We start from the raw sequence: 72,089 nt of genomic DNA on the forward strand, positions 1-72,089 counted from the left end.
AAGTCGGCAGGACAGATTGAGAGAATAATTAGCAAAACATCTGGGATTTTGGGCTTCAGCAGAGAGAGAGGGAGATAGAGGGATGGAGAAACGAGCATGCAGAGGGAGAAGGAGACGGGGAGCAGGAGGGAGGCAGAGATGAACAGAAAGAGGGAGGGATAGACGGACAGAACGAGGGAGGGAGAGACAGTGAGAAAAACGGAGGGAGAGACGGGGAGAAAGAGGGAGGGAGAGACGGGGGAAAGAGGGAGGGATGGACGGGCAGAAAGATGGAGGGAGAGATGGGGAGAAAGAGGGAGGGAGAGACGGGGGAAAGAGGGAGGGAGAGACGGGGAGAGACAGGAATATTTTCGGAGAAATTTTGCATTGGAACACTTGAAAAGATCAGAATTGAAATTGTAACTGGACTGTGCATGGAAAAATCTGGCCGTGCGTCACTGCTCAAATCACACTCCATCCTGACTTGCAACTATATCGCCGTTCCTTCATTATCACTGGGTCAAGGTCCTGGAACTCGCTTTGGAGCAGCACTGTGGGCGTATCTACACCACATGGATTGCAGTGGTTCAAGAAATTCTCGTCTTGTCAATGACACACAGGTACATAAATGAATAAAAAGCAATAACAATTTGGCACCGAGTTACATAAGGAGATATTAAGACGATACGACCAAAAACTTGGTCAAAGAGTTTGGATTTAGGGACTGTCTTCAAAGAGGAAGGAGTGTTAATGAGAAGGAGAGGTTTAGGAAAGGAATTTGAGATTTAGCGCCATTCAGCTTGTTGGCACGGCAACCAATGATGGAATGATTCAAATTGAGGATACCCAAGAGGCCAGAATTAGAGAATTACAGATATTGTATGAATCTGGGGCTGCAGGAGATTGCAGAGATAGGGAGGGGTCATTTGTGGAAGACAATTCCAGAATTCAACCACTCTTTGTGTGCAGAAGTGTGAATACATTTCAACCTTGAAAGGGTTTTTGACTAAAATTCGATTTTTAGACTGCACCCCTCTTTCGAGATTCCCCCAACCAGCGAGAAGTGTTTTTCTCTACCTACCCCATCAGATTCCACGATTATTTTATAATCTTTGATCAAATCACCCATTTCCCTTCGAAATTCCAGGGAAACAGCATAAAGCTCCGGCTAAACTTTCCCATAAAATGCTGACAAGCAGAGTTAGCTACAGAGCAGGTCGATCAAAGACTCCCAGGGCAGGTACAGTTTGGGGTTGGATACAGAGTAAGAGGGTGGTGGTTGATGGCAAATGTTCATCCTGGAGTTTAGTTACTAGTGGTGTACCGCAAGGATCTGTTTTGGGGCCACTGCTGTTTGTCATTTTTATGAATGACCTGGAAGATGGTGTAGAAGGGTGGGTTAGTAAATTTGCAGATGACACTATGGTCGGTGGAGTTGTGGATAGTGTCGAAGGATGTTGTAGGGTACAGAGAGACATAGATAGGCTGCAGAGCTGGGCTGAGAGATGGCAAATGGAGTTTAATGCGGAAAAGTGTGAGGTGATTCACTTTGGAAGGAGTAACAGGAATGCAGAGTACTGGGCTAATGGGAAGATTCTTGGTAGTGTAGATGAGCAGAGAGATCTTGGTGTCCAGGTGCATAATTCCCTGAAAGTTGCTACCCAGGTTAATAGGGCTGTTAAGAAGGCATATGGTGTGTTAACTTTTATTAGTAGGGGGGTCGAGTTTCGGAGCCACGAGGTCATGCTGCAGCTGTACAAAACTCTGGTGAGACCGCACCTGGAGTATTGCGTGCAGTTCTGGTCACCGCATTATAGGAAGGATGTGGAAGCTATGGAAAGGGTGCAGAGGAGATTTACTAGGATGTTGCCTGGTATGGAGGGAAGGTCTTACAAGGAAAGGCTGAGGGACTTGAGGTTGTTTTCGTTGGAGAGAAGGAGGAGGAGAGGTGACTTAATAGAGACATATAAGATAATCAGAGGGTTAGATAGGGTGGATAGTGAGCGTCTTTTTCCTCGGATGGTGATGGCAAACACGAGGGGACATAGGTTCAAGTTGAGGGGTGATAGATATAGGACAGATGTGAGAGGTAGTTTCTTTACTCAGAGAGTAGTGTGGGCGTGGAACGCCCTGCCTGCAGCAGTAGTAGACTCGCCAACTTTAAGGGCATTTAAGTGGACATTGGATAGACACATGGATGAAAATGGAATAGTGTAGGTCAGATGGTTTCACAGGTCGGCGCAACATCGAGGGCCGAAGGGCCTGTACTGCGCTGTAATGTTCTAATTCTAAAAAAAAAAACTACCTCTATATATGCCTCTATTTCTCCTTCTTTGAATGTTGGTACATCATACACAGAGAAGCGAATGCAATGTTTAGGATTAAAAATAATTTCCCATAAGAAAATAATAATGCTGCTGTTGTAAAATATATTTCATGTTGCATTATATTCCACGTGCCTGAAAGGAAACAATGAGAAAAACAACCAATGCTGTAACTCAGATTTATATGTCCTTAATACAAGAACAATGCATTGTGCTTATCGCTAAGCAACGCACTTTAGAAGGGCTACCAAAGCCTTCGAGAGGGTGCAAAGGCGATTTACTGGAATGGACTTGGAATGACGGAACGCAGTTGTGTCTAGAAAGCAGAATATTTGGGCTTGCTTTTCCTAAAGCTGGGAAGGTTTAGAAGAGAGTTAATCGAAGTTTCTAAAGTCATGAATTGTATTGGCAAGCTGGATTTTGTGGTCAGCGGCAAGGTGGTGGTGGTGGCTGCTAAAAAAGTGTAGTGCCATACCCGAAACGAGATATTTAACTTCTTCCTGCAGCATGGCCTCCTGATAGGAGGAGCAGTGAGGCACTTCTTTGAAGAAAAACATTCTGGGTCTGCCATGCCCTTCTGGAAACCTCCTGAGTTGAAAGCACACCCATTCAGATTAGTATTCAGCTCAGAGGCAGGTAGGTGTTTTATAATGATTTATAAACCTTTTAAATACGCTTCAACTATTGTGAAATGGTTTACAATTGTTTTCTGATCTTGGCATATTTTAATGTACTGAAAAGAAATTTAACACTTCTAGAAAACTTACAATAAATGATAAAGTGCACTGGACAATATGTATACAAGTTGAACTGAGTAACATGAACTATTATTTGAAAAGGCAGATAGAAAATAAAGGTGCCATAAGTTTAGTGATGAAGATTATGCGCAGACTCATCAATTAGGTTTATTGGCATCAGTAAGTGTATGGCACCCAACAATGTTCACAGAGCTTGTAGCTGCATTCAGAACAATTCCACAGACCACAGATCTTTGGGGGGGGGGTGGTGGTGGGGGGACGGGGTGGGGAAATGACTGATTTAATGCAATCTGCAAAGGTTTGTGGTGGTCTTGGACTTTTTTGATTTCAATTAAGATTTAAAATATAAAATGTTATGTAATGAAGGTCTTGTTTGTGGGTAGTGTTACGACCGAGGCAGGAGGAGTGCACTGCTCTCGTCCCCCTTCTTCACATTTCAGAACATATTATTTTACATTTTTCCTCATCATACAGCGGACTTCACAGAGTCTTTTTTGGAATTGCTGGAAAGCGAGCTGGGTTGTGTCTTTCGTCCTTACTTGACACCTCAGCAGCTGACATGACTATCCCATTCCACCACACTGACACACAGCCAGAAAGTGTGTGGGTTTTGTGCCCATTGCAGCTGCTGGACTTGTCCAATCACTCCGCCCCTGTACCCAGGGTTCCATTTCTGTCTTCAACTTGAGTCATGTGACAACCAGTAACATTGTTGCCAATCCGGTTCCCTCAATGCCTCAATGTCAATGTCCCTGATGACTCTCTTTAAAAAAAAGATCTGGCCTAATATTAATTCAGTTTAACTTTAAATTCACTTAAAATATTTTGACAAAAAAAGAGTCACTTTCATAAAAACAGGTTGATGCGAAGTCAAACGGTCGGAGCAGAAAGGGCTGTTTTATGTGGTTGTAATGATCTCTTACCTGCACGCCATAGAGTGGAGGTGTGAAATTGTTTTCAGTGAATGAAAACTGTCTCCAAATGTATCATGCAGGCTAATAAGGAATGACAAACTAATATTTATTTGACACGTATTTTTATAGTAATTTGGCTCATAATGCCTTGGAACATTTATTGACCAGCGGTGTTGCAGCCTTTCTGAAGGATATTAACGAGTATGAAGAGAGGGCCATGCAGCGGGTGGGAATCAGCAATATTGTCATTGGGTTGTCACCTGGTGGAGAGAGCGATGTTTTCCGAGTGGATAAATTGCATCAACATTGGAGCAAAATAATTCCACAGGGCTATGAGATTAGAGCAGGAAGATGTTACTGACTAGATTGTTCAATAGAGAGCCAGCATGGATTCGATGGGTTGAATGGTTTCCTTTTGTGCTCTGATGACACAAAAGGAGCACCTGTATTGCAGGGTACCCCGTTAATTCCAATGGATGTGAAGGACTGATACCCGTAGAGAGAGTAACATTGATATTTTCCGGGTAGCAGTAGGTAGCGGGAGAAGGCGCTGGTACCTGGCTGGAAGAGGGGCCAATTCTAGCGGATAGGGATTGGTGACTTCCTGTGCAGGAAGATGTTGATCATTCAGAGTAATGGATCAATTTCTAAGAGGGTGAAGTGCTGATAGCTTCCAGGCAAAGACAGACTTCCTGGGGAGAGAAAGGTGAATTTCCCCGAGGCGCTCGAGGGGTGGAACTAATACTTAAATGGGTTGCAGCACATATCCACGGTGAGTAAAGGACACGTTTTGGATGCGAGCAACACCCCACGGAAAAGGGCAGTGGCCAATTTCCATCTGGAAAGGGGCGAATTTATGCAGAGGGGAACAATTAATTGTGGCAGGGACCGTGGATTATTCCGTATGGGGAGGGGTGGTGGGCGTGCTCGTGGAAGCAGAAAGTCTGCTGTGAACCCAGGTTGGACGTTGTTGTCGGAGCTTGAAGGGTTCAAGGAATGATACCTTAGAGAGGGGGGACAGACATTCGCTACCCACGGGGCTGGGAGCTGTCAACCACATAGAAATGCTGTTAACCAAATAAGGATATGCTAACACCAGCAGGGTGGAGGTAAGATTCTGAGTCCCTAGGTTGGGACTGGAGTTAACATGTACTTTGTCGGAAGAGTTGCTACGCTAATGAGGGCCTGATACCCGCGGGAGCATAGGAGCTAATTCCCACAAGGGCCACAGCCTAATTGGCGTGGAGGAGGAGCTAATACATACGGGGAGAAGAGCTCACAAACGCAGTGATAAAGATGAGCAGATGCTCGTGGTTAATACAGACTAAATACACGTGCGAGCGGCGTTGATACAAGGGAGGGGTGGGGACGTGCTCAGGTGGGGGGAGGAACTGATAGGCAAGTGGTGCTGGGGGAGTGCTGTGTTGGGGTGATAAGTGATGATACCTCTGGATTGGGAGAGGAGTTGAAACAAGCGTGTGGAGCGTTGCAGACAGACAAGTCGATCTGATATCCTCGTTTGGTGTGTGCAACTCGAGGGTGTGGAGATTAGCTGATTGGGACCTGCAGATCTAAACATGTAGCCACAATCCACGCATGGGGAGTGGCACTGATACACGCGGTGCTGGGGGGAGAAAAATAAATCTGTGGGTTATGGAAGAGGATTTGATGCCCACGAGTGGGGAGAGGATTTTATGCCCAAGGTGGGAAGAAGAAGTGATGCCCTTGGGTGGGGCAAGGCGCTGACACATGAGAGGGGCTGATGCCCACGTGGAATGAAACGTGATGATATCGAGGTTTTGTTTCATTATCGGCGGGACAAGAGGTTATTTGGGAAAACCTGGTGGACATTACTAACACAAGGATATATTGGCCTTGGAAGAACAGCGACATCTTTCTATAGATCGATTCCTCAGATAAAAATGTTTTTTGTGATATAAAATTAAGTAGTATGGGCCTGTACTCTCTGGAGCAGGGTTGTCAAACCTTTTTTGTATAGGAAGCCACCTTACAATTATTGTCTTACATTGTGGGCAATAATACAATTTCGGAAAGGTAAAAGCATAAAAATGCACCTGACTGTTAATCAAAACAAAGGCAAATGTGCTTTTTTGCGAAGAAGATTTAAATCATAGATTAACTTATTCACTTACTTTTCCTTCATGCTGTTGGACACTGATTTAGTGCGATACCTGTTTTTTTTTTCTTTTCCTTGCACAACTAGCCAATGTCTGTATGCACATTTGTTGTAGCAGTTTGGACTATTCTGGAGAGATGCCCATCTGTTACGAGTGGTCTTGATCACTCTCTCTCCATCTCTTTCTCTCTCTCTCTCCGTGTCCCTGTGTCTCCACTTCCAGTGTCCCTCCTCTCCGTGCCCCCCCCTCTGTGTTCACCCCTCTCCGTGTTGTTGCCTGTCGTGTAGTCCTTGCTCTCTGTGACCCTCCTCTCTCTCTCTCATTCTCTTACTCTGCATCCCTTCTCTGTCTCTGTCTGTCGCCTCTCCATCCTTCTATGTCCACCTTTCTCTCCCTCTCTCATACCCCACTCTCTCTCTGTCCTTCTTTCTGTCCCTCCTTCCCTCTCTCTGCCCCCCGGTCTCTCTCTCTACCCTCTCTCTGCCCCTCTCTCCTTGCCTCCCTCTCTCCCATCCCCTTTCCCATCCCCTCTCTCTGCCCCCTCTCTCTCTCTCTCGCATTCCCCTCTCTCTCTGCCCCCAAGATCTGTGTCCTCCCCTATTCTCCTTCCCTCTCTCTCTGTCCCGCTGGTTCTCGCTCTGACAGATAGGGCGGCACAGTGGCGCAGTGGTTAGCACCGCAGCCTCACAGCTCCAGCGATCCGGGTTCAAATCTGGGTGCTGCCTGTGTGGAGTTTGCAAGTTCACCCTGTGTCTGCGTGGGTTTCCTCCGGGTGCTCCTGTTTCCTCCCACATGCCAAAGACTTGCAGGGTGATAGGTTAATTGGCCATTCTAAATTGCCCCTAGTATAGGTAGGTGGTAGGGAAATATAGGAACAGGTGGGGATGTGGTAGGAATATGGAATTAGGGTTGGATTAGTATAAGTGGGTGGTTGATGGTCGGCACAGTCTCGGTGGGCCGAAGGGCCTGTTTCAGTGCTGTATCTCTAAAAAAATAAATAAAACGCTCAGCAGATGGTTGGTCAGTTTTTAAATTAACTCGCGCTGCCAGTTTTCACGGCTGCCAGGTTTGAGAGCGGGAAAAGCCGTTTCTGAAGTTTGGACAATTTCGTGTATTCTAGCGGGCTTTTAAAAAATACCAACCCCGCCGGAATACCCCGAATCTGAAAAATGTTAGGGAAGTGTTGTTCCTGATCGAAACATCTGTCATCTATGAAAATGACTTGCAACCTTTTTATTAAAGCCAGTTTTCAAGAAGAAGCCATTGGGAATTGTTTTTATCCGTGAACTTACCAGTCACGGCGCCCTGGCGAGGATGAGGATTGGCCTTGTGCATTCTACATCTGCGGGCTTCATTCTGGATCACAAGCCTGCGCTAGAGTTTGGAAGAATGAGGGGTGATCACATTGAAAGGTGCAATATTGTTCAATGGCTTGACTCTTTAGATGCTGCAAGTGTGTTTCCACTGGCGAGAGATTCTAAGGCTAGGTGTCATTGTCTCACAATAAAGGATTTAAGCCAAAGGTGAGCAGAACGCTTTTCAGTGAGAGAATTGTGCATCTTTCGAATTTTCTGCCCCAGAAGTTTATGCATGTTCAATTGCTGTGTAAATTTAATACTGAGATTTTCATTATGAAGACTATCAAGAGACATGGCAGTGAAGCGGGAAAGTGTTTTTGACGTTGAAGCTCAGCCATGATCTTATTAAATGGTGGAGAAAGTTGGAGGGTCTGTATGCCCTGCTGTTATTTCTTGCTGTTTTATAAGAAGAGACAGCAAACACTCAACAATATGAATGGTGTGCTGGAACAGTGAGACGTGGCAAACCAGGACAAGTAGAGGACGCTGTTAAAGCACATAGGCTATTGTTCTTTGTGCTTTTTGTTTAAGAGAGGCATGGAACACAAAAGTAAGGACATTATGAAAGCCTTTAGAATGCATTGCATAGGTCTCAGCTGGAGTACTGGGACCAATATTGGACAGAATAATTTACACACAGTGAAGGGAAAACACATCGTCCAAACAATCAACAGAGCTGAGATCAATATCCTTCTGGAATGACTGTTAGTGCTGTTAGGGAGGTTTTAATCCAATTTGGAAAGTGGTGGGCCAATTGAATGCAATAGAAAGAAGAAACAAAAGCAAAGTTCACCAAAGGATTATGAGAGACAGGTACCTTTGGAATAAGAAATAGTAATGTATCAGATTGGTTCAGAATAAGGTCTGAAATCAATTTACTGTGCATGCATGTTAACACACAGAAGGTGCTGAATAATGCTGGTGAACCTCAGGCGCAGGTAACGAAATGGAAGTGTGATGTCATGAAAATGGAAACCTAACTCACAAATGGACAAGACTAGTTAGTAAATATTCTTGGATACAAGGTGTTCGTGAAAGATGGGAATGAACGAGATGAGGAGTGGTTGCAATATAGATTAAGGAGAATACTACAGAGCTGGAGAGAAAGGATGTTTCCGAGGGGCCAAGAACAAAATCCATTGGGTTAGAGTTTGGAAATAATAGAGGTACAGTATAGCCAGTATTCCATAGGCCATCAAGTTAAGGGAAAAATATCGAGCTCCACATTTTCAAGGCAGTTGCAGAGATGTGTAAAACAATGTGGTAGTGAAGTTTGATCATTTTAATATGGATGTGGAAATAAATACAGTAAATATGGACAGAGAGGGGAATGGTTTTTGATGTGTGTTCAGCAACATTTTATTGATCAGCACCTTCCTGGTCCAACAGGAAGAAGGCATTGCTGTCATTGCAATCTTTATTAACCTTACTCCCATCACTCCATATATGAGATATCCGGAGACAAGATTTGTGTGGACACATTATCCAGTCTCCCTCTCTCCTTTTTTGTCAAGCATTTGGAGCCCAGAGCTGTGCACACACTCATCGGGCCTGAATCTCTCCATCCCTCCCTCTACATATCTAGTCGATGGACACCCCCTGCTCTGTGCATGCCTTATCTAGCCTTCAACCCACTATATGTCTATTATATTCAGCTTAGCGTTTACACACTATACATCCAGCCTCCTTGCTTCTATATGGCCTGTACCTGAAGCTCAGAGCTGTACGCATTCCATATTTACCCTCCCTCCATCTCTATGTATATCTGGTATCCTGAGCCAGGAGCTTTCCCACTCCATTTCCAGCCTCCCTCCTCTAGTTATCTGGTGTCTGGAACATGGACCTGTGTGGACTCCTTACCCAGTTTCCATTCCTCTCTCCATCGAGATATCTATTATTTGGAGTCCTAAGCTGTACTGACTCCTTATCCAGCTTTCTTCCACCTGCAGAACTAGCATCTGGAGGCCAGTGCTCTGAACATTCCTTTTCCAGCCACCCTCACACTCTCCATATACCTGGTATATATGCAGACTCCTTATCTGGTCTTTTCCCCATCATCGAAATATCTACCATCTGGAGAACAGGTTATTGCACGCTGCAAATCCAGCCTAGCACACTCACCTATGTATATAGTATCTGGAGTCCAGAGCTGTGCACGTTCCTTATCCAGTCGCCCGCATTCTCTCCCTCTATATATCGAGTATCTGGAGCCCACAGCTGCGGACACACTTGTCAAGCCTCCCCGCTCACTCAGTCTATATAACTGGTCCCTGGAGCCGACAGCTGAGCACATTCCTAATCCAGACTCACTCTCTACCCGATGTATCTTGGAATTCAGCCCAGAGCTATACACACTTCTTATCCAGACTCTCTCACCCGCTCCATCCCTCAATCGCTTTATATATTTCGAATCTGGAGCCCAGAGCTGTGCACATTCTAATCAAGCCTCCAACCTCCCATAACTGTACAATATCCTTATCATGCCCCCCGCTCTCCCTCTATATATATAGTATCTGGAGCCTGGAGCGGAGCACACACCTTGTGCCGTTTCTCTCCACACATCCCTTTATCTATTGCCTGGAGTCCAGGGCTCTGTACGTTCGTTCCCAACCTGCCTCAATGCCTCACTCTATATATCGAGTAAGTGGAGTCCAAAGCCCGTCCCGCTCACTGCAAGCCTACCTCACACTTTATATTTAGTCTTGCCCACCCAAAGCTTTGCACACTGATTATTCAGTATTCCGCCCTCTCCATATAATTCACATCTGTAACGCAGAGATGTGCGCAGTCCATATCTAGCATCCCTCCTGTCTGTACTGTGTATATCGATTATTTGGATGCCAGTGCTATGCACATTCCTTGTTAAGCTTCACTCCCTCTGTCACTTCAGGTAGTTAGTGCCTGGATCCAAGAACTGTGCACAGTCCACAGCCTGCCTCCCTCCCCTAATTTATCTGTATAGCTAGTACGTGGAATCCAGGGCTGTGCACACATTTTGCCAGCCTCCCTACTTGTGTTCTTCTCTCTATCTAGCATCTGAAGCCGAAAACTGTATACACTCATCCAGTTCCCTCATTCCCTCTATAGTTCTAGCATCTGTAGATCAGAACTGTGAAAGGACCTTATACAGACTCCTTATGTCCATATATATAACAAATATCTGTGGACATCACTTGTCCAGCCTCCATTCCCTCCCTCATTTTCATTAACTGGTATATGCACACTCGTTATTCAGCCTACCTTTCTACCTCTCTCTATGTGTTCTAGGATCTGCAGCCCACACATTAACCAGCTTCCATCCCTTCCTCTATATATTTCGTATCTGGAGCCCAAAGCTGTGCACACACCATATTCAGCCACCCTCTCCGAATCCATCTATATATCTAGTACTTGCAATCCAGGGTTCTGCATTAAGTTGCCGGCCTGCTGACGTGTCACCCCTTCTATGTCTAGTGTCAGGAGGCCACAACAGTGCACAATCATTATCGTAAAAGCAAAATATCGCAGATGCTGAAAATCTGAAATAAAAACAGAAAGTGGATGGTCACAGACCTGACACTTTAACTCTGCTCCTGTCTCCACAGATGCTGCCTGACCTGCTGATTATTTCAAGTACTTTCTGTTTTTTTGTGCACACTCATTTTCCAGTCCATTCCATTCTCTGACTTTCTAGTGTCTCAGAGCTGTGCCCGGACCTTATGCAGCCTCCATCCCTACCTTTATACTTCTAATATATGGAATTTAGAGCTGTGGACATTACTTGCCCAGACTCCATTCCTTCTATCATTTTATTTTACTGATACGTGCGGCCCAGAGCTATGCACACTCCTTATTCCGTCTACCTCCCTCTATGTATCTGTCACCCCCACTTGTGAACCTTAACCATCCTCCCTCACCTCATCTATATATATATATTGTACCTGGAGCCGACAACTATGCACGCATATTATGCAGACTTCCTCCATCCCTCGTGATCTAGTGCTCGGAGCCCAGAGCTCTACACACGACTGATTCAACCTCCCTCGCTCCTTCCCTCTATCTGCATATCAAATCAAAACATTTACAGCACAGAAGGAGGGCAATCAGCCCATTGTGTTCATGCCACCAGAAAGGGAGCCATCCGGCCTTATATCACTTTCCACCTTTTGGTCCATAGCTTTGCAGGTTACTGCACCTCAAGTGCAAATCCGAGTAACTTTTAAATATTGTGAAAGTTTCTGCCTCTTTATGCCAGATCCCCACCACCATCCGTGTGAGAAAACTTCTCCTGCAATCCCCTATCAACCTCACACCACTTACCCTACATCAATAGACGTTCGTTATGGACCCCTCGGCAACGGGGAAGAAAGCTTTCCTATCCACTCTATCCAGACCCTTTATGATTTCATATGCTTCAATCTGGTCTCCTCTGTTCCAAGGGTAAGAACTCTATCTAGCCTCATCACTATAATTCTCCAGTCCAGGGAACATCCTCGTGAACTTCCTCTGTCCCCTCTCGAGTGAAATCACATCTTTTCCATAGTGTCGTGACTAGACCTGCATGGAAAATCCCAGCTATGGCCCAACTAGTGCTGTGAACGTCCCCCTTTTAAATCACTTTATATTTCAGCAGTCCTTGCCCAGTACGGGGTATATTTCGCTCTATAGATGAAATCAAATATAAATATTTTACTTAACAGCAAAAGTTCATAATGACAATTTAGTAAAGAGTATCTCTTTGACTTTAGACACACACTGACAGTGAAGCTTATTGATACGCAGGTCTGCGTTTGGAATGTATTCAGCCAAGGTCATATGTGTATTTCGAATCAAAAATATTAATCTCAAGACATGTTTCTTTCTATTGACATCAGTGGATAAACTATATTTTATAGAGATGTGAACCACGTGCTTTACAGATAACTGATCATCAGTTTGTTGCTTTCAGTGATAAATAGCTTTTGTCTCTGTAAATTCCTTGTTTGTCTTTTGTATAATGCAATCATCCATTGATATATTCAAAAAGAGCTGCCAAGCAAGACAAATAAAGAAGATATACTGAGATAGCGAGAGCCTTGGCACTCAATCTATTATAAAGCGGTTGAGTGTCATTATCTTGCCTATTTATTTTATGTTGGCTGAAGCACAGTTACAAATGTTACAATTCGTTTTCGTGCTACTGCACCGAGAAAACAAAACACCTCAGATTTAATATTTGCTCTGCTTGATTATACATTCACAAGCTGTTTAATCTCTTGAAGAAAAATATTGAGATGTAGAATTGGCTAGAAAAACGTGAGGTAATTTCAAAGCAGTAAAGACTTTTCAGAAAGTTTTGTTTTCTGAAGATCCGCTAAAGTGTTTGTCTTAAATTTGATCAGGGATATCTTCATTTTCTTGCCTTGAAGTCGGTTGCCACACGACCCAGATGTGGCTAGTGTCCTTTTGTTGGCCTGTGAAAATTCATGGTAGATGTAGTACAAGTGGTTGCCTATTTTTAGTTTCATTTCAGTGTGAAGACAGATTTTCATTTTATTTTCCTTTTCTACTTGCCAAAAGCATTTAAACCCCAGGCAACATGTTTTCACAATCGTCAAAATGGCTGGAGTGAGGAACATAGAAACATAGGAGCAGGACGAGTAGGAGGAGCAGGAGGGAAGCAGAATATCTGGAGTGAAGCGTTGTGTTCGATCCTTATCCAGCCTTTGTCCCTCCCACCCTCTGCGTATCTGGAGCCGTGACCAGTGCAATGCCTTGATTCAACCTCCCTACCTTCCTCTCTCAAAATATCTCGTATACCTGGTCTTTCAAGTCTCCCTCCTTCCCACTACATATCTAGTACCTGGAGTCCAGAGATGTGCTTATTCCATACACAGCCTCCCTATCTACCTCCCTCAAAATATCTTGCATCGGGAGCTCAGAACTGTACACTTTCCGTACAGGAACGTAGGAACAAAGAAGCAGGAGGAGGCAATTCAGCCCATCGAGCCAGCTCCTCCATTCAGTACGATCATGTATGATCATCGACTACAATGCCTTTTCCCCAGAATATCCTCAAATCCCCTAATGTCACCTGGATTTAGAAATCTGCCGATGTCTGCTTTTAACATATTCAATGACTGAGCTTCTACAGCCCTCTTGGGTAGAGACTTCCAAAAGTTCACAACCCTCTGATTGACGAACGTTCAACTCAACCCTCTCCTAAGTGGTTGCTTCCTTATTTTGAAATTGTGCCTCCTGGTTCTCGACTTCCCAAGCAGGAGAAGCATCTTACCTGTATCTACCCTGTCTACCTGTTCCTGTATTTTGTATGTATCTATGAGATCTTCGAAACTCCAGAGAATATGGACCCATTTCCCCCGTCCCTCTTCATAGGATAGTCCCGCCATCCCCGGAAGAAGTCTGGTGAACATTCGTTGCACTCCCTCTATGGCAATAAAATCCTTGCTAAAGTAAGGGGAACAAAACTATACACAGTATTCCAGGTGCGGTGTAACCAATGTTCTGCACAATTGAAGCAAGACTTCACGACTCCTGCACTCAATTCCTCTTGCAATAAAGGCTAACATTCCATAGCCTTCTTAATTGCTTGCTGCACCTGCATGTTCGCTTTCGGTGACTTGTTGACAAGGACACCCAGATCCCTTTGTACATCTACACTTTCTAATCTCTTATCATTTAAGGAATACTCTGCACATTCGATCCCCCTACCAAAGTGGGTAACCTCACATCTTTCCACATTATCTTCAATCGGCCATCTTCTTGCCCCCTCAATACGTCTTTCCACATCACCTTGAAACTACTTTGCATCTTCCTCACAACACATATTCCCACCGAGTTTTCTGTCATCCGCGAACTTGGAAATAATACATTTGGCCCGCACATCCAAATCATTGATATATATTGTGAAGAACTGGGACCCAAGCACTCTTCCCTGCGGTACCCCCTAGTCACAGCCTGACAATGCAAGAATGACCCGTTTGTTCCTACTATCCGTTTTCTGCCTGTTACCCAATCCTTAATCCATACCAGTATATTACCTCCTATCCTATATGCTTTAATTGTGGTAACCAACCTCCTATGGGCGACTTCACCAAAGGCCTTCTGAAAATCTAATTATACTACTTCCACCAACTCCCTTTTTTCAATTCTACAGTAACAACCTCAGAAAACTCCAACAGGGTCGTCCAACATGATTTACTGTTCATAAATCCATATTGACTATGCCTTATAAGATGGTTATTATCCAGCTGTCCATTTATAACATCCTTTAGAATAGATTCTAGCATTTTCCCAACGACTGATGTAAGGCTAACAGGTCCGTAATTCCCTGTATTCCCTCTCCCTTTCTTCGTAAACAGTAGGGTGATATTTGCGACCTTTAACTCTGCAGGAACCGCTCCAGAACGTATAGAATTTTAGAAGTTGATCAGCAATGCATCCGCTATCTCCATAGCTACCTCTTACATCGCTGTAGTATGTAGATGATCAGGCCCTGGGGACTTATTAACCTTCAGCCCTATTAATTTCTCCAATACAACCCTCATACTAATAGTAATTTCCTTCAATTTCTAATTCTGGGAGATTTCTTGTATCGTCCTCAGGGAAGACAAAGACAAACTAAGCATTTAGCTCTCTGCCATTTCTGTATTCCAAATTATAAATTCTCTCGACTCTGCCTGTAATGGACCAACATTTCTCTTAGCCAAACGTTTCCTTTTCCATACCTGAGGACAGTTTTAACGCCCGTTTTTATGTTTTTATTTTTGTTCGCTCACATACATATTCTATTCTCCTGTCTTTATCAGTTTCTTAGTCCTCCTTTTCTGGATTCTAAAATCCTCCCAATCCTCAGGTTTGTTGCCGTTTCTGGCAATTTTAAAGGCATTTTTAAAAATCCTATACAATTCTTAACCTCCTTTGTTATCCACGGTTCACTGCCTTTATTTTTGGGGTTCTTGTGCTTTGAAGGAATGTATAGTTGCTGTAAACTATGTAACATTGATTTCAAGACTTTCCATTGCATATGTACTGCCATACTTTTTAATACATTTTCCCAATCCAGTTCAGCCAATTCGCCCCTCATACCTTTATAATTTACTTTGTTTAAACTGAACACCTTGGCTTCAGATTGAACTATCCCACTTTGCAACATCATGTGAAATTCTATTGTATTATGGTCACTCATCCCTAAAACTTATTTTACAACATGATTATTAATTAGCCCATTCTCATTGCATAATATTAGATCTAAAATAGCATGTTCTCTCGTCAGCACCTCAACATAATGCTCTAGAAATCCATCCTGAACACACGCCAGAAACGCGTCCTCCAGCCTCTCTCCCTTCCTCTTTCTATATAGTTTAGATTGAGGCTGAAGCTTCTCACCATTTTCTTTCCTTCTATTATCTGCTGTTCTTGTTGTTTTCTTTTGTTTATCCTTGTTGTTGATGGGGCTGCCTGTGTTACTTTTCCCTCCTGCACTCTCTCAGCTCTCCGTGAGTTGAGAGTGGTGAGGAGCTTGCAGCCGATATGCCCCGCCTCCTGTCTATTGTGTCATCACCATGGCGTCCAGGCTGTGCCCTCATCAAATCATGGTGTCGTTAATGAGAGTAGGCCCCATCCAATTAATCTCTTCCTGCCATCACCATGGAGATCTGGAAGCGGCTCCAAAAATGTATCAAAATTGTGTGAAGCCCTGTTCCCTCAGCTCGCCCACAAACGTGCGTTGTTAGCTACTTGGCCGGGCTTGCATTCCACTTTGTCAACTACAAGACAGGCCCCAATATCACTGTGTTGCCATAGTGACAGACCCTACTGCTCTGCATGGCAGAGATCTAGATTACAGAAGCAAAATACTGGGATGCTGCAAATCTGAAATTACATCAGTGAATACTGGTTATATTACACAGGGACAGTTATTATGAAGTTTGACTCGACACCAGGAAGGATCTATATGATTGACACCTTCGGGGAGAGTTTGTTGAAATTAGGCTGGTTTCAGTTCTGATGCTGGTTAGTCTACAATTTTTCTGATCATTTAATTAATTTAACAATTCGAGTAAAGGGATATTTCACAACATTCTTGAACTGCTCTCGGAACTTCGCCTGTGTCACGGCATAAATACAAGTGTGTGTGCAACAACTCAGAAGCTGCAGCATGAAACCCATTTCTTCCACAAAATCAGGTAACCATACAGACTGATACCCCAAACCCCACATTCTGGCCCATATATAATAGAGCATTAACATTGCCCATAACAGTATGAAATTCCCCGAGATAACTACGAGCAGAATAATGGATTTCCTTCGGCTCTGCATCTCTGGGTCTCTGGGACTCTCCCCTCTGCTGTGACCTCGGAGTCTCCTGCGTACTTTGCTGCTCACTAAAATGTGGCTAACGGTGAATGCGTTGAACAGCAGAATCAGAAAAAATGGGACACAAGGGTTTAGAATGTGATGAAGGAACTCAATCGTTGTCCAGGCTGGAGAGAACCAAACATCAACTGTTACAAAACAAAACCAGGGCGTGTTCGCTAACCGATAGTGATCTGTTAACATGAAATACCAGAAAATGTTCTTTAAACAACTCAGCACAGTCACTGTTCCCAGGACCACAATCGCCGTTTTCTCGGTGCAATATTCAATTCTCAGATTCTGGCGACAAATGGCCACAAATCGATCAAAGGTGAAAGTGACGGTGAACCAGACAGAACAATCTGTGGTTGCAAAGAGCAGGACAGCATGGATATTACACCCACGGATGGACTCCAAGAAAATAAATTGTTTGTTATAGACAATTGGAATGTGCCTCAATATCAGGTCGAATATAATGACCAGTAGATCTGCCGCTGCCATGGCCATCAGGTAGTGAGTGACACATTTGGAGAGACCACACTTTCCTCGAGACAGGATCACAATCGTTACTAAGTTAACTGTAAGGAAGGGTAATACACAAGGAAAATACATATCAACCTGGGAAGACAGTTATCAGTTTCACTTATTACGTTTTGAAATTTAAAAACGTGCTACAGTCTCCAGTAATGTATTGAAATGATTGTACATGAAAGAAGAAACGGAAGTTCTCTGATATGGTAGAAGGCAGAAGAGATCAATTGATGAAAGAATGAAAGAGAAATTATTGAACTCAATTTTGATCATAATCCCATCCTCCCTTCTTTCCCTGACTGGCTTATAAAACTGTTTTATATTTAAATACTCCCAAATCTCATAAATATTACCATCTTGAAACATTAATTCTGTTTTTTCATCCACAGATGCTGCCAGAATCACAGAGTTTTTGCAGAGCTGAAGGAGGCCATTTGCCCCATCGTTTCTGTACTGGTTCTCTGAAAGAGAAATTCCCTCAGTCCCATTCCCCTGCCTTCTCCCCATAACCATGCACATTCTTATTTTTTTTAATTAACTGTCTTATTCCCTTTTGAATGCTTCAAGTGAACCTGCCTTCACCACGTTCTCAGACAGCACATTCCAGACCTTAACCACTCACTGCATGAAAAAGATTTTCCTCATGTCACTTTTGCTTCTCTTTCCAAATAATTTAAATCTGTGCCCTCGTTCTCGATCCTTTCATGAGTGGGAACAGTATCTCTCTATATACCTTGTCCAGAACCATCATGATTTTGAATACCTCCATCAAATCACCTCTCAGACTTCTCTTCTCCAAGGAGCATAGTACTAACTTCTCCAATCTATTTTCAGAACTGAAATTCCTCATTCCTGAAACCATTCTCATGAATCTTTCCAACGTCCTCACGCCTTTCCTCAAGTGTGCCGACCAATGTTTGACACAATACTCCAGCTGAGGCTGAACTAGTGCCTTATACAAGTTTCATATACTGTATGCTTTATTAACTGCTTTCTCAACCACTTCTGCCACCTTCAATGAATTATGGACATATACACCAAGGTCCTTCTGCCCCTGCACCCTCTCTAGAATTGTGCCCTTTATTGTATATTGTCTCTCCATGTTCTTCATGACCAAACAAATCACCTCAGATTTCTCTGCATTCAAGTCCATATGCCACCTAAGTGCCCATTCCACCAATTTGTCTTTGTCCTATTGAAGCTCTACAATATACTCCTCACAGTTCACAATGCTTCCATGTTTCGTATCATCAGCAATATTTGAAATTGTGCCCTGTTCACCAAGATCTACGTCATTAATAGATATCAAGAAAATCAAGCGTCCCAACACTGATCCCTGGGGTAATTGACTACAAACCTTCCTCCAGCCTGTAAAACATCCATTAACCACTATTCTTTGTTTCCTGTTACGAAGCCAATTTCGTATCCATGTTGATACCGTCCCTTTTATTCGACGAGCTACAACTTTGCTCACACGTTTGTTGTGTGGCACTGTATCAAACGCCTTTTGAAAGTCCATGTACACCACCTCAACAGCATTGCCCTCAACAACCCTCTCTGCTAAACCCTCAAAAACTCCAGCAAGTTAGCTAAGCATGATTTTCCCTTAGGAAATCCATGCAGGCTTCCTTAACTAAGTCGCATTTGTCCACGTGAGTATTGATTTTGTCCCGAATTATTTTTTCTATAAGTTTTCCCACCACCCAAGTTAAACTGTCTGACCTGTAATTGACATGCTTATCTTTACATCCTTCTTTGTACAAGGGTGCAACTTTTTCAATTTTTCAGTCCTTTGGCATAACCCCTGAGTCTAAGGAAGACTGAAACATTATGGCCTGTGCCTCTGCGATTTCTACCCTCACTTCCCTCAGTATCCTTGGATGCATCTCATCCGGCCCTGATTCTTTATCCACAATTAGTTCATGCAGCCTAACTAATAATTCCTCTAATCAAATTTAAATCCCTCTAGTGTCTGACTTACCTCCTCTTTCAACATTGCTGCATTTTCTTCCTTGGTAAAGACGGGTGCAAAGTATTAATTTAATATCTCAGCCCTCTTCATCCATGTGTAAATCCCCTTTCTGGTCTGTAATCGGCCCAGTCCTCTTTTTAGTACCCCTTTACTATTTGTATTCTGTAAAAAGGTATGGAATTTCTCTTTATGCTAGCTGCCAGTCTCTTTTCATGCTCTCTCTTTGCTTCTTTTATTTGCTTTTTGACTTCCCCTCTGGAACTTTTATATTCAGGCTGGTTTTCAATATTATTTTCTCCATGGCATCTGTCATAACACACTTTTTCTTCTTTATCTTAATCTCTACCTCTTTGGTCTTCCAGGGAGCTCTGGCTATACTTTTTCCCATTCAAGGGAATATACTTTGACCGTGCCCGAACTAAGTCTTCTTTGAAGGTAGCCCATTATACATCTACCAATTTTCCTGCCAGCTTTCGACTCCAATTTTTTCGCCCAGCTACATTCGTACCCCATTAGACTTGGCCTTCACCCAGTTAATTATTCCTACCCTGGATCGTTCTTTCTCCATTTCCATAGTTACCCGAAACCTTCTGATGCAATGATCACTATCCCCTACATGCTCCCCTACTGATCATTGATGCACTTGGCCCACATCATTCCCAAGAACCAGAACTAGCAGTCCCTCCTTTCTTGTTGGACTAGCAACACACTGGTGCAGAAAACTTTCCCAAACACACTCTAGGAATTCTTGACCTTGACTTCCATTTGCAGTACTATTATCCCAGTCTATGTTTGGATATTTAAATACCCCCATTAAAGCTACACTATAATTCATGCCGTCTCTGTAATTTCCTTGAGCATGTCTTCCTCCAAGTCCTTTCCACTAGCTGGTGGCCTAAAGACAACACCGAGAAATGTAACTGCACCTTTTTTGTTCCTTAGCTCCAGCCAAATGGATTCTGTCCTCGACCCCTCTGGGACGTCCTTTTTCTCCAGCTCCATAATGCTTCCCTTAATCAATACTGCCACCCTATCCCCTTTTTCATTTTCTATCTTTACTGAACATCTTGTATCCAGGAATATTTAAACATAAGGAAGAATTCCAAGAGTGGGACCCACCATCCGTCATTAACTTAAACAGTTAATGGTGGTATTAACCTTAAAGAAAACGCCTACAATTGCATAAAGAAGGAGGTTGGTCAGAAGATTGGACGTAATATTAAAAAAGGCAAAGAATGACTTGAAAGATTGATAAGGAAGGTAAAATTAGAGTACGAGGGAAAGATAGCTAGAAATACAAAGACGGAGAGTAAGAGTTTCTATAAATACTTAAAAAAAGAAGAGTGAATAAAGTTGGTTCTATAGAAAGTGAGTCTGAGGAATTAATAATGGATAATAAGGAGATGGCAAATGAATTGAACAGATATTTTACAACAGTCTGCACTATTGAGGATACAAGTAACATCACAAGTAACTGTCAGTCAGGAAATGGAAAGGAGGGAGGAACTCAAGAAAATTATAATCACCAAGGAAGTGGAACTGAACAAATTGTTGGAGCTGCGGGCTGACAAGAACCGTGTCCTGATGGATTTCATCCTAGGATGTTAAAAGAAGTGGCTACTAAGATAGTTGATGCGTTAGTTTCAATTTTCCAACATGCCCTAGATTCGGGAAGGCACCACTAGATTGGAAAATAGCGAATGCAACTCTTTTATTCAAAAAGGGAGAGAAACAGAAAGGAGGAAATTGCAGGCCAGTTAGCTTGACATCTGTCTCAGCACAAATGTTGGAAATTATTATTAAAGACGTAACAGCAGGGAATTTAGAAACAATCAAAGTAATAAGGCAGTGTCAACATGGTTTTATGAAAGTAAATCACGTTTAACCAATTTATTGGTGTTCTTTGAGGGAGGCATTGGTGATCCCACATCTTTAGTACACTTCTGGTTTTCTTATTTAAGGAAGGATGTAAATGCGTTAGAGGCAGTATGGAAAAGGTTCACTAGACTAATACCTGGAATGAATGGGCTGCCTCAGAAGGAAAGATTGGACAGGCGAGGCATGTATCATTTTGCAATTTAGAATAGTAAAAGGCAACTTGATTAACACATATAGGATCCTGAGGGGTCTTGACAGTGTGGATGTGTAAAGGATGTTTCCCCTTGTGGGAGAATCTCGAACGAGGGGTCACTGTCGCAAATACAAGACAGAGTTTAGTTTTAGTTTAGAGATACAGCACTGAAACAGGCCCTTCGGCCCACCGAGTCTGTGCCGACCATCAAGCACCTATTTATACTAATCGTACACTAATCCCATATTCCAACCACATCCCCACCTGTCCCTATATATTTCCCTACCACCTACCTATAACTAGGGGCAATTTGCAATGGCCAATTAACCTATCAACCTGCAAGTCTTTGGCGCGTGGGAGGAAACCGGAGCACCCGGAGGAAACCCACGCAGACACAGGGAGAACTTGCAAACTCCGCGCAGGCAGTACCCAGAATCGAACCCGGGTCCCTGGAGCTGTGACGCTACGGTGCTAACCACTGTGCCACTGTGCCGCCCCACAGTGATGAGTAGAATATTTTTCTCTGAGAGAGTCGTGAGTCTTTGGAATTATTTTCCTCAAAAGGCGGTGGAAGCAGAGTCTTTAAATATTTTAAGGCAGAGGTAGTTGGATTCTTGATAAATAAGGGGGTGGGGGGTTATTGGGGGTAGTTGGGAATGTGGAGTAATCAGTTTAGCCATGAACTTATTGAATGTCGGAGCAGACTCGAGGGGTCGATTCGCCTATCCCTCTTCCTAATTCGAATGTTCGTATGAGTTACCTGTGTGGTTGGTGAAGGGGAACCGGTGGATGTATTGTACTTTGTTTTCCAGATGTCATTTGATAAGGTGCCGCAACAGAGGTTATTGCAGAAAGTAAAACTCATGGAGTAGGGAATAACGTTTTGGTATGGAGAGAAGATTGGCTAGCTAACAAGAAACAGAGATTAGGCACAAATGGGAATTTTTTGGGTTGGCAAAGGATAACGAGTGGTGTGCCACAGGGATCTATGCTGGGGTCTCAACTTTGACAATGTATATAAATGACGTAGATGAAGGGACAAAAGGTATGGTTGCTAAATTTGCTGATGACACAAATATAGGTTAGAAAGTAACTTATGTGCGGATATAGATAGGGTAAGTGAGTGGGCAAAGACCTGGAAAATGGAGCATAATGTGGGAATGTGGGAAATAACCCATTTTGGCAGGAAGAATATAAAAAGCATATTATCTAAATGGTGAGAGATTGCAGAGCTCTGAGCTGCAAAGGGATCTGTGCTCCTTTTGGATGAATCACAAAAAAGTTAGTGCGTAGGTATAGCAGTAATTAGGAAAGCTGTCCTTTACAAAGTAATTCCTGACAACGCAGCGGCTCGCTGACGTCATAAGAGCGCGCCAAGTTTCGCACATGCGCATAGCATCTTGGCAGGACTAAGTGGGCGTGGAAGACTTAACCGCGCAGCGCAAATGTCATCGCTAATCCACACCTGGCCCATCTTCCTACCTGCACGATGCAGCATCATCGGGCATCCAGCCCCCGACTGGGCTGGAACGAGCGGCACAATGGGAGACTTTGAGGCTGGACCTTTTCCCCCGAGCTCCACGCCTCGATGCTTCGTCACCTCAGCTGCTCGCTCCAGACTTCGCTGCTCCCCTGCCCGATTGTTCTCTCCTCAGCACCCGGTCTCCAGCCACTCGCACCCAGCTGCCCTCCAAGCCCCCCGTCCAGGCCTGACCGCTTCCCTCTTCTGAGCCACTCGCTGCAACGTGCCACGTCACCTCTTGTTTCTTCGAGCCGCATGCGGAGACAATCAAACGTGGGAGCGACTGGCCAACAGGAGGGAACCGGTGGGGCCTGGAGTGAGCGGCTGAGGGGGGAAGCGGCTGTGGGGGCAGAAAGCGATTCGCCGAGTGGTAAGAGCGGCCAGTGGGGCGGGAGCTAGTAGCTGCGTTCGGGTGAAGTCAGTCATTCACACGCATCTAATCGAATCATTATAACGAATTGGCAGCACATTTCATACTCTGCCCGATTTCCTTTTCCAACTATTGAGGTGCCAATTCATTGTCTTCCAAGAGAAATGCAGTCATAAAATTACTTTTGTATTTCATAGAATTGCTGGAATATTAAATGGATCTGAAGATTACCGTTTGTATCATATAAATACGTAGTAACATGTTACTGGGCGTCCATGCAACCTAATGTAAGGTTAGTTTGCTGGAACGATATAGCAATAAGAATTTCCTGTGACAAATTGAACAGCGCCATCTTCAATAAAAGCAAAATACTGCAGATGCTGGAAATCTAATATAAAAACAAAAAATGCTGGAAATCCTCCGTAGGTCTGGCAGCATCTGTGGAGAGAGAAGGAGGGGGAGCGTTTCAGGTCAGTGACCCTTCATCAGAACTGACAAATATTAGAAATGTAAAAGATTTTGGACAAGAAAAGCGGGGAGAGTGGCAAGAGATAAAAAAATAAAAGGTGTTGATAGGACACGGTCACAGAATAACTGACCAGAAGCTCATGGGGCAAAGGCAAACAATATGTCAATGGTGGGCTGAAAGGCAAAGAATTAGTACACATAGTTTGAGAATAGACTATAAAGCACAAAGAACTCCAACCACAAACATTAACAGACAACATAAACGGTGGTAGGCACAGTAGAAACAAACTAAACACCCTAAAAAATCCGAAATAAAATCACTAAATAAAAAAAGACAAAAGGAAAAATAATAACTCAACTGTAATAGGCTCATGCTCTGAAATTATTGAACTCAATGTTCAGTCCGGCAGGCCGTAGCAGGCCTAATTGGTAAATGAGAAGCTGTTCCCCGAGCTGGCATTGATGTTCGCTGGAACACTGCAGCAATCCCAGGACAGAGATGTGAGCATGAGAGTGGGGGGTGGGTAGTGGGGGTGGGGGTGGGGGTGGGGCGGGGGAGATGGTGTTGAAATGGCAAGCAACTGGAAGCTTGGGGTCGTGCTTACGGACTGAGCAGAAGTGTTCTGCAAAGCGGTCAGCCAATCTCCGTTTGGTCTCCACAATCTACTGGAGACCACATCGTGAGCAGCGAATACAGTATACTAAATTTAATGAAGTACCTGTAATTCGCTGCTTCACCTGGAAGGAGCGCCATCTTTAGGCCTGGCAGCTGCCTGAACGTCGCAGACACTGATGTTGCAGTTGAAGAGCCTGCATTTGCGCAAGTGCAAGTATTGTGCCACCTGGTGACTGCGTTGTCAGCAAACACAGCCTACCGTTTATTCCGAGGGGAATTGAATACACAAGTCGGGTGGTTTTGCTTCAGCTACAAAGGGCATTGGTGAGACCACATCTGGAGTACTGTGTACAGTGCTGGTCTCCTTATTTAAGGAAGGATGTAAATGCGTTCGAGGCAGTACAGATAAGATTTACGAGACTAATTCCTGGAATCTGTGGGCTGTCATGCGAGGAAAGACTTGACAGGCCAGGTTTGTATCTCTTGGAATTTAGAAGAGAAAGATGCGACTTGATTGAAACACATAAGAACCTGAGGGGTCTTAACAGGGTGGATGTGGAAAGGATGTTTTCCACGTGGAGAATCTAGAACTAGGGTTCACTCTTTCTAAATAAGTTGTTGTCCATTTCAGACAGAGATGAGGAGAAATTTTTTCTCGCAGAGGGTCGTGGGTCTTTGGACTTCTCTTCCTCAAAAGGTGGTTCAAGAATAGTCATTGACTATTTTGAAGTGAGAGGTAGATAGATTCTTGATAAGCAAAGGGGTGGAAGGTTATCAGAGGGAGGTGGACATGTGGAGTAATCAGTTCAGCCATGAACTTAATGAATGGAGGAGTAGGGACAATGGGCCGAATGGCCTACACCGACTCCTCATTTGTATGCTCGTATATTTAACACTCAGTCATGCACTTCTTTGAGCCAGGTTTCCGTTTTAGCCACACCATCATATTTGCACAAGGATATCTGCACCTATACCTCACCAGTCTTATTAACCACACTCCATGCATTCACAAAAATGCACATTAGCCTGATTCATACTTTATTACATTTACCACTTACTCTGACCCCACTTACTAACGTACTATTCCTAACTCTCGTGCTATCTGTCTCCCCAAGTATGCTGTTCCCCTTTTGTATTCCTCTCTAGCATTTGTTCCTTTTCCCCATAACCCTGGCAAGTTATCAGCTTTGCTGCCTTCCAATCTGAGTTCCCTCTCAGGATCCTATCACCTAGCAATTAAGTTTTAACCCTACCCAACAGCACTCGCAAAGCTCCCTGTCAGGATATTTGTCCCAGTCTTGCTAAGATGCAACCCGCCCATCTTGTACAAGTCCCACCTGCCCCAGAACTGGTCACAATGTCTTACAAATCTGATGTCCTCTCTCCTACACCATTGCTCCAGCCGCGTGTTCAATCGCTCAATTCTCTTATTCCTATGCTCACTCACACGTGGAACTGTGAGTAATCCACAGATTACTGATTTTGAAGATCTGCTTTCCACTCTCCTTCCTAGCTCCCTAAAAGCTGCGTTCAGGACCTCATCACCCTTCTTACCTATGTCATTGGTACCAATGTAGACCACGACCTCTGACCCTCCCCCAGAAGAATGTCCTGCAGCCTCTCAGTGACATCCTTGACCCTGGCACCAGGGAGGCAACACACCCTCCTAGAGTCACGTTTAATGTCGCAGAAACGCCTGTCTATTCCTCTAACTAATGCATCCCCTATCATTACGGCTCTTCATCTACTTTTCCTCCCCTGCTATGCAGCTGAGGCACCTGTAGCGCCACAAACCTGGCTTTGACTGCACTTCTCTGAGGAACCTTCACCCTCACCAGTATCCAAAATGGAAAACAGATTAGCGAGTGCGATCTTATCAGGGGGCTCCTGCACTACCTACCTGGTTCTCTTAGACTGTCTGGTGGTAATCCATTCCCAATCTGCCTGCATTCTCCTAATCTGTGGTGTGCCCATCTCCCTAAACGTGCAATCCACCTAATGCTCCACCATGCAGATGCACAGCAGTGACTCCAGTCACTGCTCGAGTTCCAAAACCCAGAGCTCAATCTTCTGCAGCCGGTGACCACTTTCTGCATATGAGTTTGTCTGGGACAAGTGGTGCGTCCATGATTTCCCACATGCCACAGGCTGTACATTCCACTCGGCAGAGCAGATCTGCCATACCTTAACTTTATTATGAGTAGAATAGCTTGCCGGGTACTCACAAAACAGCTCCATCCACTGCACTGAAGTAAGAAACAAATACTGAAGGGTTAAAAGTAGAAATAAAGTAAAATTGTGCCCACTTCACGGAATGCACCACTCACCAAACTCGCATCTTAACACTCAGTTTGCAATCTGCGCACTGTGAATCTAATAAACCTAAAATGATAATAAAGCTTCGCTAATATTAACAAACCTTACTATCAGTAAACCTTATAAATTCTGATAAACCCTAATCATGCTAAATGCAGCTTATGCATTATGTTGTCCTAATTTGAACTAATGCACTTTCTCACTGCGTATTGTAAATGCTAAAATTCGCTTTAGTTTTTAGTTTATATCCTAATATATCGATCAGGTCTTACAATATATTTGATCTTAATTATATTAAAATTAAAAGCTTAACTGTGCACTCAACATGTGACTATTCAATACTCTGTGTCCCTGCTCGCTCTGTTGATTGTGACCTCAGTCTGATGTCACTTTTCAATTTTACCCCGACTCCTGTTTTAGTCTCTCTGTCTCCGGCCTCGGATTCTTTCCCTTTTGGTGTGCTTTTTTAAGCTCCGCTCCTGCTGTGCTCACTCTCTTTTTCTCTCTCTCGGCCTGTCTCCAGCTTTCCACTCTATCCCTTTTGCTGCCCTTTTTAAATCTCCGCCCCTATTGTGCTCTCTCTCTCTCTCTCTCTCTCTCGGTCTGTCTCCAGCCTCCGACTCTGTCCCTTTTGGAGTACGATTTAATCCTCCGCTCCCGCCGTGCTTTTTTCTCTCCCTTGGCCTGTCTGAATATTTTCAGCATTTTCATATTTGAAGCTCCCACAGTACTTGGGTCTTGTACAAGAATTTAATGCTTGATGGACTACAATATGTTCTCACCTGTGACAGGTAGCATGGCAATAAATTATGTTCAAACAATGATTGGAAATGAAGACATTAAAAAGTCAATGGAACAAATAATCACGGCCGTCACTAAGTTACCTGTAAACAAGGGGGATTATCAGGGAAAATATACATCCCATTGGGAGAACAGAACAGCAGTTGAAAGGAGTTCAGGTGGCAGTTGTACATTTGTAACCACATTCAGTGAAAGATCTAATGATTATAACTGTGACAAGGCTTCCAGATGGAGACAGGGCTTTAATTAAATAATTATGATTGGACATGGAAATAGAGGAAAAATAAAACAAAAAACGGAGATGTCAGCTACATTCCGATGCTGATTGAGAAGTAAATAAAATAAAATAATTAAATTATACTTGTGTAATAGCAGATTTGTAATAAACCAGAAGCCCTGTATATATTGATGGGGCTGGTAACAGACGTAAGGGTGCCTTTAATCGCCATTGTGGTGATTTTTTTTCGGACTGCAGGGATGTCCTTAGTGTTCTCCAGGATTCCGTACTAGGCTTGCAGCTGTTTCTGATATACATTAATGAATTGGGTGTCGGGGTAAAGGACATAATGTGGAACTGTGAGTAAGACAAGCAGATTGTAAATATAGTGAAGAGTGAGGAAAATAGTAATGACCTTCAAGAGGACAAATGCAGGTTGTTGGAATCGGTGGGAAAGCAACAACAACCACAACTTGTAGTTGTACAGCGGCTTTAAGGTCAAAAAAGGTCCCAAGGCGCCCCATGAGAGCTTTATAAAACAAAATATGACAGCAATCCACAGAAGGAGAGATCGGATCAGATGGATAAAAGCTAGGTCAAAGAGTTGTTTTAAGGAGGAAAGCTAGGTATAAAGATGGAGGGGTGGAGGGAGGGAAATCCTGAAGTTAGGGCTTTGGCAACCGAAGGCACGGTCAATAATGGTGGATCAATTGAAATCAGTGATGTTAAAGTGTGCAATTATCTCACAGAGTTGCAAGATGGAGGATATTACGGCGATAGGGATGGGCAAGGCCATGGAGGGATTTGAAATGAAGGATGTGAATTTTAGTATCAAGAGGCCGCTTGAATGGGAACCAATGCAGACCAATGAGCATAGCAGTCATGGGGAATAGAACTTGATGGAGTTAGGACACGAGCAGCAGAGTTCTTAATCATCTCAATTGTATAGAGTGTAGAATGTTCGACTCCAGCCTGGAGTGTATGGGAATAGTTAAGTTTGCAAGGAACAAAGACACGAATGATGCTTTTGGGAGCAGGTGGCTTTGACAGGGAGGACGTCAGTTGACACTATGGAAGGTTAAATAGGCGCTCTTCGTGCTGGCGTGATTATGTGATCAGAAGTTCATCTCGAGGTCTCATATTGCACCAGGGTTGTGATAAGTATGTATAATATCAGGCAGTGCCAGGCAGAGGGATGAAATATGTCGCCAGGGAAGGGATTTTGAATTGGGGACCGAAAACAATGGCTTCAGTCTTCCCAATGTTTAATTGGTATGACTGATGTGGGAGGAAGTACATTTTGGTAGGGGTGAAAGAGGAGAGACAAAACAAACTAAATTATTCAACTTTAAAGAACGTTGACGAGCAGAGAGCCCTTAGGGTGTTTGTACGCAACTCATTGAAGGTGGCAGGACTTGATAAGAAAGCAGTTAATAAAGCAGATAGTAACATCGATTTTATAGATAGAAGCATCGAGTACATAAGCCAGGATGTTATGCTAACCCTAAATACAAGTATACATACTTTCGCCCCAGGCTGCCTGAAGTATTGCGTCCAATGCTGCGGACCAAGAGTTTGACCAGCACAATTCTTGGGATCATGGTTACAGTTATGTGATTAGACTGGAGAAGTTGAGATTGTTCTCCTTTGAGTAGAGACGTTTAAGAGCAGATTTGGTAGAGGTGTTTCACATTATGAAGGGGTTAGATTGATTAGAGTAAGAGGAACGGCTTACAATGTCTGAAGAGTCGATCACCAGAAGACATAGATGTAAGGTGAATGGAAAACGAAAAATAAGGACAAAGGAGCAGGAATAGGCCATTCCACTCATCGTGCCTGCTCTACCATTCAATGTGATCATGGCGGATCATCCACTTCAATGCCTTTTGCGCACACTATCATCATATTCCTTTATGTCATTGCTTTAGATGGCTATGAATCTCTGCTTTGAAGATACTCAATGACTGAGCTTCCACAGCCCTCTGGCGTCGAGAATTCCAAAGATTCACAACCCTCTCAGTGAAGATATTTCTCCTCATCTCTGTCCTACGTGGCCCCTTATTTTGAAATTCTTCCCCCTCGTTCGACAATCCCCAACCAGGGGAAACATCATAGCTGCATCTACCTGTCTATCCCTTCAAGTACTTCGTAAGTTTCAATGAGATCACCTCCCATTCTTCGAAACTCTAGGTAATACAGGCCCAGTTTCTCCAAACTCTCTTCACAGGACAGTCCCGCCATCCCCGGAACAAGTCTGGTGAACTTTCGTTGCACTCTGTCTGTGGCAATAATACCTTTCCTAAGGTAAGGGGACCAAAACTGCACAAAGTACTCCAGGTGCGGTCAAACAAAGGTTCTATGCAACTGAAGCAAGACTTTGATATTCCTGTACTGAACTCCTCTTGTGATAAAGGTTAAAATACCATCAGACTTCCTAATTTCTTGCTGCACCTGCATATTAGCTTTAAGTGATGGAAAGATGAGGACACCCAGGTCATTTTGTACATCTACACTTTCTAACCCCAGATGGGACATGAGAAAAATCTACTTATGCAACGAGTGGTTAGGATTTAGAAAGCGCTGCCTGATGTTAATATAGAAACATAGAAAAATAGGAGCAGGAATAGGTCATTCGGCCCTTCGAGCCAGCACCGCCATTCAATACGATCATGGCTGTTCATCCAAACTCGGGACCCTGTTCCCGCTTTCTTCCCATATCCCTTGATCCATTTAGCCGTAATAACTAGAACTAACACTTTCTTGAATATATTTAATGATTTGCCTTCAACTGTTTTCTGTGGTTGAGAATTACACAGGTTCACCACTCTCTGGGCGAAGAAATCCCTCCTCAGCTCAGTCCTAAATGGCTTACCCCTTATCCTTCGACTGTGAACCCTGGTCTAGCACTCACCGACAATTGAGAACATCCTTCCTGCATCTAGTCTATCCACTCCTGTCAGAATTTTTAGTGTTTCAATGACATCCCTTCTCATTCTTCCAAACTCTAACGAATACAAGCATAATCGACCCAACCTCTCTTCATATGTCAGTCCTGCCATCCCAGGAATCATTCTGGTGAACCTTCGCTGCATTCCCTCCATAGCACGAACATCCTTCCTCGAAAAGGAAACAATACTCCAGATGTTGTCACAGCAAGACTTGTATAATTGCAGCAAAACACCCTTGTTTCTGTATGGAATCCTCTCGCTATGAAGGCCAACATACCATTTGCCTTCTGAACTGCCTGTTGCACCTGCATACTTATATTCAGCGACTGGTGCATAAGGACACTCATGTCACGCTATACCTCCCCCTTTCCCAATCTGTTACAGTTCTGCCTCTGTTTTCGTCACCAAAGTAGATAACCTCACATTTCTCCACATGATACTGCATCTGCCATGTATTTCCCCACTCACTCAACCTGTCCAAATCACACTTGCACTTCTCTGCATCCTACTCACAGCTTACACTCCCACCCAGCTTTGTGTCGTCAGCAAACTTGGATATATTACATTCCGAAGAAGAGTCACTGACCCGAAACGTTTACTCTGCTTCTCTTTCCACAGATGCTGCCAGACCTGCTGAGTGATTCCAGCATTTCTTGTTTTTGTTTCAGATTTCCAGCATCCGCAGTATTTTGCTTTTATATTACATTTAATTCCCTCATCTATATCATTAATATATATTGTGAATAACTGGGGTCTTCGCACTGATCCTTACGGTACCCTCGTAGTCACTGCCTGCCACTCGGAAAAAGACTCATTTATTCCTACTCTTTGTTTTCTGAATGCCAACCAGTTCTCTATCCATGTCAGTACGTTACCCCCAATCCCATGTGCTTTAGGTTTCCACATTGTAATGTGGAAACTTATCGAAAGCCTTGTGAATGTCCAAATACACCACATCCACTGGTGCTCCCTTATCAATTCGAACACGGTGGTGGATACAGATTAACCAGTAGCTTCCAAAGGGGATTTGGATAAATATTTTCAGGAGGCAAATAATCACGGATAGTGGGAGAGAGCCGGTCAGTGGGATGCACTGGAATTAAAAGACGTTTGATGAAGTAGCAGACAATAGTCTTGTTACCAAAATTGAAACATATCGGATTAAAGGGCCAATGGTAGTATGGCTCGGAAATTCGATGAGCGACAGATAGCATGAGTGAACTGTTGCTTCTCAGATCGGCGGGGAGTATTGGCCAGGGATAGTATTGCATCAACTGCTCTTTTAATGCATGTTAATGCCACGGACTTGCGTACACAGTGGATAATTCTTAAGTTTTCAACTGGCATGATATTTGGAACTGTTAATAAACTGTGAGGGGATACCAACCGACTTCAGGAGGATCGCGAGCGACTGGTGATATGGGCAGGCACCTGGCAGAAGCAACTGAACGCAGACATATTTTGGAAGGAAATATGAGGGAAGGCAATGTAAAATAAAAGGTACCATTTCAAAGCGGGTACAGGAACAGAGAGACCTGGGTTGTACGCACATGCATCTTTGAAGGTGGCCAGACAAGTTGAGAGGTCTGCTAGAAATGCACATAGTTTCCTAGCTGTACAAAACGAGACATAGAGCAATGGAAGTCAGGAAGAAATGTTTATCTTTTATACATCATTGGTCAGCCCAAAACTGGAGAATTGTGTCCAATTCTGAATACTAACATTTTGAAAGGATGTCGAGGATAAAAGCACAATACTGTGGATGCTGGAAATCAGAAACAGAAACAGAAAATGTTAGAAATACACAGCAGGTCTGGCAGCATTTGTAGAGGGAGAAACAAAGATAACGTTTGAGGTCGATGCCTTTTCATCAGAAATTGCTAGAACTTCGTGAAGATGCAGACTGGTTTACCAGAATGATTCCAGCGATCTGGAACTTCATTTAGTTGGAGAGATTAGAGAAGCTGTGGTTGTTCTCTTTCGAGCAGGGAAAGGTAAGGGAAGATTTCATACACACAGATTTTCAAAGTCATGAAGGGTATTGACAAAGAAGTTAATGCAAAACTGTTACCATTGCCAGAAAGTTTGGTATTAAGAAGGCAAAGATTGAAAGTAAATGGCAGAGGTCCAGAGGTGAAAGGAGGAGATTTCTCTTCCAGAGCGAGTAGCTGGGATCTGGAATTCACTGCCCGAAAATATAGAGTCATAAAGACATAGCAATAAGCCATTCGGCCATCAATCCATTCAGGCTCTCTGCAGAGAAATCTGGTCAGTCCCATTTCTTTGCTTTATTCCCGTTGTTGTGTAAGTATATTTCCATCAGGCATCCATTAAAATTCCTTTTGAAATCATGTATTGTCCCCACTTCCAGCACCCTCATAAACAGCAAGTTCCAGTTTCCAACCACTCGCTGCATTAAAAAAGACATCCTTGCAACTTCTGCTGAAACCTTAAATCAGTCTCCCCTGGCCCTGGTACCATCAGGTAATGGGAACAGCTTTGCCGTGTCTGGCTTACCATAATATTGTGTGCCTCGATCGAATCACCCCTCAATCTCCTTTGTTTCAAGGAGAACAGCACGAGCTTCTACACCCAAGCCTTGTAAGTAAAATCACTGATCCTTGGAACCATTCTGGTAAATCTTCTCTGCACACACACAAAGACCCGCACATCCTTTTCAATGTGTGGCGAACACAACTGGACACAATACTTTAGTGGGGACCTAACCAGTGTTTTATGCAGGGTCAGCATAATTTCTCTGATTTTGTACTCAATGCCACATTTTGATGAAGCACAAGGTCACATACGCTTTACTAACTATTGTCACAATATGCACCGTCCTCTTCAAATATAGATGCACAGGAATACCTCCAGTTGCCTCTATCCCTGTACACTGCTGAGAACTGTGCAATGTAGTCTATATTGCCTATTGTTAACCCTTCTGCCAAAATACATCACCTCACTCTTCTGTCTATTAAATTGCATATCTCACTTGCCTGCCTGTTTTTCTAGGTTATCCACGTAATGTTATCGTCTATTGGCACCATCTTCACTTTCTTCCACACTCCAAGATTCTTTCTTTCTTTCTTTCTTTCTTTCTTTCTTTCTTTCTTTCTTTCTTTCTTTCTTTCTTTCTTTCTTTCTTTCTTTCTTTCTTTCTTTCTTTCTTTCTTTCTTTCTTGCTTCCTTGCTTTCTTTCTTCCTTTCATCATTTCTTCCTATCTATCTATTATTCATCTATCCATATCTGTCTCTCTATCGACCTATCTATCTATCTATCTATCTATCTATCTATCTATCTATCTATCTATCTATCTATCTATCTATCTAAAATAAAAGCAAAATACTGCGGATGCTGGAAATCTGAAACAAAAACAAGAAATGCTGGATTCACTCAGCAGGTCTGGCAGCACCTGTGGAAACAGTTAACTGAACTGCCGGACTGAACATTGAGTTCAATAATTTCAGAGCATGACAACCCCCCACTTTACTTTCATTTTTAGTCATTTTTAGTTATTTTTTCTTCCTTCTTTTTTTTTTTACATTCCTTTTTACATTTTTTACAATCTTTTTTTGCATTTATTTCATTTCATCTTAGTTTGTTCAGTTTGCTTACCCACTGTTTTTTTCAGGTTGTTTTTCTTCAGGTTTGCACTTGCTGCTGTTCAATATTCAGTATATTCACACCTAATATGTACTAATGCTTTGTCTTTCAACACACCATTAACATATTGTTTGCCTTTGATCCGTGACCTTTTGGTCAGCTATGTGGCCTGGTCCAATCTGCACCTTCTCCTTTGTTATCTCTTGCCCAACCCCCACCTCACTTGTTTATAATCTGTGACTTTTCTAATATTTGTCAGTTCCGAAGAAGGGTCACTGACCCGAAACGTTAACTCTGCTTCTCTTTCCACAGATGCTGCCAGACCTGCTGAGTGAATCCAGCATTTCTTGTTTTTGTTTCTATCTATCTATCTATCTATCTATCTATCTATCTATCTATCTATCTATCTATCTATCTATCTATCTATCTATCTATCTATCTATCTATCTATCTATCTATTTATCTATCTATCCATCTATCAATCCATCTGTACATTGTTACGGTCAGGTAAGGAGGCTCGAAGGGCTACCCTTTTTTCCATCTCCCTGTCTGAACACAACAGGTCTATTTCTTTTTATTAAAGTAGATGTACTGGCCAATTCAGTAGTTATTTGATTACTTGCATGCAATCATCATAAATTGAACAAATCTGGAAGGTTTTCTTGAGTTTAACAAAGAAAGAGGTTAACTTTGTTGTACTAAACAGAACTAATGAAAATAATAAATAACGCACCAACTTTCACTCGCTCACACACAGACAGACACACACACACACACACACACACACACACACACACACACGCACACACACACACACACACACGCACACACACACACACACACACACACACAAGGATTACAGACAGACACACAGCACACAGACTGGCGAAAGGTAGATTGGTTGAGTTAGCGTCCTTAGAAAATAGTTCTGTGGGGTTTGGTGATTTGGCTGTCTTCCAGCTGACTTTGGTGTTCTGATGCTTTTAGTTTTGAGAGGTAGATGATTGGTTTGGTTGATCTCCTGGAGACACCGATGCGGGAGATTTCCTCCAACAGGGTTTCTGACTGCAGCTGGAGGATGCAAAGGTCAACAGGCAGAGTTCGATGCTTGTAAACCAAAATGAAGAGAGAGAGAGAAAGGCCTTTCAGAGTCTAGAAGCTACTCATTGCTGCTATGGACATGGTAGTATTGTTTCCAGTCTGGCAAAAAACGACAGATAGTTCTTTTAAACATCCTGTGTCTTGGTTCTTGATCGGATGAGCAGGCATTTCATCTCGACATCACAGGCCTTGCAACGTAGTATACTATAGGATAGAGTGTTGCAAGTTAGGTGGCCATCTTTAGCTGCCAGCAAAATCATCCTTCACCTGTTCTCTTTCAAAATTCTTCAAAAAATAAAGATTCTAATCTCCAGTCAGAGGATTAAAGAAATTGAGCAAAGCAAGTTGGTGTGACTATCTCTCTCTCTGTCTCTCCTTGAGCTTCAATTCTGTCAACCATCCTTTTTAAGTGACACTTCGTGAAACTCGTTCTTAAAATCCATATGGTCAGCACCATCGCCTTCTCTTCATCAACGTTCACTGTTGCACAGACAAAAAAAAATCCATGATATTTGTCAAGCACGCTCTGCCTTTTACAAATCCGTGCTGACTATCTTCAATAAGCTGTGCCTGCTAATTTTATCCTTGGTTATTCTTCGGAACACCTTACCCAACACTGATGTTAAAATGACTGGGTGCTAGATATGTCCTTGCACCCTCTCTCAAGTGTCACGTTGTCCCATCCCCAGTCCTGTAGCCTCTTTACCCGTATCTAGAGAAGATTGGAAGATTATGGAAAGCCCTTCCACTATCTCCACCCCGACTTCTTTGGCAACCTGTGGTGAAAGCTACCCAAACCAGTTATCATATCCACTTTAATCATTGTCAGTCTTTCCATTACAACGAACCTATCAATTTTCACTCCATCCATTACCTCTCCCATCTCTGCTTCTACCTATTTTCTGTCCGCAGCATCTTCTTTCGAAATCCCCAATGCAAAAGTACTCATTTAGTGATCTAGCCTTGCTCTGTTCTCTAAGCCTATAATCACCCTATTTTTCCCTAGTAAGCTACACAGCGCCCCCTGCTACCCAATGACTATGCATATGCAAAATAAGATTTTTGGCTTCCCTTCCATGTTGACTACCATTTTATCCTCATTTTCTCTCTTTGCGAGTCTGATTTTCCTCTCTCAACATGTTCTATTTGACCTGGTTCTGAATTGAAGACTTCACCTGATATGCATCACGCACCCTTTTTTGTTTCATCGTATTCTCCATCTCCCCTGTCAGCCAAGAAGCCCTGGCTTTGATTTCACTGCAGTTCGCCCTTTTTGGAATGTACCTCGCCTTTACCTGCAGCATCTGCTCCGTGAAGTTCACTCATTGTTCCATTATATTTTGTTCCTGTCAGTCTCTGGTCACATTTTATAATTTAATAATAGATCCTTTCACATCCCAATGAATTAGACCTCTTCCAGCCTGGAATTGCCTGAGATTGTCCCTTGCTCTTCCCTATTACGAGTCTAAAACTCATAATGAATTAACCACTCTTGGACAAGTGTTCCACATGGAGACCAGCTTCACATAGCCCACATCATTCCCCAGCTCCAGATCCTAGTTGGGCCGAGAGCATCCAGGTCAAGGACGTTTTCCTGAACATATTTCAAATAATCCTCCCCTTTCTTTCCATTTACTCTTAACACGATCCCAAACGATATTTGGGTACTTTAAACCCCAATTTTACTCCATATTCCAATTGCACCTCTGTGACTTCCCTAAAGATTTGCTCCTCACTATTTGAACGCCTATAAAATAGCCCCAGGATTGTGATCAAATGCGTTTTCCTTCTGAACGCCAACCAAGTGAATTCTGTCCTTGCTCCCTCAAGGGCATCCTGTTTTTTCCAACAATAAGATGTCTTCTATAGTCAGTGCTGCCACCACACCTCCATTTTTTCCTTTCCTATCGTTTCTGAACACTTTGCATCCTTAAATAATAAGCACTATGACCTCATCATTTTATGCCACGTTTCTTTTAGTGCTGCTACACCACATTCCACATGGTCATTTGTCCTTTTAGCTCACTAATCTTATACTCCACACTTAGACGTTTACATACATTCATTGTGAACTTCTCTTTTCATTCCTCAGAGTCCATCTCAGTCCATTCCTATATAACAGACTACTACTCTCTTCTCTACCACTATACAACACGTTCACTTTATGCCTTTCATTCACATACTGCTAGACACACTCTGATTGAAGCTTTAAATTTCCCACCTGCTGGTTTATGATAATGTACCAGTTTCGGAGAAATACTCACCAATCAATCACTAAGCTGCTTTCCTGTCACGTCACACTGTGTTTATTTTTTTGTCAACACAGTCAGCTTGCTCTGAACCAGCACCCAGACCTTTCATCTTCCCACCGTTCTCTCTGTGTTCTCACTCTCAATGCAGCTCTGTCACCAGTATTCCCCCCCCCCCAACCAGGCTCGCTATGATATTGCTCTCGGTGCTGCACTGCCACCACTCTTTTAACCATTCTGCCGGTCTCACAATGTGTTGTGCGGCATGAGAGGATGTCGTTTTGTTTAAAGGAAATGCCAATGAGTTGATGAATTCGCTATTATTGACACCCACATGAGCCCATTACACCTCTTCTGGCATTGCCGGCAGGTATTCGGCGCTGGACTCTTGCATTGACCTCCCTGGGCACCTTCTCCCATTGGCATTGGCAGCAGTTCCTTTAGGGTCTCCAACCCCTACACCCCCAAGAAATCATTGTCTCTCACCTCCTTTCAACCTCCATGACTTCGCTCCCCAGTACTAAATCAGTGAACCGCGAACCTCTACCGTATTCCATTTGCCTTGTCTCCATTGCATTGTTCATAGTCAGCAGCAGCAGCCTGCTGTGATTCAGTGGATGTAGAGATTTAATGAGGGGAAACATCAGCTGCAAGGATGAAAAAGTAAATTGCAAGAACAGTAATGCAGTTAAACATGGTTTCTAGAATTAATAACGGGATAGAAAGACTAACCAGGAACGCCAACAATTGCAAGGAATGGATAGTAAATGTAGCAAATAATTTCAAGTGCGTATTTAATCCGATATTCTAATGGTAGCAAATCGTAATACGTGGAAAGATAGTGAAGATCCGAGGATAAACTCCTGTCCATTCTTGTAATATTCCAATCCATTGTTCTCAGTGTCTGATCTATCCACTTCCTGTTTCTGAAGCCGCTGATCACTGTTCGTGCTGAAGCTGCTGGTCCTACTAATATTATGGGATAACACATTGAAAGGAGTCCCTTATTAATAGAAGAGGGAAACTCTCCAGTGACACAATTAGGATCCATGGAGACTGATGTTAATCACATTCACTGAACAAATAGATTCAGTTAACCCATTCCAATGTAATACCATTTGTGAAACAACAAAATTGAACGTTTACAAGTTCTGGATGGGATGTTGGAGGGTTGTTGTAAGAACAAATGTTGGAAATAACAGAGACATTGGCCTCTTTCAATCCTCCTTGGACCTATCAGTGGTACAAGATCATTGGAGAGTTACAAATGTTCGAGCTTGTTCATAAAATGCGCGAGAGATGAACCCCGTAACCAACACCAGTCAGCTTAACGTCGATGAAACACTGGGAAAAGTTTTAGAGTTTATAATCTAGGACAAAATAATTTGTGGTTTGGAAAAGAATAAAATGAGTTTCCAAATGTCAAGCAGCACAGAAATGGTAATACAAAATCGTGTATGGCAAATGTGATCGAGTCATTTAATAATGTAATGGAGAAGGTTGATGAGGGTAGCATGGTTGATGTAATATACATTGGCTTTCTAAATGCGTTTGATCAAGTGCCATTTAATAGACCACTTAGAAAAACTGAAACCCAGAATTAAAGGGGCACTCTGGGTATGACACTGACTAAGGGGATAAAGAAGGTGTGAGTGGTTGTTGTCCAGACAGAAGGGGAGTATTTTATTTATTTTATTTCGAGATACAGCACTGAAACAGGCCCTTGGGCCCACCGAGTCTGTGCCGACCATCAACCACCCATTTATACTAATCCTACACTTATCCCATAATCCTTCCACATCCCCATCTGTTCTTATGTTCCCCTACCACTTACCGACACTAGGGGCAATTTATAATGGCCAATTTACTTATCAAGCTGCATGTCTTTGGTGGTGGGAGGAAACTGGAGTACCCGGCGAAAACTCACGAAAACACAGGGAGAACTTGCAAACTCCACACAGGCAGTACCCAGAATTGAACGCGGGTCGCTGGAGCTGTGTGAATGTTAGCGGGAATGAATCTGGAAGAATCACTCGACACTCAGGTCTTCTACAATGTCAGACAGTTTATTGAGTTACGCCAGCGGGGAGCAGGTCACTGGGCTGTCCAGATGCCTCTCCATTGAACAAAGGAAAATCATCCATACTTATACATTATTCAAACAGTTACTCAGCCCATCCTGGCTGGACGTGATCCAATCATAACCGTTATTGATTACATACATTACACATATTACCAATTAGATTATTCATTACGCATCATGTGGCTACGTGATCAGCGCACAGCAAGCCCCCGATCATCTTGTGATGTTTCCCAAACCCCCTTATCAACTATCCTTGAGTCTTCACAATGAATCATTCTACCTTTATCAAGCTTGCATTCCTGATTGCTTCGTGCAGTCTGCAGTTACACAAAGCAGCTGTCTTATACACTGATATGAGGGGGCCTCCTTGGTCAGGCTAATTGCCTGTGCTAAGCAGTACCATGCTCGAGGCTGCAAGCTAACTAACTTGTCCCACAATGCCTTGGGTAAATACTCCATTTTGTAACAATATGTGGCTATACTTTCAACTTGTATATGAGTAGATATATATATTATTTTGGGCCTCCTTATCTCGAGAAACAATGGATACTCACATGGAGGAGGTCAGTGGTTTGTGAAGCAGCACCTGGAGTGGCTATAAAGGCCAATTCCAGAGTGACAGGCTCTTCCACAGGTGCTGCAGAGAAATTTGTTTGTCGGGGCTGTTGCACAGTTGTCTCTCCCCTTGCGCCTCTGTCTTTTTTCCTGCCAACTGCTAAGTCACTTCGACTTGCCACATTTTAGCCCTGTCTTTATGGCTGCCCGCCAGCTCTGGCGAACGCTGGCAACTGACTCCCACGACTTGTGACCAATGTCACAGGATTTCATGCCGCGTTTGCAGACGTCTTTGAAGCGGAGACATGGACGGCCGGTGGGTCTGATACCAGTGGCGAGCTCGCTGTACAATGTGTCTTTGGGGATCCTGCCATCTTCCATGCAGCTCACATGGCCAAGGCATCTCAAGCGCCGCTGACTCAGTAGTGTGCACAAGCTGGGGATGTTGGCCACCTCAAGGATTTCTGTGTTGGAGATACTGTCCTGCCACCTGATGCCAAGTATTCTCTGGAGGCAGCGAAGATGGAATGAATTGAGACATTGCTCTTGGCTGACATATGTTGTTCAGGCCTTGCTGCCATGGAGCAAGGTACTGAGGACACAGGTCTGATACACTCGGACTTTTGTGTTCCGTGTCAGTGCGCCATTTTCCCACAGTCTCTTGACCAGTCTGGACATAGCAGTGGAAGCCTTACCCATGCGCTTGTTGACTTCTGCATCTGCAGACAGGTTACTGGTGATAGTTGAGCCTAGGCAGGTGAACTCTTGAACCACTTCCAGAGCGTGGTCGCCAATATTGATGGATGGAGCATTTCTGATGTCCTGTCCCATGATGTTCGTTTTCTTGAGGCTGATGGTTAGGCCAAATTCATTGCAGGCAGCCTAAAACCTGTCGATGAGACTCTGCAGGCACTCTTCAGTGTGAGATGTTAAAGCAGCATCGTCAGCAACGAGGTGTTCCCTGATGAGGACTTTCCGTACTTTGGACTTCGCTCTTAGACGGGCAAGGTTGAACAACCTGCCCCCTGATCTTATGTGGTGGAAAATTCCTTCTTCAGAGGATTTGAACGCATGTGAAAGCAGCAGGGAGAAGAAAATCCCCAAAAGTGTGGGTGCAAGAACACAGCCGTGTTTCACACCACTCAGGATAGGAAAGGGCTCTGATGAGGAGCCACCATGTTGAATTGTGCCTTTCATATTGTCACGGAATGAGGTGATGATACCTAGTAGCTTTGGTGGGCATCCAATCTTTTCGAGTAGTCTGAAGAGACCATGTCTGCTGACGAGGTGAAAGGCTTTCGTGAGATCAATGAAATCAATGCAGAGGGGCATCTGTTGTTCACGGCATTTCTCATGCATCTGACGAAGGGAGAACAGCATGTCAACGGTCGATCTCTCTGCACGAAAGCCACACTGTGCCCCAGGGTAGACGTGCTCGGCAAGCTTCTGGAGCCTGTTCAGAGCGGCTCGAGCAAAGACTTTCCCCACTATGTTGAGCAGGGAGATTCCACGGTAGTTGTTGCAGTCACCGCGGTCACCTTTCTTTTTATAGAGGGTGATGACATTAGCATCGCGCATGTCCTGGGGTACTGCTCCCTCGTCCCAGCACAGGCATAGCAGATATAGATATTCACGAGGATTATATGAATCTACTTACTCAAATAACATTTAAACATTATAATGTTTGCGGCAGATGCCTCTGCGCTTTGGAGTGTTCTTCAACAGGCTGTTAGGTGCGAACCACTGCGCACTGTGCCGAGTATTTCCTGGTGTTCCCCAGGCATCTGTAGTGGGGCTCCTGTTCGTTTTGACACATATGAATGACATAGACATATATGTGTATATATACATACATACTTACATCAAACGCTTAATTTCAACGTTTGCAGATGACAGGAACTCGGAAGTGTAAACCATTAAGAGGATAGTAGCAGGTTTGAAGAGGCCATAGACATATTAGTAAAAGAGGAAGTCGCACGGCAAATGAAATATAATGCAGAAGAGTGTCAAGGACATAATCTGGAGTGCGTATGAGAAGAGGCAATATAAACTACATGGTACTATTTTGAAAGGGGTCCCCTTGGTGAGTGGATGCACACACGCACTTCGTTCTCACTGGAAGGAAGTATTGATAGTATTGTAAAAACTACATCCAGGATGTTAGGCCTTGTAAGTAAAGACATGGGGGAAATGTCTTTGGGCTTTTAAGGCTGGATTCATGCCGAGCAGGTTGTCTTAATTAGGTGGGAGGTGATATTTCGATCTGCGATGAGGGGTTCAAATGTGGAGATGAAGTCAGTGGCTTGTTTGTGGCGGGTCGTGCCTCACACCATCCTATGGCGTGTTTCAATATTTAATATATGTACATGTCAGGAACACCTTACAATTAACTGAAGTTGGTTGCTACCTGCCGGATTCAGTCAGTGCCGCATCGGAATCTCATGGCACTCGGTTCACGTTCATTTAAAGTTGTATTTTGTTCTGTGGTCGCTAGTTTTCTTTCTTGAACTCTTTGACACAATGAAAGGTAGCATTAAGGTGAATTGTTGTCGGGGAGGGGTGTGGCGGTGTTGAGAAGTTAGAGTTTTGGTCCCTGGAGGTGCAGAGCAGGTAAGGGCCTAGTATTCAGAGTGTAGTTTTGGTGTTGTTTGGAGTGTGGGGTTACAACAGTTAATGCAGATGAGCTGCATGATGGCCCATGAAGGGAGGGGTCAACATTTTCAAAGTTGGGCTGCTGTGTGGAGAACACAGGGTGCTGGCCGGTGGAGGGAACGGTCACAGTCATCGGGGGTCGTATGATTAGATAGGGGCAGATCCATGTCATAGTCAGGCTGGTGCCTCAAAAATATCTGGGAGCTGTGAGTCTTGTGAAATATATTCATCACAGTTCCCTGGAAAACGAGCACCGACATGCATGCTTTTTCACCGGTGGTATTTCTTTTCCGAAGGTAAGCAGGCAGGTGAAACATGTGATAAAAAAGGCAAATGGTAGGTCGGCCTTCTTCGCGAGAGGATTCGAGTACATGAGCAGAGATGTGTTGCTGCAATTATATCGGGCATTGGCGCGGCCACACCTGGAATATTGTGTGCACTTTCAGTCTCCTTATCTGAGGAAGGAAGATCTTGCAACAGAGCGAATGCAGCGAAGGTTTACCAGACTGATTCCTGAGATGGCGGTACTGACGTAGGAGGAGAGATTGAGTCCGTTAGAATTATATTTACCGGAGTTCAGTAGAGTGAGGGGAGATCTCAAAGAAACCTACAAAATTGTAACAGGAGTTGATAGGGTAGATGCAGGAAGGATGTTCCCAATGGTGGGGGAGTCCAGAACATAGTATAGGAATACGGGGTAAACCTGTTAGGACTGAGATGAGGAGAAATTACTTCAATCATAGAGTGGTGAGCCTGTAGAAATTTCTTCACCCAGTGAGTGGTGAGCCTGTGGAATTCGTTACCACAGAAAGCAGTTGATGCCAAAACATTGTATGTTGTCAAGAAAGAGTTAGAAGTAGCTCTTGGGGCGAAAGGGATCAAGGGAAATGGGGGAATGCAGGAACAGGTTACTGAATTGGATGATTAGCCATGATCATAATGAATGGCGGAGCAGGCTCGACAGGCCGAATGGCCTACTCCTGCTTCTATTTTCTATGTTTCCATGATCACAAACCAGTTGAACGTTCAAAGAGTAATAGCGTTTGAGATTCACAAAGGCAGCAAGCTTGTCCCAGGCAGCTCCAATGGCCACATGAGTGCAGTCAATGATCACCGCCCCTTCCCACCCCCCAGTACTCTATGGAAACGAGCAAAACGAGCAATGACGCCGAAGGCTACTACAGCTGGCTGCTGGGTGACAAGTTATACCCCCTGGGATCATGGTTGATGACGCCAATGAGGCAACCCAAAGCATAGTTAAAGAGTGGTATAATGAAGTCCACGCCTCAACTAGATCCATCATTGAACGCTTCCACAGCCTTGACCTGTCTGCAGGGATTCTGCATTACGCATCAGCAAGGGCCTCAGGAATAGTCATAGTCTTCTATGCATTGCAGAATCTGCTAATGCAACACGGACATCTTTTGCAACAGGACGAGCAGGAGAAGACCAATTTGCTCAGATGAGGATGAGCATGAGGTGGAAGCCATGAATGTGAATAACGCTTTAATGGATGCTAGGGCCAAGCAAAGACGTTTTTCTTATTCATTCATGGGCTGTGGGCGTCGTGGGCCACGCCATCATTTTTTGCCCATCCACCATTTCCCCTTGAGAAGTGGTGGTGAACTGCCTTCTTGAACCGCTGCAGTCCATTTGGAGTAGGTATACCCACAGTGCTGTTATGAAGAGAGTTCCAAGATTTTGACCCAGCGACAGTGAAAGAACGGCGATATTGTTCCAAATCAGGATGGTGTGTGACTTGGAGGGGAACTTGCAGGTGGTGGTGTTCCCATGTATTTTCTGCCTTGCCCTTATTGTTGGTATAGGTCGCAGGTTTGGAAGGTGTGTCTAAGGAGCCTTGGTGCATTGCTGCAGTCCATCTTGTAGATGGTACACACTGCTGCCACTGTGCAGCGGTGGTGGAGGGATTGAATGTTTGTAGATGGCATGCCAATCAAGCGGTCTACTTTGTCCTGGATGGTGTCGAGCTTCTTGAGTGTTGTTGGAGCTGCACCCATCAAGCAAGTGGAGCATATTCCATCACACTTCTGACTTGTGCCTTGTAGATTGTGGACAGGCTTTGGGGAGTTAGGAGGTGTGTTACTCGCCTCAGGATTCCTAGCCTCTGACCTGCTCTTGTAGCCACGGTATTTATATGACTACTCCAGTTCAGTTTCTGGTCAATGGTAGCCCCTAGGATGTTGATAGTGGGGGATTCAGCGATGGTAATGCAGTTGAATGTCAAGGGGAGATGGTTACATTCTCTCTTGTTGGAGATGTTCATTGCCTGGCACTGGAGTGCCACGAATGTTACTTGCCACTTCTTAGCCAAGCCTGGATATTGTCCAGGTCGTGCTGCATTTCTGCACTTCAGTAACCTGAGGAGTCACGAATGGTGCTGAACATTGTGCAATCATCAGCGAACATTCCCACTTCTGACCTTATGGTTGAAGGAAGGTCATTGATGAAGCAGCTGAAGATGATTGGGCCTAGGACACTACCCTGAGGAACTCCTGCAGTGATGTCCTCGAGCTCAGATGATTGACCTTCAAAAACACAACCATCATCCTTTGCGCTAGGTTTGATTCCAGCCAGCGGAGTGTTTTCCCCATGATTCCCATTGACCTCAGTGTTGCTAAGGCGCCTTGATGCCATACTCGGTCAAATGCTGCCTTGATGTCAAGGGCAGTCACTCTCACATCACCTCTTGAGTTTAGCTCTTTTGTCCGTGTTTGAACCAAGGCTGTAATGAATTCAGGAGCTGAGTGGTCCTGGCGGAACCCAAACTGAGCATCACTGAGCAGGCTATTGCGAAGCAAGTGCTGCTTGATGGCACTGTCAATGACACCTTCCTTCACTTTACTGATGATTGAGAGTAGGCTGATGGGGCGGTCATTGGTCGTGTTGGACTTGTCCTGCTTTTTGTGTACAGGACATACCTGGGCAATTTTCAGCATTGCAGGGTAGATGCTAGTGTGGTAGCTGTACTGGAACAGCTTGGCTAGGGACACGGCAAGTTCTGGAGCACAGGTCTTCAGTACTATTGCCAGAATATTGTCAGGACCCATAGCCTTTGCAGTATCCAGTGCCTTCAGTCGTTTCTTGATATCACGAGGAGTGAATCGAATTGGCTGAAGTCTGGCATCTGTGATGCCGGGGACTTCAGGAGGAGGCCGAGATGGATGATCAACTCGGCACTTCTGGCTTAAGATTATTGCAAATGCTTCAGTCTTATCTTTCGCACTGATGTGCTGGGCTCCCCCATCATTGAGGATGGGGATATTTGTGGAGCCACCTCCTCCTGTTAGTTGTTCAATTGTCCAACACCATTCACGGCTGGATGTGGCAGGACTGCAGAGCTTATATCTGATCCGTTGGTTTTGGGATCGCTTATCTCTGTCTATCGCATGCTGCTTATGCAGTTTGGCACGCAGATAGTCCTGTGTTGTAGCTTCACCAGGTTGGCACCTCATTTTGAGGTATGCCTGGTCCTGCTCCTGGTATGCCCTCCTGCACTCTTCATTGAACCACGGTTGGTCTCCTGCCTTGACGGTAATGTTAGAGTGGGGGATATGCCGGGCCATGAGGTTACAGATTGTGGTTGAGTACAATTGTGTGGCTGCGGTTGGGCAACAGCGCCTCATGGATGCCCAGTTTTGCATTGCTAGATCTGTTCAAATTCTATCCCGTTTATCACGTTGATAGTGTCACACAACACGATGGAAGGTATCCTCAATGTGAAGGCGGAACATCGTCTCCACCAGGACTATGCGGTGGTCACTCCTACCAATACAGTCATGGACAGAAGCATCTGCAGCAGGCAGACTGGTGAGGACGAGGTCAAGTATGTTTTTCCCTCGTGGTGGTTCCCCTGCCACCTGCCGCAGACACAGTCTCGCAGCAATTTCCTTTAGTACTTGGCCAGCTCGGTTAGTAGTGGTGCGACCAAGCCACTCTTGGTGATGGACATTGAAGTCCCCACCCAGATTACATTTGTGCCCTTGCCACTCTCTGTGTTTCCTCCAAGTGGTGTTCAACATGGAGGAGCACTGAACCTTCAGCTGAGGGAGGGCGGTAGGTGGTAATCAGTAGGAGGTTACCTTGCCCATGTTTGACCTGATGCCATGAGACTTCTTGGGGTTCCTGAGTCGATGTTGAGGACTCCAAGGGCAACTCCCTCCCTACTGTATAACACTGTGCCACCACCTCTGCTGGGTCTGTCCTGCCGGTGGGACAAGACATGCCTGGGGACGGTGATGGCAGCGTCTGGGGCATTGTCTGTAAGGTATGATTCCGTGAGTATGACTCTGTCAGTCTGTTGCTTGAGTAGTCTGTGGGACAGATCTGCCAACTTTGGCACAAACCCCCAGATGATAGTAAGGAAAACTTTGCAGGGTCGACAGGGCTGGGTTTGCCGTTGTCATTTCCGGTGCCCAGATCGATGCTGGGTGGTCCGTCCAGTTTCCTTCCTTTTTATTGACTTCGTATCGGTTAGGTACAACTCAGTGGCTTGCTAGGCATTTCAGAGGGCATGTAAGAATTAACCACATTCCTGTTGGTCTGGAGTCACATGTAGGCCAGACCAGGTAAGGACAGCAGAATTCCTTCCCTGAAGGACATTCGTGAACCAGATGGGTTTTTATAACAATCGACAATGGTTTCATGGCCATCATTAGACTAGTTTTTTAATTCCAGATTTATTAATTATATTCAAATTCCACCTTCTGCTGTGGTGAGATTCGAACCCATGTCCCCAGAGAAATACCCTGGGTCGCTGGGTTACTAGTCCAATGATAATACCACTACACCACCCAATGGGATTGCAGGGACAACCTTATATTCGCACGTTTTGGCCAGGATTGGGTCATTTTTATGATTAGTTTTCAATTGCCGGAACTCCATTGCCTTCCTTGGATGTTGCCCTACCCCTAACAACCACCTTCGCCGTCCAAACTCAAAATGGACGCCCTGTGCCAATTTCGAATTGCACGGGAAGTGAAGCTTTGATAAGCACATTCGCTGGAGATTACTGAATCTGAGAAAATCTGTGCTGCACTTGCACATATGTCTATCATCCAAAGATGAAAACTCAATGAAAGCCAGAACCTTACTAACAGTACTTTCTGGACACCTGTTCCATCTAACGTAGAAGCTCTGGACAGCTGAAACTGCATATAGAAACATAGAAAAAATAGGGGCAGAAGTAGGCCATTCTGCCTTCGAGCCTGCACCGCCATTCAGTACGATCATGGCTGATCATACAAACTCAGATCCCTGTTCCCGCTTTCTCACCGTATTCCTTGGTCCCTTTAGCCCGAAGAACTATATATAACTCTTTCTTGAATATATTTTGTGACTTAGCCTCAACTGCTTTCTGTAGTTGAGAACTCCACAGGTTAACCACTCTCTTGCTGAAGAAACCCTTCCTCGTCTCAGTCCTAAACGGCTTACCCCTTATCCATAGTCTGTGACCCCTGGTCCTGGACTGCGCCGCTATCAAGAACACTCTTCCTGCATCTAGGCTGCCCAATCCTATTAGAATTTTATAGGTTTCTATGAGATCCCCTCTCATTCATCTAAATTCTAACGAATACAAGCCTAATCCATCCAATCTCTCTTCATACGTCAGTCCTGCCACCCCAGCAATCAGTCTGGTAAACCTTCGCTGCACTCCCTCAATAGCAAGAACATCCTTCCTCAGGTAAGGATACCAAAATTGCACACAGTACTCCAGATGACGTCTCACCAAGGCCTTGTAAAATTTCATCAAGACATCCTTGCTCCTGTACTTTAATCCTCTCGCTGTGAAAGCCAACATACTATTTGCCTTCTTAACTGCCTGCTGCACCTTCATGCTTACTTTCAGCGAATGGTGCACAAGGACACCCAGGTCTCGCTGCACCTCCCCCTTTTCCAATCTATTGCCGTTCAGATAATAATCCACCTTTCTGTTTTTGTCACCAAAGTGGAGAACCTCACATATTTATCTACATCATACTGCATGTGCCATGCATTTGCCCACTCATTCAACTTGTACAAACCACACTGGAGCTTCTCTGCATCCTCCTCACCACGTACATTCCTACCCAACTTTATGTCGTCTGCCAACTTGGATATATTACATTTAATTCCCTCATCTATATCATTCCTATATATTGCGAATAGATGGAGTCCTAGCACTGATCCCTGCGGTACCCAACTCGTCACTTCCTGTCACTCGGAAAAAAAGACCCATTTATTCCTACTCTTAGTTTCCTGTCTACCAACCAGTTCTTTATCCATGTCAGTACCTCGCCCCCAATCCCATGTGCATTAATTTTGTCTGCTAATATCTTATATGGGACCTTGTCCAAAGCCTTCTGAAAGTCCAAATATACCACATCCATTTGTTCTCCCTTATCTATTCTACTAGTTACATCCTCAAAAAAGTCCAGTGGATTTGTCAAGCATGATTTCCTTTCTATAAATCCATGTTTACTTTGTCTGATCTTGTCATTGTTTTCCAAGTGCTCTGCTATTACATCTTTTCTAATGGACCCTAGCATTTCCCCACTACTGATGTCAAACTAACCAGTCTATAATTCCCCTTTTTCTGTCTACATCATTTTTAAATAACGGGGTTAGATTAGCTACCCTCCAATCCGTTGGAACTGTTCCAGAGTCTATAGAATATTTTTAAATGACCAGAAATGCATCTACTATTTCTAGGGCCACTAATAAGCCATGTCCCACAGACTGTCGAGTACTAAACTGGACACACTTTAAAAATCCTTGAAGAATGAAGGAAAAACAAAACATCTTCCACAATATAGGCCATGCCCGTTACTCCTCTCTGTACATGAAAGCGTGCCTGCCATCAGGCATGTCACTACATTTAGCTGTTAACTCGGTAAGTCTCGAGACATGGAACATGTGTACAAATTAATAAAGCAGAAGAAATAAACTGTGCAATATTTACATGTGTGAGCTTGAAAACCCGTGCCATCATCGTGCTCAGAATTACTTAAGTTTATGCTTCTTCACTCTACGTCTTGGTGCGACTCCAACATCAGCAGCTGAGGTAGAGGCAGTCTGCTCATTGTGTTGCCACGTTGTTGTGGATGGCCGTTTTAGCCTTCCTCCCGAGCTTTGGGGCCTTGGGTGTTCCATCCTACAGCTGGTCTGCTGTACTGGTGCAGGTGAATCCCCTTGGCTTCACTGGCAGGAGGTAAGGCGGTCAACGTCAGGAGGGATGAGAAGATGCGACTGACATTAGGGGTGTCCTGAGACGAAGCCCCTGGACCAGCTAACACGCATCCTTCCTCCATCTGGGGGCTGTCTCCCTGGAGGAAATGTGCACCCAAAGGGAGCTCCAGGCGCCTCGTCTTCGCTGCTGCACTGAGTTCATAGCTACAGTGATGCAATGCAAGCCAGAGTACATATAGATCGAGTGCTAGACCTGGCCATCCATAACAGTCGCCTTGGCCTCCACGGAGGAAGCCATGCATTCACATGCCTTGGACATAGCAGACGTAATGGCTTGCGAGGACTACTCCATCACCCGCACAAAGCTACACATGACCTCTGGCATTTCGAACTCATATTCCCCAATTGTTCACTGCATTTGCTGCACGTTCCTTGTGCCCCCGACTCAGCATGGGACTCAGCTGGGGCCGAGTCCCCAGAAGTTCTCTGAATATCAAGGGACTTGTCTGCAATATTCTCCCTCGGCGGCTGGGTCATAACTGTGCCATCCTCGCCAGGCTTTGACCCTAATTCGAAATGGAACCGCACCTGCCCCCGGATCCTGTGAGTGTGACTACACTGGCGGAGGATGGTGTAGAGGCAGGTGACATTGTAATCTCTGGAGCATTGGTATCATATTCCCCAGTAATGGAGTGCACGGAAGTCGGGTTTCTCATAGTTCTTGTAGTGCAATTGTGGGCACCTGCTGTGGAGAACAAACAGAGCAACGTTGAAAATAATCACAGCATGATCACATCACCTTTATAGTGTAGTCCCCTTGTGTGCCCATATGCCAGTGACAGTAAGTTTGGCTCTTCATCTTGACCCCTAGATGATCTTTACTCCCCATCTCTAGTGGCATGTCCCCCCACCTCTCCTGCTGTCCCGACAGCCTGCTCCTCTGCAAACGTCAGGAGACTTTCACCTGGCATTTCTCCTACGTCTTGGTGCACAGCCGATGACTGTGGTTCTGCTTGTCCTGCACAAAAATGTGCTGAGTTAATTCCATGTCAAGTGACACCTAACGTCCCCATCTCTGCATGCATCCCCATCACACGTACTAGCCTGTTTATTGCACGTTACATCCCGTGTAAACTTATGCCAGACTTCCATATACTCTGGCCAAAATGTTCATGTGGCGCCAAGGTTAATGACACATGCAACGCTGTGGCATTGATGGCCACTGACAGATACGTTTTGATGAGGTCACGAGAGACCATTTGTTGCGATTCTGCCGCATCATTTGCCCATGCCGATCTGAGCAGGATATTAACCCATTTCCTAGACAGCACCCAGGTTATAGGTTGAACCTCGTGGCTCCACACCTCTCCTGCCACCTCTGTCAAGGCGGCCTTAGTCAGGTATCATCGGTCTTCTGATGCCATCTGCAGAAAGAGGGCCACTCGCCTTTCTCTAATGTTCCGGAGGAGCACCTGCAGGGAAGAATCATTGAACCATGGGACATGGCTCTGCTTGCAAGCAGACTTGGTGGTGTTGGTGATGAACTGAACCACATAACTACAGAGTGGGGTGGTGATGTTTTTGAGAGGTGTGAAGACGGGTGTGGGTGGGTCGAAGGTTATATTAAGTTAAGGGAAATAAACTTAGAATATTCGCCTTAAAGCCAAACGGTCGCCTGATTAACTTCCCTAATTATCCTGAAGGACTATTTATAGCCACGTAGTAAATTATGTTTCACTGACTGAGGGCAGGTGACAACAAAGGAAAGTGGTGCACGCCGCATGATCACGTGGTCACTGGCAACCCTCTGATTTTCAATTTTAAATCACGTGGGAGCTGGCAAAAAGGGAGGGAGCATAAGCACCGCCCACTTCCAGTTCTGTCGCCTGAAGGGGCACAACATGGATACATTATAGACAGCAGAGTCAGACAGTGACAGGGACAGGAACTGAGGCTGAAACAACTGGCACTCACACGCATCACAGTGTCCCACAGTGGCAGGGACAGTACATGACACAGAATAAATCCCATACTCAAACATTGCACATCGTGAGACAGTGAAAGGGACAGGAAGTAAAACTGAAGAAATCCCACTTTCACACATTTCACAGTCTCAGTGTTAGGGTCTGGAACGTAACTTGGAGCCGTTTTGACTCAACGAATACAGAATAAATTACGCACATGTATACAGTACAGTGCCAAATAGTGACAGTTACAGTGACTGACATTGAATACATCCCGCACTCGAACACTATATAGAGTCATACGGTGCCATATACAATAACAGAGGCATTGCGAATGCCACATTCGCCCTCAGTACAGTGTCAGACAGTGACAGAGATAGTAAATAGCATTAAATAAACTCCACACACTGTACAGAGACAGACACTGTGTAAGTCTCACACTCACGTCGAGTACAGTGTCAGACAATGAGCCTGGCAGTAGTCCTGTTTCCTCGGGTAGCTCCCTAGGCCCAACCATCTTCAGCTATTCATCAATAACCTTCCCTTCATCATAAGATCAACAGTGGGGATGTTCAGTGATGATTGCACGTTGTTTGGTACCATTCCCAACTCCTCAGATACTGAAGCAGTCCGTGTCCATACCCAGCAATACTAGGGCAACATTCAGGCTTGGGCTGATAAGTAGCAAGTACCATTCATGCGATACAAGTGCAACGCATTACGATTTCTAATAATAGAAAATCTAACCATCTACCCTTGACATTACATGGTATTAACATCGTTGAATGTCACAGCATAAACAACATGCGGGTTTCCATTGACCAGACATGCTGTGGCTCCAAGTGCATGTCAGAAACAGGAACTTCTGCGGCGACTAGCTCACCTCCTGGCTCCCCAAAGCATTTCCACCATCTGCAAGGCACAAGTCAGGAGTGTGACGGATAACTGCCGTTCCAACAGCACGCAACAAGCTCAATATCATCCAGGGAAAAGCAGCCCGCTTGATCAGCACCCCATCACCACGTTAAAAGTTCATTACCTACACCCCTGACACACAGCGGCAGTGGTGTGTGTCATGTACAAGAAGCACTGCAGCAATTCACCACACCTACTTAGACAGCAGTTTCCAAACCAGCGATCTCTTCCACCTGGAAAGACAAGGACAGCAGACTCATGGAACAACTATCACCTGCATGTTCCTCTCCAAATTACACAAGGTCCTGACTTGTAAATACATCGTCGTTCCTTCACTGTGACTTTATCAGAATTCTGGAACTACCTCCTTAACAGTACTGTGTGTGCAACCATACGAGAAGGGTAGCAGGGTTTCAAAAATGCAGCTCACCACCACCTTGTCGAGGGCAATTATGGATGTGCACGAAATGCTGGACAAGCCAGCGAAGCCCACATCCTCTCCTATGAAATAATAAAAAGACAAACCACCCACGTCAACTAGTTATTAAAATAAATCCCACTATCACAATACGTAGAGTGTGAGACAGTGACATGGACTGTAACTAACACTGAACAAATCTCAAACTCACACCGAGTACAGTGTCAGGCAATGACAGGAACTTTAACTGACACTGAATGAATCCCACTCTCACAACATTGCAGTGTCAGACAGTAACAGAGACAGTAACTGACACTCATGTATCCCACACTCGCACACAGACGAGGTAATACATTTTGGTGCAAGAAAGGGAGGTTATTTTTCACGTAGAGGGTGTGATTCAATGTGGGGTAGAGGAACAAAGGTATCTCGACGTACAAATAGATCAATCATTAAACGTTGCACTGTCAGGTTAGCAAGGCCATTAAGAGAAGCAAGAACAAAGTTTTATTTTCCAGAGCTATAGAATTGAAAAAAAGGAAGTTATAAAAACTTGCATCATACCGCAATTGGACCACAAATTCAGTATTCTCCTGTGATTGCAGGGGAAGGTGCTGTATGAAGGGGATCGTGGTGGTGGGGGCAGTGGCGGCGTGGACCAGGGTGTCACGGAGGGAAAGATACAATTGGAATGCTGACAGAGGAAGGGAGGAGAAGATGCATTTGGTAGTGGCATCACGCTGGAGGTGGCAGAAATGGTGGAGGATGATCCTTTCGACATGCAAGCTTAAGGGGTGGAAAGTGAGGACAAGGGGAACCCTGTCGTGGTTCTGGGAGGGAGGAGAAGAGGTGAGGGTAGAGGTGTGGGAAATGGGCCGGGCACGGTTGAGGACCCTGTCAACCACAGTGAGGGGGGAGGGGGAGGGGGAATTCCTCGGTTGAGGTTAAACGAAGACATATCAGAAGCGCTGTCATGGCAGGTAGCATCATCAGAGCAGATGCCTCGGAGAAGGAGAAACTCGGAGAATGGAATGGAGTCCTTACAGGAGGTAGGGTGTGAAGAAATGTCGTCGAGGAAACTGTGGGAGTCGGTGGGCTTGTAATAGCTATTAGTAGACAGCCTATCCCCGGAGATTCAGATACAGAATTCTAGGAAAGGAAGGGAAGTGTCAGAGGTGGACCATGTAAAGGTGCGCGAGAGCTGGAAATTGGAAGCAAAGTTGATAAAGTTTTCCAGTTCAGGGCCGGAGTAGGAAACAGCACCTGTGTCGTCATCAATGTACCGGAAAAAGAGTTGGGGGAGGGTGCCTGAGTCGGACTGGTACAAGGAATGTTCAACATACCCCACAAATATAAAGGCATAACTCGCAACCATGTGGGTATCCATTGCAACACCTTTTACTTGAAGGAAGTGAGTGGAGTTGAAGGAGAAGTTATTCAATGTGAGAACAAATTTAGCCACGCGGACGAGGGTGGTGGTGGATGGGGACTGGCTGGGCCTCTGTTCGCACAGCCCCCAAACAGTCCACCTACTTCCGTGACTCTTCTGACGGCCTAGTCATTTTGACAATTTCCAGTTTCCTGGCCCCTATCGCCTCCTCTGCATTATGGAAATCAAATCTCTCTACACCTCCATTCCCCACCAGGAGGGCTCATTATTGATTAAGATTTCGTTTTTATTTTTGAATAAAAAGTTGCTTTTTGTTGATTAACAAACCTGGCCGGTGTGCTTTATTCTGGGGGACAAGGTGAGGAGGAATTTGGCTGTTGTTCTGTGGTTGGGAAGATTTATTGATATGCTGTGACCGCTGGAGATGTGAGACTGAAGTCACAGTCCGCTCCTCCTGCCATGGTCATAACAAGGTTCAGCAACTTTGCCGAGCGGAAGACCCATCCATAAAGGGCCTGGCATCAGAGCACCAGGTAGTTTATTGCCTGAGCACCACTGAATTGCGCTGGGTTGGGGCTTCGAATTGTGTGTGCTTCTCCTCAACTTTTCAGCCCTCCGTCAGGAATTCCACTGGCTCCATTAAATTCTGCTCCCTGCCTCCAGCAGAAATCCCTGTCACTGGTACAATAATTAGATCCATCACTAAATGCATGAAAAATTGTACAAATGTCACCCTAAATTCTGTCAATCCGTTGTTTTTATTCGCAGACTGATGTATAAATGCCTTAGTAATTTCCAATGGTGCTGTTAACATAGTGGCGATTGATATTATTTGTTTCACTGATTTTTCAGTGGACTAATTTCCAAATGTTGCTTTGAAACAATTGAATTCTGTGCAGCCTGTAACAGGTGAGGGAAACTCTCAGTCAGTCCAACATTTAACTTTCCATACAATAGGAACAGGGAGCAGATGCTGCACATCTGACATAAAAACAGGAAATGCTGGAAATATTCAGCAGGTCTGGCAGCATCTGTAAAGAAAGAGATGGAGTTAATGTTTCAGGTCAGTAATCCTTCATCAGAACTGGGAGTGATTAGAGATGGAACAGTTTATAAACTAGGCAAAGTAAGGGGGGGGGGGGGTTATGGTCAACGTTGATTTTAACAATTTCAATATCATATCTTTGTCATTTCATCTCTCCTACCTTTCACTGTATCGCAGACATCCCCATTTGTTCTTTCAGGTCCAATCATTTCAATGCATCACTGGATACAGGTACACATTTATATTTCTCAATAGGTCCTCAATCAAATTGGCAACTTTGCTCCCAGCATGATGTATAATTTCCCTCTTTATTTTCCTTCCTCACAGTTAACTTGCTGACGATTCGGATCCTTTATCGGGGAAAGTGTGGTCTCTCCAAATGTATTACTTGCTACCTGGTGGCCATGTCAACGGCAGATCCTCGACCTGATATTGAGGCACCTTCCCATTGTTTATCGGGAAAAGTTTCAATTCCTGGACTAAGTTCCCTTGTGTAACATCCACGCCATCCTACTTTACACAGCCACAGATTCTTCTGTCTGGTTCACCGTCACTTTTACCTTTGATCGATTTGTGGCCATTTGTTACCAGAAGCTGAAAAGTAAATACTGCAGCGAGAAAACGGCGGCTGTGGTTATGGCAACAGCTACTGTGTTAAGCTGTTTAAAGAACGTCATTTTTTTATGTAAACAGGTCGGTATTGGCTGGAAAACGTCCCGGGGTTTTGTGATGTAACGCCATTTGTCCCACTTGTGCTGATTTTATTGTTCAATGCCCTCACTGTCCGATTCATTATAGTGAGCAGCAGAGGACGCAGGAGGCTCCGAGCTCACAGCCGTGGGGAGAGTCACAGAGACCCAGGGATGGAGAGCCAAAGGAAATCCATATTTTACTGTTAGCTATCTCGGCGAATTCCATCCTGTTAACGGCAGTGTTAATCGTATATGCAACATGGCGGCGGGTGTGGAATTTGGGGTATGAGCATGAGTTTGGGTCTGTTTATGTACCTGATTATCTGGTAGAATTGGGCTTCATGCTGCAGCTCCTGAGTTTCTGCACAAACATTGTAATTTATGCTGTGACCCAGACTCAGTCCAGAGAGCAGTTCAAGAATTTGATGAAATATCCCTTTCCTGCAATTGTTAAATTTGTTTAATGTTGTGAGCAGCTGAATCACTGACTATTTCCAGCAGCCTGGGACAGAGCCTGCCACTCTGCTGACAAATCAGGTGCGGGGCCTGTCGCTCTAGTGACAGAGCAGGGCGGGTCGTTTCGCTGTGTTGAGAGAGTGGTGACGGGTCTGTAGCTCCAGCCACATAGCGATGGCAGGCCTGTCGCTGTTGTGACTGAGCAAGGGCGGAGCGAGGGCCTGTCGCCATGTTACCAGAGCAGAGACAGAAACGGCAGGTGTAGTGATAGAGGACGGCGGGTCGTTTCACCGTGGTGACAGAGTGGAGGCTGGGCCTGTAGCTACAGTGAGAGTGCGTGCGAGTCATGTCACCACAATGAGAGAGCAGGTATAGTGCCTGTCGCTTTAACGCTTTATAGTGGTTCATGAATGTGTTTCTGGCTGGAGGAAGGGTTGTTGTGGAGTTTCCCAGGGATTGGTGTTGGAGCCCTTGCTTTTACTGATATATATCAATAACCTAGACCTTGGTGTGCAGAGCAGAATTTCAAAGTTTTCAGATGATATGAACGTTGGAAGCATTGTAAAGTGTGAAGTGGATACCTCAGAACTTTACAAGGACATAGACAAGTTGGTGGGATGGGCAGACAGGTGGCAGCTGAAGTTCAATGCAGTCAAATGTGAAGTGATTCATTTTGGTAGGAAGAACATTGAGAAGGAATATAAAGGGTACAATTCTAAAGTGGGTAAAGGACCAGGCGGACCTGAGTGTATACGTGCATAAGTCATTGCCGGTGGCAGAACAGGTTGAGAGATCGGTAACTAAAGCATACAGTATTGTTGGCTTTATTGAAAGTGGCAAAGAGTACAAGAGCAAGGAAGTTATGTTGAACCTGTTCGGCCTCAGCTGGGCGCCACACTTGAGAAAAGACGTGTGGGAATTGGAGAGAGTACAGGAAAACAGCTGGAGAATGGTTCCAGGGATGAGAAATTTTAGTTATGTAGATAGATTGGAGGAACTTAAAACAATTACAATCACCATGAAAAAGGTACTGAAAAAAATAGGAGTAGGTAAAACTGATAAGTGCCCAGGTCCTGGTGGACTTCGTCTTAGGATCTTAAAAGAAGTGGCCGCTGAGAAAGTAGATGCATTGGTTTTAATTTGGCAAAATTCACTGGATGCTGAAAAGGTCCATCAGATTGCAAAATAGCAAATGTGAGTCCTCTATGCAAGCAAGGAGGGAGACAGAAATCTGGAAACTACGGGCGAGTTAGCGTAGCATTGGTCCTGGGGAAATAGCGGAATATATTATTAAGGAGGTGATAGCGGGACACTTAGAAAATGTTAATTTAATCCAGCAGAGTCAACATGGTTTTATGAACAGGAAATAATGCTTGACTAATTTATTGGAGTTATTTGAGGAAGGAACAAATAATGTGTGGGTAAAGGGGAACCTGTGCATGCAGGGTACTTGGATTTCTGGACGGCATTTCACAAGGTGTCACAAAAAAGGTTACTAAGCAAAATAAGAGCTCGTGGTGTAGGAGATGACATATTAGCATGGACAAAGGACAGGTTGGCTAACAGGAAGCAGAAAGTAGGCATAAATTATTTTTGTTCAGGTTGGCAAGCTGTAATTAGTGGCGTGCCACAGGGAGCAGTGGTAAGGCCACAACTATTTACAATTTATATTAATGACTTGGATGAAAGGACCTAATGGACGGTTGCTAAATTTGCTGATGATGCAACGATAAGTAAGAAGGTAAATTCCACCTCCAGGCGCGCATCCATTGTCTCTCGAGATAAGGAGGCCCAAAAGAAGAAAAGAAGAAAAATTGTGCAGAGGACATACGCAGTATAGGGGTATAGATAGATTACGTGAGTGGGCAGAAATTTGTCAAAAGTAGTATCATGTGAGAAAATGTGAACTTATCCACTTTGGCAGGAAGAATAGTGAAGCAGCATATGATTTAAATGGAGAGAGATTTCTGAACTCTGAGGTGTCCTGGTACCTAAATCAAAAAAGGTTGGTCTGCAGATGCAACAAGTAATTAGGAAAACACGTAGAATGTTGTCGCTTATTGCAAGGGGAATAGAATATAAAAGTAGGGATGTTTTGCAACAGTTGTATAGGATATTGTTGAGATCACATCCGGAGAACTTTACACATAGTTTTGGACTTATTTCAGGAAGAATATAAATGCATTAGAGACAGAGTAGAGAAGGTTCACTCGACTGATACCTGGGATGTGGGGGCGTCGGGTTATTTGAAAAGGAAAGTTTGGACAGATTGTGTCTGTATATATTAGAGTTTAGAACAGTGAGACGTGAACTTATTGAAACATATAAGATCCTGGGGGGACTTTACAGGGTAGATGCTGAAACGATGTTTCATCTGGTGGGAGAGACCTGAACTCGTTTAAAAATAAGGGGTCACCCATTTCAGATGGAGATGAGGAGATTATTTTTTTCCTCTTAGAGGATTGTGAGTGTTCAGAACTCTCTTCATCAGAGAGTAGCGGAGGCAGGTTCATTGAATATTTTTAAGCCATAGGTAGATACATTCTGATCGAAGAAGGGAGTCAAAAGGTATCAGGGATAGGCGGAAAAGTGTGTTGAAGCCACAGTCAGATCAGCCACGATCTTAGTAAATGGTGGCGCAGGCATGAAGGGGCTGAATGGTTTACACTTGCTCCCAATTCGTCTGTTCACATAATACTTTATAACATTTTATCATACTTTATAATCCGTTAGAACTCTTTATATTCGTTGACAATCCTTTATATTCCTTTAAATCCCTTTATAATCCTTTATAATATTTTATATTCCAACCCGTTATAACGCGTTATAATCCTTCAGACGTCTTTATATTCCATTATAAACCTTAATAATAGTTTATAATCCTTTATATTCTTAAAACCCATCACAACAGACTATAACCGTTTAAAACTCTTTAAAATCCTACATAAATATTTACATCCTTCACAATCCTTTATAATGGTTTATAATACTTAAGAATCCTTTACAATACTTTATACTCCTATTTAATACTTCATAAAATAACAAAGAAAAAAGCACAAAGCACAGTACAGCACGGGCACAGGCCATTCGGCCCTCCAAGTTTGCACCAATCTTGATGCCTGAATAAAGTAAAACCTTTTGCACTTCCGGGGACCGTATTCCTCTATTCCCTTCCTATTCATGCATTTGTCAAGACGTCTCTTAAACATCGCTATCGTAACTGCTTCCACCGCCTCCCCAGAAGCAAGTTCCAGACACTCACCACCCTCTGTGTAAAGAACTTGCCTCGCACATCCCGTCGAAACTTTTCCCCTCTCACCATAAACCTATGTCGCCTAGTAACTGACTATCCACTCTGTCCATGCCGCTCATAACTTTGTAAACCTCCATCATATACCCCTTTTTAACCCCGTACAGCCATTTGTAACACTTTATGAACTTGGCTAATCCTTCATAACCCTTGAGATCCTTCATAATAATTCATGATTCTTTATAATACTTTACAATCCTTATATTACATTGTTGCATATTATAATACATTATAGTCCTTTCACACCCTTTATAATCGTTTAAATCCTTATTTACTTTATGATCAGTCGATAATACTTTATAACCAGTTTACAATTATTTATTATCCTATATAACATTTTATAAGACTTTAAAGCTCTTAAAATGCCTTTATAACACATTATTCTCGTTTATAACACTTCAAAATCCTACATAAACGTTTTATATCCCTTTATAACCATTTCTAATCCTTTCTTATCCATTTCTCACACTTTCAACTTTATAGTCCTTTTATTCCTTTACAATCCGTTATAACTCTTTATCAAAGAATCATAGAAATTTTACAGTGCAGAAGAAGGCCATTGGGCCCATCCTGTCTCCACCCAGTTCAATTCCACAGCCTTCTCCTTGTAACCCGGTGCATTCTGCCATCTCATACAACAGTTGAATTCCTTTTTAAATGCTTCAACTGAACTTGCCTCCACTGCACTCTCAGGCAATGCATTCCAAATCTCGCTGCATGGAAATGTTGTTCCTCATATCACTTTTGCTTCTCTTACCAAATACTTTAACTCAGTGCCTTCTCGTTCTCGATCCTTTCACGAATGGGAACAGGATCTCCCTACGGGGTCTGCACACACCCCACATGAATGTGAATGCCTCTACCAAATCATCTATAAGTGTTCTCTTCTCCAAGGAAAACAATCATAACTTCTCCAATCTATCTTAATAAATTGAAGTTCCTCCTTCCTGGAAACATTCGTGTGAATCGGTTCAGTACTCTCTCCGATGTCCTCTGAAAGTGTGGTGTTCAGAACTTGACGTAATACTCCAGCTGAGACCGAAATAGTGTCGTCTACAAGTTAACGTGATTTTCTTGCTCTTGTACTTTAGGCCCCGGTTAATAAAGCCCACGATACTGTATGCTGTATTAACTGTTCTCCAAATCTATCTTGCCACCTTCAATGACGGACGCACACAGACTCACAAGCCCCTGTGCTCCTACTCCCCTTTCGAATTCTCAGAGTCATAATCATAGAGTTACACAGCACAGAAAAAGGCCCTTCGGCCCATCGTCAATGTGCCGACCATGAAGCACCAAACTATTCTTATACCATTTTCCAGCATTTGGCCCGTAGCCTTGTTTGCTATGGCGTTTCAAGTGTTCATCTAAATACTTCTTAAACGTTGTGAGGGCTCCTTCCTCTACCACCCCCTCAGGCAGGGCGTTTCACATTCAAACCTCCCTCTGGGTGAAAAAAAACCTCCTCAAAGCATCTCTAAACCTCCTGCCGCTTATCTTAAATAAATGCGGTTACATACCCTCGGCTAAGGGAAACAAGTTTCCTCCTATCTACCCTTTCAATGACCCTCTTAATATTGTATAACTCAGTCAGGTGCCCTCTCAGCCTTCTCTGCTCTCCGGAAAACAACCCTAGCCTATCCAATCTCTCTTCATAGCTGAAGTCCACTAGAACTCTGTGAGGATGTAACGAGTAGAGATGATCAGGGGATGCCTGAAGATGTGGTTTATTTGGACTTTCAGAAGACTTTCGACAAAGTCCCACATCAGAGATTAGCATGTAAAATTAAAGCACATGGGACTGCGGGTAGTGTATTAAGTTGGATAGAAAATTGGTTGGCAGACAGGAAACAAAGAGTAGGAATAAATGGATCTTTTTCTGAATGGCAGGCAGTGACCAGTGGGGTACTACAAGGATCGGTGCTAGAACCCCAGCTATTCACAATATGTATAAATGATTTAGATGATGGAACGAAATGTAATATCTCCAAATTTGCAGATGACACAAAACTGGGTGGGAGGGTGAGTGGCCAGGAGAATGCAGAGAGGCTTCAGGGTGATTTGGATAAGTTGAGTAAGTGGGCAAATGCATGGTGGATGGAGTATAATGTGGAAAAATGTGAGGTTATCCACTTTGGATGCAAAAACAGGAAGGCAGATTATTAACGGAATGGCTATAAACGGAGAGGGGAATATACAACGTGACCTGGGTGTTTTCGTACACTATTCATTGAAGGAAAGCATGCAGGTGCAACAGGCGGTAAAAAAGGCAAATGGTATGTTGACCTTCATAGCAAAAGGATTCGAGTACAGGAGCAGGGATGTCTTGCTGCAATTATACAGGGCTTGAGAGAGGCTATACCTGGAATATTGTGTGCAGTTTTGCTCTGCTTATCTGAGGAAGGATGTTCTTGCTATAGAGGGATGCAGGATGTCCTCGATAGTGGGGGAGTCTAGAATCAGGGGTCATAATCTCAGGATACGGGGTAAACTTATCAGGACTGAGATGAGGAGAAATTTCTTCACCCACAGAGTGGTGAGCCTGTGGAATTCTCGACAACAGAAGGCAGTTGAGGCCAAAGCATTGTATGTTTTCAAGAATGAGTTAGATATAGGTGTTGGGGCGAAAGGGTTCAAAGGAAATGGGGGGAAAGCAGAACAGATTATTGAATTGGATGATCATAATGATCATCCAGCCATGATCATAATGAATGGCGGAGCAGCTGCAGAGGGCCGATTGGCCCACTCCTACTCCTATTTTCTATTTTTCTTTGTTTCTATGCTTCAAAGTCGTTTCTGACCTCGCCCTCCCGTGAGCTGACCATTGAACTGTCCCCTGGTCTGGCTGCAGCTCATTCGTGCTAAGTGACTCAAACTGTGTACATTCCAGCTCTATACCAGCCTCTATGGTACACGCAGTCCTAGTATTTGATCTGGTGACTGTGAATATCAGAACAAGTGATGGGGCTTAACCATCAGTGCTGTCTGCTGCTTTCTCTTTCTGTCTCCTTGAGCTGCTGTGAGTGGGAAGCTGGCAGTATTGGTTTATCGTTAGAAAGTATAAAATCGGAAGGGGAGGGTTGGGGTGAGGGTTTAGGGTTGGAATGGAAAGCAGGAGGTGAATGGCCCCATCATCTCCAGCTTGCACATCATCCCAGACAGCAGGATGAGGGGGAGGTGGGAGTTAAGAAGGGACATAAGGCAAGAACAGAGCATCACCCTGAATGCTCTCAGTTTTTCCGGATGCTACGGGCTCTTTCACATCCGGTCCCATCATGTGGAGAATCATCTCCTTGCTCAGGCTCAGTGGATAAAGGTATGCCTGGCCCCGCCGGTTCACTGTTGCTCCCCGTGATTATGTGCCACCTTGTCCTGTTGGAGAGAGGGCATAATGTCAGTAATTGTGTTGCACTGTGCTTAGGGGAAGTGTCTGCCATAGCTGAATGGTTGGAGGTATGTGGAGGCATTGAGAGGTGGGTGTGAGACTGGTATCAGTAGACGGCGGGTGAGTTGGAGTATGTGAATGTTAGGTGCGAGTCCTGAGTGTTAGGGACTGCTGATGGGTTATTGATGCGGGTGTGGTACATTGAGCAGTGTGAGACATTGGTGGTTTTGGGGGTAGGAGATGCCATGTGGAGATGAATTCACTGACATCCACCACCCGTGCGAGCTCATTAAACTTCTTCTGTCACTGCTTCCTCTTCCTTGGGGCCAGACTTCTGGCATTGACCTGCCTGGCCACCTTCTTCCATTCCCTTCGAAGGGTGTTCCTTGAGGGTCTCCGCCCCACCACATGGAGAGATTGGCTTTCTCCTCCAGTCAGACTCCATGACTATGGTCTACATACATGAGAAGCAGAGCCCTCTCTCTGGCCCAGTATTCCATTGAACTTGTGTCCAATTGCCACATTCACAGTTAGCAGCATCAGTCTCATGTGATTCAGTACAGCTTCCCTTTAAGAGGGACAGACTGTCTTTAACAGCTGAATCCTGGCTGAAACAAGTGCCATCCTCACACACAGTTAGGTCATTAATCGTGCAGACAGACAGCTGCGCGGGTCACACTGGGCGGCACGTAGAATTCATGGAAATAAGGAGGCAGCAGAAGGTTTGTGTCTCACCTGCCTCAACAGGAACGGGCACGGCAGATAATGACACCTCTGCCCAAAAAGCGATGCAAACCCGATTTTCTCACTCTTTCCCTCTTCACTCTCACTCTCCATCTCTTGCTCATTGAGTCAGAGATTTATGCTGCACACATGGAGGCTATTCGGCCCATTGTGTCGATGCTGTCTCTCTGAAAGATCTATCTAATTAGCTCCAGTCCCCTCCTCTTTCACCAAACTCCTGTACTTTCCTTTTGTTTTCTTTCCCTTCTCAAGTATTTGTTCAATTCCCTTTTGAAAGTTATTATTGAATCTGCTTCCACCATGTTTTCAGGCAGTGAATTCCAGAACAACAACTCGCTGTGTAAGAAAATGCTCATCATTTCACCTCTGTCAATTACCTTCAATCTGTGTCTTCTGAATACTGAACTTTCTGACACTAGAAACAGTTTCACATTAATTACCCTATAAAAACCCTTCAGAATTTTGAACTTCTCTGATAAATCTCCCCTTATTCTTGACTGCTCTAAAGAGAACAATTCCAGCTTTTCCAATCTCTCTACGTAACTGAATTCACAGATCTAGGGTACCATTATAGTAAATCACCTCTGTATCTTCACTAAGTCCTTGCCATCCTTACCAAAGTGTGGTGATCAGAATAGGACACAATTCTCCAACTGGGTTCTAAAAGATGATGTGTAAAAATCAGCATTTTCTCCTGAGTTTTATTACTCTGTGCCTCTCTCTCTCATACCAAGGACACTACATGCTACCTTTAAAGATCTGTGTGTGTGGATACCCCAGGCCTCTCTAATTCTGACCCCACTTTATAATGGTACCATTTAGTTTATATTGTTTCTCCTCATACTTCCTACCCAAATGTCTCACTTCACATTTCACTGTGTTAAATTGCATCTGCCATGCGCCTGCCCATTTCACCAGTCAGTCTCTGTCCTCATGAAGTCTGTTGCTACCCTTCTCACTGTTTATTAACATTTCTGAGATTCCTGCCATATGAAAACTTTGCCATTATCCCCTCTGTATGCAAGCCCATAGTATTAACATACAGCAACATTGATCCCAACAGCGACCCTGGGGAACCCCACTGTGCACTTCCCTCCAGGTTGAACCGCAAGCACTCTTCACTACTCTCTGCTTTCTGTCACATAGCTAATTTCCTTCATGCTGGCACTGAAAATAATAATTTTTAAATATGTATTTATATACTGCCTTTCATGGACAGCAGACGTCACAAAGCCCCTCACACACAGTGAGTACTTCTTAAAGTGTAGTCATTCTTGTAATCTCTGAAGCACAGCAAATTCCCACAAGCAGCAATGTGTTAATGATCAGATCTGTTTTTGTGGTGTTGACTGAAGGATAAATATTGGCCAGTCCACCGAAAATAATTCCCCTGCTCTGCTTCTAAATAGTGCGATGGGATATTTAGCAGCCACCTGAGAGGGCAGACGGGGCCTTGGTTTAACGTTTCATTCGAAAGATGGTACCTGTGACAGTGCAACACTACCTCAGAACTACGTTGCAGTGTCAGACTTGATTCTTGTGATCAAGTCCTGCAGTGATACTTGATCCAAAAAGCTTGTTACTGAAAGGAGAGAGAGAGAGAGAGAGAGCTACAAACTGAACTACGGCTGACATTAGCCCTTTAAACCCATGTGTTTATAATTTGGTAACACGGCTGTTTTGTGGCACTTTATCAAACGCCTGTTGAAAGGATAGGAATGTCGGGAAAGTACAGGCAGAACAAACATAGAATTATTGAATAGCATTCCACCGAAGGAGATCATTTCGCCCATCAAGTCAGTACTGGCCCTTTTGAATAACTTCCAGTTAGTCCCACACCCTGGCTATTTCCCAGATCATTCCACTTGTTCTACTTAAGATATCCATCCAATTCCCTTTTTAAATCTACTTTTGAATCTGTATCCTTCAGCTTATCTGACAATACATTACAAATCCGAAACATCCATTGCACAAAATAAAATCCTCATGTCACATCTGCTTCTCTTTCCAATCTCCATAAATCTGAGTCCTCTGGTTAACGGCTCCTCACACATTGGAAACAGTTTCACTTTATTTAATTCATCCAAACCCTTCATAATGTTAAATATCTCTGTCATATCTCCTTTTAAATTCACCTGCTCTGAGGAAAACAATCCCATTTACATTACTGTAATCCGTCGTCCCTGGAAAAGTTCCAGTAAAACTCTTCTGTCTCCTCTCCAAAGGTTGAATGCCCTTCCGAATGTGCGATTCCCAGCATTGGACACAATACTCCAGGTGGAGCCGAACGCATCTTTTCCACAGGATTAGCATAACATCCTGATTTTTGTAAACGATGTCACTATTAATAAAGTCTAGGAATCTACTTGCTTTGTTAACTGTTTGTTAACCTGTCCAGCTAAATTCAAAGATTGCACGTCAAGCCTGTCTGTTATTCTCACCCTCGTTAAAATTCTGCTATTTAGCTTGCATTATCTCTCCTCGTTCATCCGCATGCAGCTCACCATCACCTTTTCAAGGGGAATTAGGATTGAACAATAAATGCTGGCCTAGCCAGCGACACCCCCATCCTTTGAACCAAGACTTGAAATAAAATCGCCCACAATGTATCACCTCACACATCTGACATACCAATTAAATATTAGGAAGACTGAAGCCAGTGTTTTGAAACCAAACATCAAATGTTTTCTAGCTACAGACTCCATCCCTCTCCTTGGCAACTATCTGAAACTAAACCAAACTGTTTACAGCCTGGTGTCATAGTTGACCCTGCGATGAGCTTCCGCCCAAATATTCACACTACCACAAAAACTGCCTATTTCCACCTCCGTATCATCTCCCAACTTTGCCCCGTCTCAGCTCTTCTGCTGATGAAACACTCCCCCTTGCCTGTGTTACATGTAGACTTGACTATTCCAATACACTCCTGGCTCGTCTCCCACATTCTACCTTCCATAAACTTGAGGTGATCCAAAGCACTGCTGCCCATGTACCAACTCTCACCAAGTCCTGCTCACCCATTAACCCCTGTACTCATTGACTTACATTGGTGCCTGGTCAGTAACACGTACATTTTAAAACTCTCAGCCTTCCTTTCAAATCCTTCATTGCCTCACCACTCCCTATCTCTGCAAGCTCCTCCAGTCCTACAACCCTCCGATATATCTGCAGTCATCTAATTCTGGCCTCTTGAGCATCCCCGAGTTTAATTACTTTACCATCGGTGGCCGTGCCTTCAGCTGGCGAGCCCTAAGCTCTGGAAGATAAGCCCAGAACTTCTTCAACTTTGACATTCTGGAAGAGAAGTGGCAGTGAATTAAACACTGACACTAAAGCAAAATACTGCGGATGCTGGAACTCTGAAATAAGAACACAAAGTGCCGGAACTACTTAGCAGGTCTGGCAGCATCTGTGGAGGTAGAAACAGATTTAATATTTCAGATCTGTGACCCTTCATCGGAACTGGCAAACAATAGAGATTTAACAGTCTTTCATTTAATCTCTCCCCCACCACCACGCCGCCCCACCCCGCCCCCCGTCCCGCCTCCCCTGTCCCATCAGTCCTTCCTTCTTGTTCGTCTTCCCGCTTACCCTCTTTCACTTGCTCAAAGACTGTTATATTTCTAACTTTTGCCAGTTCTGATGCAAGTTCACTAACCTGAAACATTAACTCTGTTTTTATCAACCCCGATGCTGCCAGATCAGGTGAGTACTTCTGGCACGTTCTGTTCTTATCCATAAGCTCTGAAATTCCCTCCCTAAACCCTACATACAGTAACTTGCACAGAGACCAGTTTCAGGGAGTCCTGCTTAATGAGTGACAGAATTTTAAGATATCTAAAAGTTGACCTATTTCCAAATTTTTTTTTTTTTTTACATTAAGCATTTCACTTACTTTAAAGCTGAACTTGTAGTTTCTTTCATCTACTGTGACAGCTGGACATTTTTTTATTTCATTCATGGGATGTGGTCATCGCTGGATAGGCAGCATTTATTGCTCATTCATGATTGCCTTTGAGAAGTTGGTGGGGAGCTGACAACCTCCACCACTGCAGTCCATGTGAAGTTGGTAAACCCACAGTGCTGTTAGGAAGGGCGGTGCAAGATTTTGACCCTGCAACAGGGAAGAAATGGCGATGTAGTTCCAAGTCAGGATGGTGTGTGACTTGGAGGGGACGTGCAGGTGGTGGTGTTCCCATTAATTTGCTGCCCTTGTCCTTCTAGCTGATAGAGGTCGCGGGTTTGGAAGGTGCTGTCGAAGGAGCCTTGGTGCGTTGCTGCAGTGAATCTTGTAGTTGGTACACACTGCTGCCACTGTGCGTCGGTGGTGAAGGGAGTGAATGTAAGTGGATGTGCTGACCATGAAGCGGGTTGCTTTTTTTGGATGATTTTGAGCTTCTTGAGTGTTGTTGGAGCTGCACCCAACCAGCCAAGTGGAGAGTATTCCATCACACTCCTGACTATGCCTTGTAGATTGTCGACGGACTTTGGGGAGTCAGGAGATGAGTTACTGGCCGCAGGATTCCTAGCCTCTGACCTGTTCTTGTAGCGATGGTATTTATATGGCTACTCCAGTTCAGTTTCTGGTCAATGGTAGCCCCGAGCATGTTGACAGTGTGTGGATTCAACGATGGTAATACCATTGAATGTCAAGGGGCGGTGGTTAGATTGTCTCTTGTTGGAGATGCTCATTGTCTGGAACTTGTGTGGCATGAACATGACTTGCCACTCATTAGGCCAAACTGGATATTGCCCAGGTATTGCTGCATTTCTACACGGACTGCTTCAGTATCTGAGGAGTCGCAAATGGTTCTGCACATTGTGCAACCATTAGTGAACATCCACACATCCAACATTATGATTGGACAAAAGGTCATTGATAAAGCAGTTGAAGGTCGTTGGACCGAGGACACGACCCTGAGGAACTCCTGCAGTGATGTCCTGGAGTTCAAATGATTGACCTCCAACAACCACGGTCATTTCCTCGGCGTTAGGTATAACTCCAACCAGCGGAGAGTTTTCCCCCTGATTCGCATCGACTTCAGTTTTGTTCGGGCTCCATGATGCCATACTCGGTCAAACGCTCCTTGATGTCAATGGCAGTCACTTTCACCTCACGTCTTGAGTTCAGCTCGTTTGTCCATGTTTGAACCAAGGCTGTAATGAGGTCAGCAGCTGAGTGGCCCTGGCGGAGTCCATACTGAGCGTCACTGGCCAGGTTATTGCTAAGCAAGTGGCACTTGAAGGAACTATTGATGACACCTTCCATCACTTCACTAATGATTGAGAGCAGACTTAAAGGGCGGCAATTGGTCGGGCTGTACTTGGCCTGCTTTTTCTGAGCAGGACATACCTGGGAAATTTTCCACATTGCCGCGTAGATGCAATTGTTGTAGCTGTACTGGAACAGCATGGCTAGGGACGCTACAAGTTCTGGAGCATAGGTCTTCAGTATTCTTTCCGGTACATTGCCAGGGTCCGTAGCCTTTGCAGTATATAGGGCATTCAGACGTTTATTAATTTCATGCAGAGTGAACGAATTGGCTGATGTCTGGCATCTGTGATGCTGCGAACCTCAGGGGGAGGCTGGGGTGGATCATCAACTCGGCTCTTCTGGCTGAATATTGTTGCAAATACTTCTGCCTTATCTTTCGCACTGATGTGCTTGGCTCCTCCATCATTGAGGATGGGATATTTGTGGAGCCACCTCCTCCAGTTAGTTGTTTAATTGTCCACCACCATTCATGGCTGGATGTGACAGGACTGCAGAGCTTAGATCTGATCCGTTGGTAATGGGATAGCTTAGCTCTGTCTGTCGCATGCTGCATACAGAGTTTGGCACGCAAGTAGTCCTCTGTTGTAGCTTCACCAGGTTGCCACTTCAGTTTTAGGTATGCCTGGTGGTACTCCATGTGCAAAAACCTTCAGTCAGAATTGCCACTGGAATTTTCCCATACCGCACATTGTATTCTCCATTCACAACACTGATCTTAACAAGTTTAAACTTAAGTTAATAGAATAGCATGTGCTTTTAAAGAAAGAAAACAAAGGAAATACATTATTTCAGTGGTTTTGATATGTTCTCTCTCTCTCTCTCTCTCTCTCTCTCTCTCTCTCTCTCTCTCTCTCTCTCTCTCTCTCTCTCTCTCTCTCTCTCTCTCTCTCTCTCTCTGTCTCTCTCTCTCTCTTTTTTTTTCTCTGACTGTCTTTTCCCCTTTTCTTTGGTTTTTACGCTTCTCCGGCTTTCAATCTCTTAATTTCTCCCTCTAACTCTTTCACTCTCTTCTCAGCTTTGTCTTCGACTCTTTTTCTCTCTAACTCAGTATTTCTTCCTTTCTCTGCCTTTTTTATTGCCTCATTGTCGTGTTTTATCTTACTTTGGGTCCTTCGCTCTTTCTTTGGCTCTTTCTCTTCTGCCCATAGGATGTTGATAGTGGGGGATTCAACGGTGGTAATATCATTGGACATCAAGGGGAGATGGTTAGATTCACTCGTGTTGGAGATGGTCGTTGCCTGGCATTTGTGTGGCGCGAATGTTACTTGCCACTTATCTGGCCAAGCCTGGATATTGTTCAACAATTGTTTAAAAATGGCGAAGCATGGATTCATCAGCTGAGGGAAGGCGTTAGGTGATAATCAGCAGGGGGTTACCTTGACTATGTTTGATCTGATGCCATGAGAGTTTCTGGGATCCAGAGTCAAGGATGTGCCCTGCCTCTGGGATATGACATACCCGGAATGGTGCTGGCAGTGTCCAGAACATTTTAAGGTGTCATTAGGTGTGCATGACTATGCTTTCTGCTGCTTCATTATTCTGTGGGACAGCTTTCTAAATTTTGGAATAAGCCCCCAGATGCTGGTAAGGAGGACTTTGCAAGATCGACAGGGCCGGGTTTGCCTTTGTCATTTCTGGTGCCTAGGTCGATGCCATGAGATTTGTTTATCACTGGTCAGGCTAGCATTTTAGATCCATCTATGATTGCCGTTGAGTTGCCCTGTGCTGTATACACGTGTACAGAAAACGGACTGATACTGACTAGCAGACACTGCAAAGGCCAAAAAAGTTTTTTCCGAGCTAAAGTAACCTGTTACCCGTTGCAGGTTGTTTCCCTTACAGATTAACAGTTAATAGTGAAATAATTAAAAATACTTGACGTCCATGGAATGTTTAACAAAACACAGAAAATTCATAAAAATCGAATCAAAACCAATATACCGACATACTTAAAAACTATGTTTCACTTTGATACCAAGTTAAAACTTTGGATGAGCTTCTTGTGCACAAAAAGAAACATGCCATCATTGTATCCGAAAACATGAATATAAGAGATTGGCATGACTGAACATGTTTAAAACGCTAATAAATCAAGCCTAAGTGATTCAAAGTGTTTTGAAAATCCTTGAGAGTGGCACAGACTGATATACATTGATGATGCCAGGGTTTATCTTGATTTGACATGCAAAGAAGCTAGAAATTCTCTCCGCAACAAACTGTAAGTCGTCAGGAATTTGAGAGACCTGGATTGTTTAATTGCTCTGTGGTTTAAAATGTGTATGTGACCAGGAAGGGAACATGCTCTTGTGTATTCTGATACCGATCATGAGGCATGCATAATGTCCACAAGGGGTGATTAAATTACAGAAGTAAATATAAACACATGCTCACCATCAAGGCAGTCTCTAATATCATCGTCTCAACAAA

The 72,089-nt window shown here is 44.2% G+C and overlaps 1 protein-coding gene across 1 annotated transcript; it reads right to left on the reverse strand.

Annotated features, from left to right (window-relative positions):
* Positions 1 to 16,486: 16,486 nt before the first annotated feature.
* Positions 16,487 to 45,231, reverse strand: LOC137363800 (probable G-protein coupled receptor 139; the record flags this gene model as incomplete). The annotated part of the gene is made up of 3 exons (XM_068027359.1): positions 16,487 to 17,385; positions 38,326 to 38,502; positions 45,213 to 45,231. Coding segments are annotated over 3 exons (1,095 nt in total), but the record flags the coding sequence as incomplete, so codon positions are not given.
* Between the last annotated feature and the right edge of the window lie 26,858 nt (positions 45,232 to 72,089).

This window comes from Heterodontus francisci, unplaced genomic scaffold (genome assembly GCF_036365525.1).
Source record: "Heterodontus francisci isolate sHetFra1 unplaced genomic scaffold, sHetFra1.hap1 HAP1_SCAFFOLD_92, whole genome shotgun sequence".
In the NCBI taxonomy this organism is placed as follows: Eukaryota; Metazoa; Chordata; class Chondrichthyes; order Heterodontiformes; family Heterodontidae; genus Heterodontus; species Heterodontus francisci.